This window comes from Marmota marmota, unplaced genomic scaffold (genome assembly GCF_001458135.2).
Source record: "Marmota marmota marmota unplaced genomic scaffold, marMar, whole genome shotgun sequence".
In the NCBI taxonomy this organism is placed as follows: domain Eukaryota; kingdom Metazoa; phylum Chordata; class Mammalia; order Rodentia; family Sciuridae; genus Marmota; species Marmota marmota.
The window spans coordinates 6,228,397-6,288,990 of record NW_025999863.1 but is presented as its reverse complement, the minus strand read 5'-3'; the positions used below and the strand labels follow the sequence as shown (position 1 = coordinate 6,288,990).

Here is a 60,594-nt window from a genome sequence, read left to right as displayed (position 1 = left end):
TCATGTCCATGCCCTGAGATATATATATATATATATATATATATATATATATATATATATATATCCATAAACATTGTGATATTTGAAAAAAATTCACATATTTCTATAAGACAGATATATTCCCTAAATGATTACTAAGTGTGTGACATTTGTCTGAGCTTATGATAGATGTAGAAATTGAACCAAGAGTTGAAATTAGTTTGTCTGTGACATGGAGCAAAACATATTAACTGCTAGTAAGAACTACAGTTCTTAGGATTCCATACAAAGACACTTTCTTGAAAGCTTGTGTTTCACCATTTGTTTGCAAGAAAAACTGAATTAAGGAAGATTCAAGATTTCCTGCCTGTTGTATTGGTCTCCTTTTCATTGCTGTGACTAAAATATGTGAGAAGAAGAACATAGAAGAGAAAAAGTTTATTTTGGCTTCATGGTGTCAGATGTCCAGTCCATGGTTGGCCCACTTCATTAATGGGCCCCAGAGATGAAGAAATAATGGCAGAAGTGTGTGGCATACAAAAGCTCTTTAGCTTATGAAAGGCAGGAAACAGAGAGACTGAGAGAACTAGGAACCAGAGAGAAAATAGAGTCCCCAAGGGCATCTCCTGAGTGTTCTACTTCCTCTAGCTATTAGCACTTGCCTATAGTTACCATCCACTAATACATTGAAATTATTAATTCCAAATAAGGATTAACCCACTGATTTATTATCTAATCATTTCACCCCTGAATATGCCTAAATTGCTACATGAGCTTTTATAGGAACATCTCATATTTAAACCATGATAGAGACCCAATATTTCATTCTCTTTGCCTGAAGAAACCCACACTCAGGAAACTTAACAGGGTCACAACAATAAAAATGTCCCCAAGGTGAGTTTTCTCAAGGCGCCCTTCATGTCCTTGTTCCTCAGGCTGTAAATGAAGGGGTTCAGCATGGGAGTGACCACAGTGTACATCACCGAGGCCATGGCACTCATTCTGGGAGAATCAGTAACAGCAGAACTAAGATAAACTCCAATACAAGTCCCATAGAACAAGGAAACCACTGACAGGTGAGACCCACAGGTAGAAAAAGCTTTATATTTTCTATCAGTTGATGGGATTCTGAAGATGGAAGAGACAATTTGAGCATAAGAGAAAATTATCCCGGAGAGAGGAGCAATACCCAAGAAGATGGTAGCTAAAAATTCAACAATGTTATTGATGAGAGCATCAGAACAGGCCATCCTGATGATCTGAGTTAGTTCACAGAAGAAGTGGGGGATCTGCAGATGTTTGCAGAAAGACAGACGCAGCAACATCAAAGTGTGCACCAGGGCATCCACAGTGCTGATGAGCAGAGAGATTAGAACCAGCAGGGCACAGAAGCGGGGGTTCATGATGACCATGTAATGCAAGGGGTGGCAGATGGCCACATAGCGATCATAGGCCATCACGGTCAGCAGTAAATTGTCCATACATACAAAAACCATGAAAAAATATGCCTGAGTGAGGCAGCCTGCATAAGAGATGGCTTTGCTTTCTGTCTGGATGTTCACCAGCATCTTAGGGACCACAGTGGAGGTGCTACAGATGTCAGTGAGGGCCAGGTTGGAGAGGAAGAAGTACATGGGGGTGTGGAGGTGGGAGTCAGAGCTGATGGCCAGGGTGATGAGCAGGTTCCCCACAACGGTGACCAGATACATCGTCAGGAACAGTCCAAATAGGATGGGCTGCAGCTCTGGGTCCTCTGAGAGTCCCAGGAGGAGGAATTCTGCTGTATGGGTTTGGTTTTCTGGTTTCATAGTTTTGAGAAGTCTGCTGCAAGATAGGGACATAGTGAAAACACAGCACAGAGAGATCAGTGCTGAACACAGTCCTTCGGTCTACAATGTGAATTCTAGTAATATTTAGAAAGTTCTCTTCAGGTTGTCCTACCCATTTCTTTAGCCCTTGCATTTTGAATAAATTCTATGTATTATCATATATAAAATTAAATGTGAGAATTTTTCCAATAATAAAATACAAAACAAACATGTGCTATTTTATGCTTGAGGACCTTAGAGTCTGAATGCAGACTTTAAATCTAGCTGAAACTATAATAGTTTCCTAATAAAGCACCAAATGGGTGAAATCAATCATTTTTCATGGAATTCTAAGTTGTACTTTACACTGATCTAATCTCAGATGTTGCTGAAAATTACGATCTCACGTACTCTACTGACTTACTTTGACAAATGACATTACCTGTATATTTCTTTAAATATTTCATATCATATAATTACATCAAATAATTCCAACAGCATCTATGTAATTTCAATTGCGTGCTCTAGACCTAGAACGGGTGCTCTTCTTTTTTCAGATTTTGATTTGACATTTGTCATATATTTCTCCAGCAAGGGACATTTTCACAAAGCTGAATGAGTCTCTATTTTGTTTCATACAGACATGTCACATCCAAAGTGAAAATTCCCATCTCCTCGACCCCCTTTTGTGGTGTTATAGGGACTGACACAGGGGTGCTGAATCACGACCCACATCCAGTGCTGTTGATTTTATATTTTGAGACAGAGCCTCATTAGGTTGCCCAACTTGGCCTCCAGTGTGTGATCCTCCTGCCTCAGCTTCCTATGTAAGGGAATTACAGGTGTGGCCCACTGTACTCAGCTCCTATCTGGTATTTAAAACAAGCATAACTTACTACTTTTGACGAGCTGATTAATTTTCTTTTATAATTACATCTTTCTCTCATTCCTTTGACTGTTGCCAAACTTGGAGACCATGGAGTAGATCATGTCTGCAGACAAACACAGCTCAGGAATATTAGGAGAATGCTGAATCCTGGAGGAGGCAAGGCTGGGGCAAGCCTTCAGTACTCACCAGCTCTGTTGCTCTACCTCAGCATCCTCGGAGGCTGATCTTTGTATGCAACAGAGGGCAGAGGACTGGGTGGTTCCTTAAGTGGTTATTACAAATATATGCACATGATTCCTCCATAACAAGCCTTAAGGGTCAGAGATATAAGACGGTGAGAATCACAGAGCTCTCAACACCCAGCCTCCCAGCTGCCCTCCCCAGGGAAGGCGCTGAATTGGCTATTCTCCAGAAAGACAAAGACTGTGGCCCTCAGACTTAGTGCACACATCAATTACTGAAAGGCCCTGTTAGAACACACATCCTGGTCCTTCCCTAGACTTTCAGACTTCCTAGGCTTGGCCTGTGGTCCTAGGAGTTCTATTCTACCAAGTCTCTAGGTGATGCTGCTGCTGGCCCAGGAACTCCACTTGGAGAACCCCCCAGTGTATTGCACTGATTGTGAAGAGCCCAATGGATGGCAGTTCTTCTGATATCATTGCCCAGAAGTTCCTAGTGTGAGCAAAGTGAGAAAAAACAACCATCAGGCCAGAGTCAAGGGCATTTGTTGTAGGACCTTTAGGTATTACAATAGCCAGAGACCCAGGGGACAGGAGCAACTGTAATGTGTTGTGACAGAAGGGGAGGAGGACAGAATTTAAAAATGAGAAAATCACAACTGTCCATGTTGTTCTCCACAAATTGGGATTGGTGGAAGCAGAAAGCCAACTGATAGGTCTGAACGTCTATTGGCTGTTGTTGATGATCAGCTGTGGACACAAGAGTAATCGAGGGTAAAAGTGCTGTAGCTGCTATGGCTTGCCCAGTCCCAAATATTCAGTGGAGCAGATGCAAGGGCCCTCCACCCTGGAATCCTTCCCAGCTCCCTTTAAAGGGCTCTGAGACAAGGTGCAGTCACTCTGCAATCTAAGTCCACACAAGTGCAATTCCAAATGTAGAGTTCCCTGCTGTGTGACCACGGTGGTTTGTCATTCAATACTGGTTGGGGTAGGATGGCATGGTGGGGGCAATGGGGACTTTGGACAGTTTGGATCCAACATTTACTAACCCATACAGCTGTGCAACTTTCAGGACATTACTCAACTTCTATATGACTCTGCTCCTTCACCTGTAATAGGAGAACTCAAAATAGATCAACTAACAATTAAAAGCTGTGTTTTATTGTTTTTTTATTTGCTCTTTTTTAGATACATGATAGTAGCATGTATTTTGACATATTATACATACACAGAGTGTAACTTATTCTAATAGGAAATATTTTTTAAAAGGCATTAAGAAAATAAATAGTTGGTCGTTGTGGTACATGCAGGGGGAATCACAAGTTCAAAGTCAGCCTCAGCAACTTAGTGAGGTCCTAAGCAACTTAGATGTTGTCTTGAACAAATGAATAAATCAATAAATAAGTAAATGAATCCGGGCTGAGGATGTAGAAGAGTGGTGGTTAGTAACCCCCCGCCGCCCCCCGTGTCAATCCCTGCTACCAAAATAAGAAGAAAAAAAATAGTGTAGAGACAAGGAGAAGGGAGATAAATAAATAGTAAACTGAGCTCTTATATCTGGATTGCATGATAAATAAATGACTTTTTTCAGATTTTTATGTTTGTATAAATTCCAGCAGAAATGAGGACAAAAGGAAGAAGAAAATCAAGAGAAGTGGAGACTTGATTTAATGAATATTTAGTATGGTGGGCTGAGACAGACCACACACAAATAGTACATTTCTGATTATGTGGAGGCAAGTTAACTGTGCACCCCAAGTTCACTACTGTGGTGCTGTAATTGGAAGAATGACTGTGGAATTTGTGCTGAAGCAGACACATTGCTGTTTATATTTATTACTTTGAATTGTCTCAGACATTTCAGATATTCTTCAAATCACCATTAAGTGGGTGATATTTTTTTGTAAGAATTTTATAAGTATAAAAATGAAAATTAGGGCTGGGGAGATAGCTAATTTGGGAAAGTGCTTGCCTTGCATGCACAAGGGCCTGGGTTCAATACCCAGAGCCATCAAAATAATAATAAAAAAAAGAAAAGAAAAAAGGAGCATTTAAAAATGAAAATCAGATTTGAGTTAGTTGGTAAGTAACAGAGTAATTATAGGAGACTGTGGTTCAATACCAAGCTACTTGTGTTAAAAGCCCCCCCCCCCCCCTTAAATCCTTGGCTCTGAGAACTGAACACGGAGGGAGTCAGGATTCCTGCCGCACCCAGTGCTCAGTGCCCTTGTGAGCAGCTGGGTGGCTTCTTCACCAGAAGATTCAGAACAGGCACAGCCACAGTGGGAACAGGACTCTTTACTGGAGCCTCTTGCTGGGGCAGAAGGAGACAGCACTGCCCAAGAGTGTGCAGCTGCCCCCAACAGGAAGGGCGCTGGCTTCCCAGCTGGGGTGGCTGGTGGGGCTGGAGGTGGGAGTGCAGGGGCCTCAGCTGCCTGTCAGGGGGGGTTCCTCCCCAGGGAGCACTCCCACTTCCAGGGAGGGCAGAGTCTGCATCCTGGTGCCTGAGGTCACCTCCCCCATGCCCCTGCCCCACCCTGCAGGAGCTTCTCTGCCCTGGGGTGAGGAGGAGCAGCAGCAGCTGTCAGAGGACTCCCAGGTGTGGGGTGAAGGGAAGCAGTAGCCATGACAGCCCATCCTCAGGGTCCTGGAGTTTGCTGCTTCTGTGACTCCTCAACTGTTCTACCCTCATGTGGTTTATGCTTTCAGAGTCCCTGGGAAGGGGTCCTGACTCAGGGGTGCCCCTGGCATGGGAGTGAGTTTGAGTGAAAGGACAGGGAAGGGCACCCACCATAACCCTGAACAGTTAATTGGCCAGAGCTGCATTTGCCCTTTGTGGTTGGTGAGAGGGCCTGAGGTTCTCATCCCCCACCAGGGTTTCACTCTCCTTATCTCAAGGGGTGCTACTTTTTCTGGGAGAACTGACTCACTTTGACTAAGTCTAGGAGCTCATACACAAGACAGTTGGCAGATTCATGAAAAGGAAAATGTTCCAAGGGTGAGTTTTCTCAAGGCCCCCTTCATGTCCTTGTTCCTCAGGCTGTAGATGAAGGGGTTCAGCATGGGGGTGACCAGCGCATACATCACAGAGGCCACTGTAGCCTTCCTGGGAGAATCAGTCACTGCAGAACTAAGGTAAACCCCAAGAGCAGTCCCATAGAACAAGGAAACCACCGACAGGTGAGACCCACAGGTAGAAAAAGCTTTATACCTTCCACCAGTGGACGGGATTCTCAGGATGGAGGAAACAATTCGAGTATATGAAAAAATTATGCCAGACACAGGACCAATACCCAACAGCATGGTTGATAAATAAACCACAATGTTATTGATGAGGGTATTAGAACAGGCTACCTTGAGCATCTGAGTCAGATCACAGAAGAAGTGGGGGATCTCCAGGTGTTTGCAGAAAGACAGACGCAGCAACAGCAGAGTGTGCACCAGGGCATCCAAAGTGCTGATGAGCACACAGATCAGGACCAACAGGACACAGAGGCGGGGGTTCATGATGACCATGTAATACAAGGGGTGGCAGATGGCCACGTAGCGATCATAGGCCATCACGGTTAGCAGTAAATTGTCCATGCATACAAAAACCACAAAAAAGCATAGCTGAGTGAGGCAGCCTGCATAAGAGATGGCTTTGCTTTCTGTCTGGATGTTCACCAGCATCTTAGGGACCACAGTGGAGGTGCTACAGATGTCAGCCAAGGACAGGTTGGAGAGGAAGAAGTACATGGGGGTGTGGAGGTGGGAGTCAGAGCTGATGGCCAGGGTGATGAGCAGGTTCCCCACAACGGTGACCAGATACATCGTCAGGAACAGTCCAAATAGGATGGGCTGCAGCTCTGGGTCCTCTGAGAGTCCCAGGAGGAGGAATTCTGCTGCAAGTGTTTGGTTTTCTGACTCCATGTGGTTGAGAGATCTGCTGAGGGTAGAGACATGGATACCAATGGAAAACACCAGTTACTACTTGGTGGAAAGAAGTCTTTGGTAATCACTTAAAGTTATGGGTAGTATAGAAACCATGATTCTCTTCAGGTTCTCTTACTCATTCTTTCCTTCACCTATTAATTCAAGAATAAGTTTATATATTGCAATTAATAAGATTAAATGACTTCTTTTTTATAATTGTAAAAACAGCCCTGAAATGAAAATTTGCTATTTTATTTATTGGAAATTTCAGGCCTAAATGCTCTCACGAAATCTAGTATTAAATTGTCATCAATTATTAAGACAGTTTCTTTTCCCAAATCATCTTAAACCTGTTGTGAATGTCGTACTCTGTCTCTGCTCATCAATGCTGGTCTTGGGTGTTGCTGAAAATCACCATCTCAGGTCTTTTCCTGCCTCCTTATGAGAAATGACATCATCTACCCACTCCTTGAAAGATATCAGAGTGTTCATTCATCTCAAGCCATTCCATTGGGATCTATTTAATTTGAAGGGATTTCTTTAACCACTAAAATCCTTGAACTGATTTTTGTTTGTTTTTCGGGTGTGATGATTTGTGATTTGATCCTAGAATGAAGGATATTTCTAAAAGCACTGAATGAGTCCCCACATTGTATCATTTTTACAAATATCACAGCTCTAGTGAAAATGACTATCTGGTCTTTAAAAGAAAAGTAGGTTGCTGTTTTTTGAAAAGCTGGTTCATTTATTCATTTCTTCAGCCTACCTTGGTATTGGTCAAATCTCAGTGTGATTTTGGTGTGCATTTTCTGGTGGCTAAATACGGTGAACATTTTTTCTTGTACAGTTGGCCATTTGCATTTCCCATTTTGAGAAGTGGGTGTTCAATTCGTTTGACCACTTACCAATTGGGTTATTATTATTCTTTTTTTTTAAAAATTTGAATTGTTTTTGTTTTGAATTCTAGTACATCTGGGATCACAGCCCTCTTTTGGAGTACAAGCTGGGCACAACTTTCTCCCAGTCTGACAGTTGCCTCTTCACTGTGTTTAATCCCTTGCTGTACAGGACCTTTTTGATTTAATGTCATCCTGTTTATTGATTCCTTCTTTATATCCTGAGCCTATGGGGTTATTCGGGAAGTCTTTTCAAACACCTAAAAGTAGAAGTATTTGCCGTATTTGTTTCTCATATTTGTAATGTTGTGGTTTTATAGCAAAAAAAGGCAGGCATAAAGAATAAAAAGAGCAATAAGTGCTGGTTAGGATGTGGGAAATAAAAGAAACTTTTATACACTGCTGGTGGGGATGTAAATTAGTCCAGCCACTATGGCAATCAGGAAGGAGGTTTTCCTAAAAAAGGTAAAAATGCATCCACCATATGATCCAGCTATAAATAGCCTACCTTGGTATTGGTCAAAAAGGACGAAAGTCATTATACTTTTGAGATACACAAGTGCCCGTATTTATTGCTGCACAATTCACAATAGCCAATTTGGAAATCAGCCTAGGTGACCATTCTGGGATAAAAAAAAGGTGGTGTATGATTGATATAATTGGAGAGCATGATATTGAGCAAATTGCATGAGACTCAGAGAACAAAGTATCACATATATATACTCACTGATGTGGAAGCTAGAAGGGAAAAAAGGGGACTCCTAAAATTGGAAGGGAAACAAGAAGAACAGAGGAAGCGGATTTGGGAGAGGTCAAGGGGACTTGGGGGGACAGCATTTGGAAACGAAATTAATCAAATAGTGTCTTTATGCAAGCATGACCACAATCAGTCTACCGTTCTGTGTAATCAATATGCACCAATTGTGTAGATTTTCAGACTAATTTTAAAATTTAAGTATTTATCTGAGAATGTGCATGTGGAGGAATCCCAAGGGAAGTGGCGGAGGGGCCTTCAGGAGTCCTGAGAGAACAAGGGAGACTGTCAAGCATGTTTTTCTCTCTGCCTGTACCCTGGTCAGGGTGGGGAAGAGGACAGCTGGAGTAGGCATTGCTGACGCTCCGGCCACTTTAAAGGATCAGAGACCATGGGATGCATTACGAAGTGAGAGAAGAAGAACATTCCTCCGCACAGGACGGGGAAATGAAATGGAGCCAAGTTCAGCTGAGTGATTTGAAGGACTAAGCATAGTAGATGTTAATCAGGAGAAGTCTACTGTGCTAGGGACGTGATGTAGAGTCTGGAAATATTAGCTCTAATTATTGCTGCTGTTACTTTACTAACAATGGTATAATTGTTGTAAGAAGAGGAAGTTGTCTTGCTACAACACAGGAGAGAAAAGTTTCAGCTGTGTTTAAAACCTTCCCTTTCCCCTGGATGTACTGACACCCGGGCTTCATTGACACTCACTAAGGGCTCTTTAAACATAATGATGCTTATATATTTCCAGAAATAAAAAAATGCAATGAGAAAGTCTTCATACATTTTCTGTTAAAATGTTAAAGATTTTCTCAGAAAATTAAAAACAGAATTAATAAATATGGTCTCAGTGGCATATATGCCAGCTACTCGTGAAGCCAAGGCAGAAATACTTCTAGAGCCCAGGAGTTCAGGCTCATCGGGGTACGATAGGAAGACTCCATTGAAAACTAAATCATGATTAAAAGAGTGTTAATTGTCATCCTGTAATTACAGTTCTGGGTTTGCTTATCCACAAACAATTGGAAGCAGAGTATTAAATGTGTACCTCACATTTACTGTAGTGGACTTCCTTCACCATTAGGGGGAGAACTAGAGCTGTGGAGTGAGGCACAGGCAGGAAAACGGGTTTTATTTACCGGTAGCTTTGAGGAATACAGAGGAGAGCTATTTTCTGTCTCAAACCTCCACCTTCCAGGAATCAGGGGCACACAATGCTTTTATAAGACAGATAAAAGGGGGATAAAAGGCAACTGACATGCATATGTAGACTGTGGCAGGCTGCATTCATCAGAAAGGAGCATAGACTGGATTTGGCCAGCCCTGGTCAGGTCCAGCTCTCTCTGCTCAGCATCCAATCTCAGTGTGAAGAAGTTGAGGAGCTAATTTATCAGCAGCATTATTCACAGGACCAGCAAGCGTCCAGGTACAGAGGAGTGAAGGCAACCAAGAAGGCTGTGGGTAGAGCAGAGTAGCCACTGCCCTCCCCAGAAGGTCGTTTCCCACAACAGGCTGAGCCTGGAGGACCCTGTGCTTGGTGATGTGAGCAGCCACAGAAAGGCAGAGGCTGTCCTGCACTTCCATGGGACACCAGGTACTGACATTCACAGAGACGGGGACAGGAGCGGGGCTGTGAGGGCTGGGGGCAGAGAGTGAGGAGTTAGTGTAGATGGTTTTGCAGGATGAAAGTGTCCTGAGGATGGACGCGAGTGATGTCCAAAACATCAAGAGCATTCATTCAGGCTGTAATAGTGGCAACTTAAAGCGGTTGTAACCATAGAACTTTTATGTCTATTTTACCACAACTTAAAAATTAATTCGTAAAAAGCATTGGAGGAACACTTTCTGAGTAGCTTCATTGATGTCCCTCTCCTAGATGGAGATTTGTGAAACCACCCACCCCTCATGTCTCCCTCTGCATGCACGGAAAAGCCCTTCTCAGGGAAGAGTCCCCCACTCACCCTGGCCCCTCTCTCTCCCTCAGCCAGGAAACTGCAGAGAGGACAACCGTTAGCACCATCGAGGGAGATGCTGATCTTTCCTCTGCCTGTTTTTGGTTAGAATCACAGAAGTGTCCAGCTTAGAATGAGGAGGGCAATGGGTCTCCTGGAGGAGTGCACGCAAGGACAGGGCTTTCTCACTCACCACCTTGGTCCCCTCCTCACTCCAGCACTTGGAGGAAGGATCTTTGATGGTACAGAGATTCATGTAAGAACTGGATGCTCCTTTTAAGGTCTACAAATGTCTTTAGAAATAAAGGACAGGAACGATGTGTAATGAGCCCCTAAGGGTTAGAGATTATAAAAAGAAGAACAACAACAAAACTTATGGATTATCACAAAGTCCTCAGCACCCAGCCTCCCAGATCCACACACAGGGGACACAAAAGAGACAAAGAATGACGAGGTGGGTATTCTCCAGAAAGAAGAAGGTTGTTATACCACTGTGGCCCCACAACTGGCATGCATCTTAATTCCCAAAGGGCTTGTTAAACACACATGTTTGAGGTCTATGGGAGAATCTGACAATGACTAGATCTTCAGAGAGATTCTAGAATTTTCCTTCTGTCACGATTCCAGGTGATGCTGATTCTGTTGGTCCAGGAACTCCACATTGAGAGCCGGGAGTGGAGAACATGGACATTTGCAAGTCTTTCCCACACGGCAATGAACGTAAAATTGCTGCTAAGTAGTTCCTGGTGTTAGGAAACCTAAAAACAAATTCATAATCAGCTTCAGATAAAAGGAGTTCTTTCTATTTCTTTTAAGGAATTGCAATAGCTGGAGACCCAGAGTCTGTCACTGGAAGAGGACTGAGCAGTTCCTGGAGAGGAGGCCTGGACTCAGGGTGAGTGGGGTCCTTGATACACATGATGGGAAAGAATTTCAGCCCATTTCAGTCAGAGACACGGAGATTCATTTAGGAAAGCAGATGCATATACCAGGAATCAGGGAAAGTTCGGTCCTATAGGTAGGGCCTAATAGGAGACAGGGTATTAACAAGAAGCGGATGGAGGACAAGACAGAGACCAGTCTTGTCCTTGTTTACAATAAATCCCATTACCATGAGAACCTCAGGCACTGGGGACATCACCATGACAACTCCTGTCACTGAGGACTTATCACCGTGACAACTCTTGCCATAGGTTCAAATTTTAACACGATTAACGGAAATAAAATGGATAGTATTCTAATTATGTTTTCTAAAATAACCAATGGTGGAGGGGGGATTGGAAAATATTTAAATCAGGTATCTGAAGACAACCAATTGGAGAAAATGGAGTGAGGTCTTCAATCAGGTCTGCATAGGCCAGAGAACACCCCACAGTTCAGGATATATGTAGACCCTAATTCCAGACATTGGGGTCTTGAACCCCTGTCTGGGCCCACTGTGTTCTACCTAATGGAGTGCCATCTTTACCTTCAGTAAACTCTGTTACTTCTTGGTATCTTGCTCAGTTCTTTGTTCCTGACCCCAAGGTCCTGGACTTCAACTGGAAATCCCAATGGCAACAGTTCCTGTCCCTGATGCTGATTCAATAACCAGGACAAGGTTTTTAGAAAAAAAAAAAAAAAGGAAGAAAGAAATTTGACAGCTTTGCTAGCAAAGGAGATCTTCAAGAGCCTCCTCACATCACAGAGGCTGCCATTGCACCTGCTGGGGACAGAGGGCTTTAGAGGGGATGCAGGGTTCCTCTCCAGATATTATTCTGTATAGTGCATAAGGCGATTAACAATGCACGGATTAACCCTGGGTGAATACGGGGTACCTTTCAGGATTACAGATTTCCCTAAAATTTGAGAAAGAATGGTCTGAGAAAGAGACTCACTTGGGTGTGACTAGTCTAGAGAGACCTGTGGATCTTTACAATGACAGCCCTGTCCTTCCTTTGATCTGCTTTCTACCTGATGTTCTTTTCTAATGTTTTATATTCTACTAAAAGTCTAAGAGTAAGTGGTATGTGTTCTGAGGACAAGGGACAGGGAATGACAAAAATTCCACCTGGACAAGTTGTTGGGAACACACTATGACAGGTGGAGGCCAGTGGCAGTTTGTGGAGCCCAAGGTCTGTTGCATTCTGCTGTTCATCTGCTGTGTGTATAGGAAGGGGAAGCAATGGCCCAGGACACACCAGTTCCACAACACTGTGCCTGGCACAGTGACACCTGCTGTAATCCCAGGGACTCTGGACTCTGAGAAAGGAAGATTGACAGTTTGAGTCAACCTGGGTAACTGAGGAGAACCTGTCCCAAATAATTAAAACAAAACAAAACAAACAGGCAGAGCACTATCCTAGCTCGTGCAAGGCCCTGGGTTCAACCCACAAACCTCTCAGCTCACAAAATGAACTCCCCTGAGGATGTCCACGGAGCTCCCAGGCTCTCCTTGAGGGGCTCTAAATGAAAGAACCGCCATTCATGATCTCGGCTCACACAGGGGTAAATTCAGAGAGTTCCTTGCTGTGTAACCAGGACTACTTATAGATTCACTGCTTGTTCAGGCAGCATGGCGTGGTGGGCACAGTATGGACTGTGGGTGGTCAGTGTCCAGACCTCTATTAACCCTCATGAGCTGTGCAATAATGGAGATATAAATCAACCTCTCTGTGCCTCTGCATACCCATCTATAGCACAAGAACTAACATTAATTCATTTAAAAAATTAAAAACAGAATATAAATAAAGGTAGATGCAAGAATCACTGTGTAGAGACAAGGGGAGGACAGAACCCCAGAGAGCTGAACAAGGCACCCCTGGTGGGATCTGGGAGGGGTTCCTGAGGGCCCAATGTGAGCTGAGGGTGTGTGCAGGGCAGGGGTGAAGGCTGAGAGTCCAGCACTTTCCTCTTTGGCCTGGTAGAAACAAGGGTGAATGGGAAGTAAGCCACCTGCAAGTATGGACTGCTCCAGGCTCCCGTCATCTGGAGAACCCAGGGAAGCCTGTGTAACTGCACTGGGTTCCCGTCAGGCAGAGCAGACCCTACTGCAAACGAAGCTCAGAGATGACAAAGGTGATTTCATAAACATGAAAAATCCATGGTAATCACAAGAGAGGCAATTCTGAATTTGCACCCACCTGATGGTTACTTGAATGAATTTTTACTATAGACAAAGAAAAACAATATCCTGGGTGAATTCACCACACATCTTCTCATAATTGTTCAACAAGGAGACTAACAAAATCAGAAAGCATCGCCCAGATTTGAATATGATTTTCAAGTTGGATGATGGGAAATGCAGAGAACTGTAACTATAGGATCCATATGTCTTTTAATCTCAGGTAGCTGGGAGACTGAAGCAGGAGGATTTCAAGTTCAAGGCCAGCCTTGTCAATAGTGGTTGACTTTGTCACAAAATAAAAAATGAAAAATGTTATAGCTCAGTGGTACAGTGCTTCACATTTCTACCTGTGGACCAGATAAACAACAATAGCAAAAAGAAAAAGAAAAAAAGAAGGAAGGAAAAAAAAAGACTATGTATATACTTAATCAGCACAGATGGACTCTTTACTAAAATATGAACAAAAGCAATATGTAGGCAACTTTTTTGTTTTGTTTTGTTTTGTTTTTTTGGTATCAGGGATTAAACCCAGAGGCACAAAACCACTGAGCAACAGCCCCAGCAATGATCAGTTTATATTTTGAGATGGGATCTTACTGAGTTGTTTGTGGCCTTAAGGATGGTCTTGAACTTGAAATATCCTGCATCACTACCTGCAATCATTGGGATTACAGGCAAATACCACCATGCCCAATTATAGGCATATTTTAAAATACAAAGAATTAAAATTATATGGGCAGTATATTCTCTGACCACAATGCAACAATGTCAAGATAAATCACAGAAGCATGAAAAGGGACCCTCCTTGAGTCTGAATACTGAGAAATGCATTTCTATATCATACATAAATTACATAAGAAAACATAATGGATTTTTTGCAAGTTCAGTTATCTTTATAAATTCTGGCAGAAAGGAGGAGAAAATCAAGAGGAAATTGATGATAATTGAAAGGGAAAGGGGTGAGGTGAGAAGTGATTTAGTGAGGATTAAGTGGTTCAGTGGAAGAGGGCATGTCTCACATGTGCAGGACCTGTGTTCAATCCCCAGAACCACACTTCCTGATAAAATTTCATTAATATTTGATGTAGAAGAAAGAAAACATCTACTACAATTTTACTAATACAGGATGTACACCAATAACTACTGCTTTAATTCTACTTGCTTAATGCAATCAATTTTAGTGTATATACCAGACACTAAAATATCTCTCACACACATATAAGACAGATATAGTCCCTAAATAACTACCAGTGTGTGACACTTGTCTGACCCTTTCACAGGTGTGGAAACTGAACTCAGAGAGTCAAGGCAATGGGTCTGTGGTATGGAGTAAAACACAGGAAAACAGGATTTCTTACAAAGCTATTTTCTTAAAGCACCTAGTTGACCATTGGCTAGGAAAACAGGAATAAGTCAGACTCAGGGATTCTGGCATACTGCTTTTTTGTTTTGTTTTGCTTTTTAGTTGTAGATAGACACAATATTTATTTATTTGCTTTTATTTTTATGTGGTTCTGGGGATCGAACCCTCACGCATGCTAGACAAGCGCTCTACCCCTGAGCCACAACCCTGGGCCATGGATACTGTTTTAATTGCAGTGACTGAAATGACCGAAAAGAACAACACAGAGGAGAAAAGGTTTATTTTGGGCTCATGTCTTTTGAGGTGCAGTCCATAGTTGTCCACGTTCATATCTGTGGACTAGAGGTTAAGTCAGAGCAGCATGGCAGAGAAAGCTTCTTGGCTGATGATTGACTGATGGCAGCCAGAATGGAGACGGAGAGAGGGACTCGAGATGAAATTTGTCATTCAAGGACATGCCTCCAGTGATATACTCAACCTAGCCATATCCCACCTGTTCTACAATTACCTCCCAGTAATATATTAAATTATTAATGAATTAATCCACGAATACGGTTACCATCTCATATTGTGTTCATATCACCTCTGACACTCCTGCATTGCCACATGAGCTTTTATGGGGACATCACATATCCAAACCATAATATATGCCCAATGTTTCATGGTCTATGACTCACTCTAGAAGGCCACACCAGGACATGTGACAGATCACAAGAAAGAAAATACTCCTAAGATGAGTTTTCTCAAGGCGCCCTTCATGTCCTTGTTCCTCAGGCTGTAAATGAAGGGGTTCAGCATGGGGGTGACCACAGTGTACATCACCGAGGCCATGGCACTCATTCTGGGAGAATCAGTAAGAGCAGAACTCAGGTAAACCCAAATAGAAGCCCCATAGAACAGGGAAACCACAGACAGGTGAGTCCCACAGGTAGAAAAAGCTTTATACTTTCCACCAGTAGATGGGATTCTCAGGATGGAGGAGACAATTCGAGCATATGAGAAAATTATCCCAGAGACAGGACCAAAACCCAAGAGGATGGTTGCTAACAATAAAATAGTGTTATTGATGAGGGTATTAGAACAGGCTACCTTGAGGATCTGAGTCAGATCACAGAAGAAGTGGGGGATCTCCAGGTGTTTGCAGAAAGACAGACGCAGCAACATCAGAGCATGCACCAGGGCATCCACAGTGCTGATGAGCAGACAGATCAGAACCAGCAGGACACAGAGGCAGGGATTCATGATGACCATGTAATGCAAGGGGTGGCAGATGGCCACATAGCGATCATAGGCCATCATGGTCAGCAGTAAATTGTCCATACATAGAAAAACCATGAAAAAATATGCCTGAGTGAGGCAGCCTGCATAAGAGATGGCTTTGCTTTCTGTCTGGATGTTCAGCAGCATCTTAGGGACTAAGGTGGAGGTGCTACAGATGTCAGTGAGGGCCAGGTTGGAGAGGAAGAAGTACATGGGGGTGTGGAGGTGGGAGTCAGAGCTGACGGCCAGGATGATGAGCAAGTTCCCAACAACGGTGACCAGGTATATGGTCAGCAGCAGGCCAAAGAGGATGGGCTGCAGCTCTGGGTCCTCTGAGAGTCCCAGGAGGAGGAATTCTGCAATCTGTGTTAGATTTTCTGGCTCCATGTTGTTGAAGACCCTGCTGGAGGACAGGGACAAGGTGACAATGGAATACAGAGAGATCAGTGTGGGACAGAGGACTTTGGTCCATGACTTAAAATCTGAAATCTTTAAGAAATTCTTCTCTTGGGATTCTCCTACTCACTTCTTCCTTTACCCACTAATTCTTGACTAAGTTTTTACATTCTAATACAGAAAATTAAGTGTGTGCATTTTTAATACCACAATTCAATAATAAACATGTGGTATTTATATTTGAGAACCTATGAAGTTTGAACGCTATCTTTAAATCTAGTCTTAAACTCTAGTAGTTCCTTAATAAAGCATCCAACTTGGTCAGATGACAACATTTTACTATAGAAGCTCAAACATGTAGCTCATATAATTTCTCTGAATATTTTCATCTTTTCTAATTTTAGGTATATGCTAAAAATTATAATCTCACATTCTCTACTACCTTATTGTAAGAAATGATATCATTCTTGTATTTATTCAAATATTACATATTTCAAAACCACACCAACCAACTCCTTTGGGGCCTATATAATTTCAATTAACAATATTTTGCCACAGAACCTCCAGTGTGTAGTTCACATAATTTCTCTGTATATGCTCATCTTTTCTGATTTCAGGTATCACTAAAAATTATAACCTTACATGCTTTACTATGTTATTGTAATAAATCCCATTATTCATGCATTTATTCAAATATTTTATATTTTAAGTCTGCCTCAATGAACTCTTTTGGGTTCTATAAAATTTTAATTATTGGGTCCCTAAATTTTCTATTTTTCTTTTTGAATGGTGATTCATCATATTTCTTATATTCCTACATGAAGTTCATTATCAAAAAGCTGAGTCTATATTTTGCCTACTAGAGAAACATTACACCCAAAGTAGAAATTCCCACTTCCCAACCTCTCTTTTAGTGGTGCTGGCAACTCACCACAGATGGACACCACCCTCTCTCCCTTTGTATTTTCTACTTGGAGACAGGGTGTCATTTAGTAGCTCAGGCTGGCCTCCAGTTTGTGATCCCCCTGCCTCCGCTCCCAGGAAAGGGAAAGATACGTGTGGCCCACTGTGCCAAGCTATCATCTGATCTTTAAAACAAAAATAAGTTGCTACACCTTCTAGTGCTCACTGTGCCTTCCCAGAGCCTCAGTATCTGGCCCTTCTAATACTTTCACATGTGCTGATGAACTCTTAGCCATCCTTACCTTTCATAGCAGGCAGAAAATCCGCAAGATTGAAAAATTCTAAGAGCAAATATATTACTGAACAAAGTTTTGCCATGTCAAAATGAAACTATTCTAGTCAGGCCATGGTGGCGCACGCCTGTGATCCCAAAGGCTTGGGAGACTGAAGTAGGAGAATCAAGAGTTCAAAGCCAGCCTCAGAAAAAGCAAGGTGCTAAGCAACTCATTTACACTCTGTCTCTAAATAAAATGCAAAATAGGGCTGGAGAGTTGCTCAGTGGTCGAGTGCCCTTGAATTCAATCCCTGGTACACCCCCACCCCCACTGCCAAAAATGAAACTCTTCTAGTTCTATGCATGCTGCTGGAAATGAGAGAAAATGAAATAAGCCAGTCAGGAAGAAAAAAAAAAAAGAATACTACTTGTTCTCACTCATATATAAAGGCTGGAAAATTGAGGTCCTGGAAAGAGAGAGTAGAGTAGTGATCACTGAAGCCCAGCACAGGAGGGAGTCAGGAGAAACAAGAGGTCAGATACAATGTACCAAATACAGGTGGGTGGGATAAATACGTTTTGATGTTTTACAGTATTGTAGGGTGACTATGGTTTGCAAAACCTGCTACAATTTTTCAGATATTATTCTGACACTGGCATTTGAATACAGAAGTACTCAGAAGACATTGATTATATTCCCAGGCATTTTATTTTTATGTTGAAAGATAGACTTGCTAATTTTCCAAGGCTGGCATTGAACTTGAGAGCCTCCTGCTTCAGCTGGTGAGAAGCTGGGATCACAGGTATTTGCCAGTGAGCACAGTGTATTACATATTTTATAATGAACTGGAAGAGATGAGTTCAAAAGTTCCTAGCCCATGGAAATGAGCAATGTTTAAGGAGATGGAAATCCCAATAACCTTGATCTGATTATTGTACTTTGTGCATATATTTCTACTATCTCTGTTATCTACATAGACCTAAAACAAGGTACACTAAATATATGTCCAAATTTTATGTGTTAATTAAAAATTTAAAAATGTAACCGATGTGATTCTGCAATCTGTAATTGGGGTAAAAATGGGAGTTCATAACCCACTTGAATCTAATGTATGAAATATATGTCAAGAGCTTTGTAATGTTTTGAACAACCAATAAAAAAAATTAAAAAAAATATACAACCGAAATTATTCATCTAAAATGTGAGCTTTGGAAGGGTGCATACTCATAATGCAAGTGGAGGGAGGGTGGCAGGCACTGTCTCTGGAGAGAGCAAAGGAGCGGAGCAAGCAGTCTTCCCTGTGCATTCATCTGGCTGGGGAGGGAAAGGGCACTGCAGGATCAGCCAACGCTAACTTCCAGGCCAGTGTTGGGATCACAGACCACAGGATGTTTATGAAGCAAAGGAAGAAGGACATTAATTTATTAAAATGGAGAGAAAAGAGGCTCAGCAATGTTTGTGTGCTTCCAATGACTAAGGCTCTGTAGCTAAGTTATTGCTGCTGTTATTTTTATTAGGAATAGTAAGGTTAAAGATGCAGCAGCAGAAGATTTGGTACCACAGGGAGAGGCCTAGAGCAGGAGAGGAAAGGTGCAGCAAGGTGTGGGATGGTCCCTGGGCCTCGCTTTCCTGACCCACAGGCTGTGAGCTGCCTCACTATTCCTCACTGAACACTCTGGATGCATGAATGGAATGCACACTTGAAAATTTAAAAATGCAAGAGTGGAGTCTTGACCATTTTCTGTGTTACAATATTGAAAATTTCCTTGGAAATTTAGAAAAGGATTTCTAAAGGATTCAGCAATTCTACCTCTGTGTCAGGGTTTCCACCTATACTAATCAAAACCAGGGTGTCAAAGAGATATTTGTACACACTTGTTCCTAGCACCATTGTTCACAAGAGCCAGAGGGTGGGAGAAACCCCAGCACCCATGCACAGACAAAAGGGCACACATAGGGCTCTATGCAGACAGTGAATTAAGTAAGGTTCAGCATTTAAAAGGGATGAAACCTTTCTTTTTCTTTTTCTTTTTTAATTCTTTGTTAACATTCTGCAGATGAAGGAGTATTTAACACCTTTCAGCCAAAGACACCACCTCCTCCTGTTCTTGGGAGCATCACCTCCATGTCCAGTTCAGAAATGTCCTGGACCAGGCAAGGCAGGGCCAAGGCTTCAGTACTCACCAGCTCTGTCCCTCTACTTCAGTATCCTGGGGGCTGATCCTTGCATGCAACAGAGGGCAGAGAGGACTGGGTGGTTCTCTAAGTGGTTCTTCCAAATAAATGGACAGGATTCTTCCATAATGAACCCCAAGGGGTTAGAGATACAAGACAGTGAGAATCACAGAGCTCTCGATACCCAACCTCCCAGTTGCTATCTCCAGAGAACAAAACAGAGGGAGGGTGCTATATTGGCTATTCTCCAGAAAGACAAAGATTGCTCTTCCACTGTGGCCCTCAGACTTAGTGCACACATCAATTACTGAGAGGCCCTGTCAGAGTACACATCCTGGTCCTTCCCTAGAGTCTCAGATTACCATTTCCACACCTATACAACACTCAGAGAAATGTTTTATTTATTTATTTTGGTAGTGGGGATTGAAGGCAGGGCACTTACCAACTAAGCCACATCTCCATTTCCCTTTTTTGTATTTTACTTAGAGACAGGGTTTCTTTGAGTTACTTAGGACCTCACTAAGTAGCTGAGAGTGACTTTGAACTTGTGACCCTCCTGCCCTATCCTCCCAAGCCCCTTGGATCACAGGTATGAGCCACTGTGCCCAGCCAGAAAAGGTCAGACTCAGTGGTATTTGGGGAATACTCTGAAATGTCTGAGACAATTCAATATATTGTATATACACAGAAATGTGTCTGTTTCAGCACAAATTAAACAGTAAGTATTGGGACTACAACACCACATTAGTAAACTTGTGGGGCACAATACTTGCCTCCACATAATCAGAAATGTATTATTTGCGTGTGTGTGCGTGTGCGTGTGTTCCAGCCCGCCATATTAAATATTCATTAAATCAATTCTCACTTCACTTCATTTTTCCCTTTATTTTCCTCTTCATTTTGTCTTCATTTTTTTCTGGAATTTATACAAACACATGATTAGAAAAAAATTCATTTATTTATCATGCAATCTAGATACAGGAGCTCAGTTTACCTATCTGGAGCCCTACCTTCTCTGTTTCTCTGCACTGGAATTTTTTTGGGGGGCAGGGAACCAGGGATTGAAACAAGGGATACTTAACCATAAGCCACATCCTTAGCCCCCTTATTTTTTATTTTGAAACAGGGTTCAAGTTGCTTAGGGCCTTGCTAAGTTGCTGGGACTGACATGGAACTTGCAGTCCTCCTGCCTCAGCTTCCTGAGCTGTTAGGATTATAGGTGACCAAATGGGATTTGTTTTATGAAACTTTTTAAACCATAGTCTTAATTAGAATAAGATACACTCCAATATGTATAATATGTCAAAATATAATCTACTATCATGTATATCTAAAAGTAACAAATGAAAAAAATTAAAAAAACATAGTTTTTAATTGTTAGTTGATCATATTACATATGAAGGAGCAGAAGCATATAGAGGTTGAGTAATGTCAGTTGGTTTGGGTTAGTAATTGTTGGTACAAACTGTCTAAAGTCCCCATTGCCCCAACCTGCCATCCGACCCCAAGTAGTATTGAATGTACAATCCATCATGGTCACACAGCAGGCAACTCTACTTTTGGAATTGCATGTGTGCGGACTGAGACTGCAAAGTGCCTGCACCTTGTTTCAGAGCACTTTAAATGGAGTGGGGAAGTCTTCCAGATGGAGGGCCTCTTGCATCTGTTCTACTGAGTATTTTGAACTTGGCCAAACCACAGCAGCTACCATCCCTGGACATTACCTACTCCTGCTGTGTCCAGAGCTGATCATCCATGACAGCCAAAAGACTTTCAGACCCATAAGCTAGGCATTAGCTTCCACCAGTCCTAATTTGTGGAGAACAACTTGTACAGTTGCGATTTTCTCATTTTTAAACTGTGTCCTTCTCCCCTTCTATCACAACACATTACAGTTGCTCTTGACTCCTGAGTCTCCGGTTATGCCTAAAGGTCCTAGAACAAATGCCCTTGATTTTGGCCTGATTGTTGGTTTTTCTGCAAGTTTGCTGATATTAGGAAGTTTTGAGCAATGATATCAGAACAACTGCCACGTATTGGGTCCTGGCCAATTGTAATGCAGTACACTGGGGGTTCTCAAAGTGGAGTTCTTGGGCAAGCAGGAGCACATCACTTGGAAACTTGGTAGAACAGAGCTCTTAGGACCACAGGCCAACCCTAGTAAGTCTGAGACTCTAGGGAAGGACCAGGATGGGTATTCTTAAAGGGTCTTTTAGTTGTTGGCATGGCATCAAGTCTGAGGGCCACAGTGGAAGAGTAATCTCTGTCAACCTGAGAATAGCCAACATAGCGTCCTCCATTTATTTGTTCCCTGGAGAGGGCAGCTGGGATATTTATTGAGAGCTCAGTGATTCTCACTGTCTTCTATCTCTGATCCCTTGAGGCTTATTATGGAGGACTCCCATCCATTTATTTGTAAGAACCACTTAGAGAATCATCCAGTCCTCTCCGCCCTCCGTAGCATGCAAGGATCAGCCCCCTGGATTCTGCAGTAGAGGGACAGAGCTGGTTAATACTGAAGCCTTGGTCCTGCCTTGCCTGGTCCAGGACATTTCTGAACTGGACATGGAGGTGATGCTCCCAAGAACAGGAGGAAGTGGTGTCTGTGTCTGGATGAAACATGTTAAATACTTGTTGATCTGCAGAATTTCCTGGGTGAGGGAGAGAGATGGGACTGGGTGGGGGTGGGACCATTCGCTAAGGAGGGCCTTCCCATGCATGAAGAGTGGGGAAAAGAGTGGTTAGTCCAAACTCCACCAAAGAAAAATATAAATAAAGTAAATCAGAAAGTGTTCCTTAAACATTTTTAAATCAAATTGTTTTTTAAAATTGTGGTAAAGTGTACATAGCAAAGTTTAATATCTTGGCCATCTCTAAATGCAGTTCAGAGACAACAGGCACATTTACAATTGTTCAGCAATCATCACCAATATCCATCTTCAGGACATTTCTCATCTGGTAGAATTACACTCCATCTCCATTGATCAGGAGCTCTGCCTTCACTTCCCCAGGCCCTGGCTCCCAGTCCTCTGTTCTTGTCCTTATGAATTTCAACACATTGTGTCCCTCATAGAAGTGGAATCTCTGGCCTTTTTTGTGCCTGGCTGATTTCCCTGAGCACAACATCGTCAAGGTCCACGCTGGAGCTTGTGAGACAGTTGCCTTCCTTTTAAAGGCTGAGTCTTTATTCATTATCTGCAAAGAGCACTTTTCATGAGCCCTTCCACCTGTCCATGGGTGCTGGAGTTTCTCCCAGCCTCTGGCTCTTGTGAATAATTATGCTAGGAACGAGTGTGTACAAATATTTCTTTGACTCCCTGACTTTGACTATTTTAGGTAGATACCATTACACAGAGGTGGGATTGCTGAATCCTTTGGGAATTCCTTTTCTGAATTTCTGAGGAAATTTTCAATATTTTAACACAGAAGACGTTCAAGACTTGTTCTTGCATTTTGAAATTTTCAAATGTGCAACTTCCGTTCATGCATCTAGAATATTTAGTAAATAATGAGGCAGCTGGCAGCCTGTAGATCAGGAAACTGAGGCCAGGGACCATCCCACACCTCACTGCACATTTCCTCTCCCGAGTGCTCCAGTCCTCCCGCTGTGGTGCCACACGTCTGCTGCTGCATCTTCAACCATACTATTCCTAATAAAAATAACAGCAGCAATGACCCTAGCTACTGTTTAAAGTACATTCATTTTTCTAAAAGTTGTTTGTTCCTAGCATAGAAAACTTTTAAAATTAATTCATTATTTCTTAGAACCCACAGAGTCTTCTTCGTTGGACGCACACAGGAAGATGTTGTTCAGCTTCTTTTCTCTCCATTTTCATAGATTAATGTCCTTTTCCCCTTGCTTCATGAACATCAAGTGGTCTGTGATCCCGAAACTGGCCTGGAAGTTAGCGTTGGCTGATCTTGCAGTGCCCTTTCCCTCCCCAGCCAGATGGATGCACGGGGAAGACTGCTTGCTCCTCTGTGTGCTCTCCCAGAGCCTATGCCTGCTGCCCTTCCTCCGCTTGTGTTATGAGTAAACATCCTTCCAAAGCTCACATTCTAGGTCAATAATTTCACTTGTATATATATATATTTTTTGTTTTGTTTTGTTTTTCTGGTTGCATATGATGTAGGGTCACACCATTTGTGCAATCATACCCATGCATGGGGTCATAATGTCCATCTCATTCCACCATCTCCCCCAGCCACACACCTTTTCCCTTCCCCTTCCCTCCCATCTGCTCAATCCAAAGTTCCTCCTTTCTTCCCTTGTCCCCCTTCAGTTGTATATTTTAAAATATTTAATTAACACAAAAAGTTGAACATATATTTAAGGTACATCATAATAGATCAATATGACAACCAAGTAGTAGAGAGACATGCACAAAGTACAATAATCAGATCACGGTTATTGGGATTTCCATCTCCTTAAACATTGCTCATTTCCATGAGTTAGGAACTTTTGAACTCATCTCTTCCGGTTCTTTATAAAATATGTAATACACTGTGCTCATTGACAAATGCCTGTGATCCCAGCTTCTCACCAGCTGAAGCAGGAGGCTCCCAAGTTCAATGCCAGCCTTGGAAAATTAGCAAGTCTATCTTTCAACATAAAAATAAAATGCCTGGGAATATAATCAACGGCTGAGTACTTCTGCATTCAAATGCCAGTGTCAGAGTAATAACTGAAAATCTGTTGCAAGTTTTATAAACCATAGTCACCCTTCAGTGCTGTAAATCGTCAAAACTTATTCACCCACCTACCTGTACTTTGGTACCTTCTATCTGACCTCTTGTTTTCTCCTGTCTCTCTCCAGTCCTTGCCTCCAGGCATCTCTACTCTACTCTCACTTTTCATGACCTTGATTTTCTAGCGTCCACATATCAGTGAGAACAAGCAGTATTCTTTTTTCAGATTGGCTTATTTTACTTTCTCTTGTTTCCACCAGCATGCATAGGTCTAGAATAGTTTCATTTTGGCATGGCACACCTTGTCCAGTAATATATTTGCACACCGGCTTTTAGAATATTTCAATCTTGCAGATTTTCTGTCTCAGCTATGATAGGGTGTGGAAATACTATGTGAGGATGGCTGGGAGTTCATCACCACACATCAAAGTATTAGAAGGGCCAGACACTGAGGGGCCGGGCAGGCACAGTAACACTTGAAGGTGTAGCCCGTTATTCTTGTTATAAAGATCAGATGGTAGCTTGGCATAGTGGGGCACACCTATCATTCCCTTTCCTGGAGGCTTAGGAAGGAGAATTGCAAACTGGAGGCCAGCCTGGGCTACTTAATGATACACTGTCTCCAAATGGAAAATACAAAGTGAGGGAGAAAGGTGTAAGTCTGTCATGCAGCAGCTCAGGGTCAGCACCAAGTAACACTTAAACAAAATTGTGGGAGGTGGGAACTTACACTTTGGGGGTAATGTTTGTATAATAGGCAAAATATAGACTCAGACTACCTTTTAATAATGTCATTCACTGTAGGAACATAAGAAAAATGATGAATCACCATTCAAAAGGAAACAATAGCAAATCTAGAAGCCAATGAATTAAAATTATATAAGCCCCAAATGAATTCTTTGAAGCAGACTTAAAATATTTGAATAAATGAATGAATAAGTCATTTCTTACAATAAGGTACTAGAACATGTAAGATTATAATTCTTAGCGATACCTGAAATCAGAAAAGATTATCATATTCAGAAAAAATGATGTGATCGACACACTGGAGATTTTATGAAAAAATATTGTAATTTTACCAAATTGGATGCTTTATTAAGGAAGTACTGTGGTTAAAGCTAGATTTAAAGATTGAATTCAACTTCATAGTTCTCAAACATAAATACCACATGTTTATTTTTGAAATTTGGTATTAGAAAAATGTACACATTGAATTTTATGCGTTAGAATGTAAAAATTCACTCAAGAATTAGTGGGTAAAGGAAGAATTGAGTAGGAGAATTTGAAGAGAACAATTTTCTAAATACTACTAGACTTTAAGTCATGGACCAAAGTCCTCTGTCCCACACTGATCTCTGTGTGTTCCATTGCCACTGTGTCCCTGTCCTACAGCAGGGTCTTCAACAACATGGAGCCAGAAAATCTAACATGGGTTGCAGAATCCCTCCTCCTGGGACCCTTAGAAGTCCCAGAGCTGCAGCCCATCCTCTTTGGCCTGCTACTGACATGTACTTGGTCACTGTTGTTGGGAACCTGCTCATCATCCTGGCCACCAGCTCTGACTCCCACCTCCACACCCCCATGTACTTCTTCCTCTCCAAACTGTCCTTGGCTGACATCTGTAGCACCTCCACCTTAGTCCCTAAGATGCTGGTGAACATCCAGACAGAAAGCAAAGCCATCTCCTATGCAGGCTGCCTCACTCAGGCATATTTTTTCATGGTTTTTCTATGCATGGACAATTTACTGCTGACCATGATGGCCTATGACCACTATGTGGCCATCTGCCACCCCTTATATTACACTGTCATTATGAATCCCTGCTTCTGTGCCCTGCTGGTTCTAATCTCTCTGCTCATCAACACTGTGGATGCCCTGGTGCATGCTCTGATGTTGCTGCGTCTGTCTTTCTGCAAACACCTGGAGATCCCCCACTTCTTCTGTGAACTAACTCAGATCCTTAAGCTGGCCTGTTCTGATCCTCTCATCAATAACATTGTTGTATATTTAGCAACCATCTTCTTGGGTATTGGTCCTATGTGTGGCATAATTTTCTCATATGCTCGAATTGTCTTCTCCATCCTGAGAATCCCATCAACTGGTGGAAAGTATAAAGCTTTTTCTACCTGTGGGACTCACCTGTCTGTGGTTTCCTTGTTCTATGGGGCTGCTAGTTGGGTTTACCTGAGTTCTGCTCTTACTGATTCTCCCAGAATGGGTGCCATGGCCTCGGTGATGTACACTGTGGTCACCCCCATGCTGAGCCCCTTCATTTACAGCCTGAGGACCAAGGACATGAAGGGTGCCTTGAGAAAACTCACCTTGGGGAACTTTTCTTTTTTCTGATATCTCAAGTATCCTGGTGTGGGCTTCTAGAGTTAGGCAAAGAGATTAAATATTGGGCATATGTTATGATTTTGATATGAGATGTCCCTGCAAAAGCTCAACTAGCAATGCAGGAATCTTAGAGGTGATGTGATTAGACTATGAGATGGTAACCTTATTGGTGAATTAATTCATTAATAATTTTAATGTATTAATAGTTAGTAATTATCTGCAGGTGGGATATGGCTAGATGAAGTTCATCACCCTGGACCATGTCCTTGAAGGATATAATTTGTCTCTGGTGTCTCTCTCCTTCTCCATCCTGGCTCCCATCAGTCAACCATCAGCCAAGAAGCTTTCTCTGCCAAGCCCTTCTTTCATATTGTTGTGACTTACCTCATGTCCACAGCTATGAATGTGGACAACCATGGATTGCCCCTCGGAAACCTTGAGGCCAAACTATACTGTTTCTCCCCTATGTGGTTCTTTTCAGTCATTTTGGTCACTGCAATGAGGAGCTGATTAAAAAAATATGCTTGAGTCTGACTTAATCCTGTTTTCCTAGCCAATGGTTAGTCATGGACTTTCAAGAAAATAGCTTTGTAAGAAATCCTGTTTTCCCATGTTTTACTCCATATCACAGACCCACTATCTTTTCTTTCTGAGTTCAGTTTCCACACTTGTGAAAGGGTCAGACAAGCATCACACATTGGTAGTTACTTAGGGACTATCTCTATCTTATACGTATGTGTGAGATACCTTAATGTATGATATTGTTATGGGCCAGGCTATATGGGCAATGACCAAAAAGACTCTGTTTTACCGTGAGACTCCACATCAGGTAAGAAATGCTTCTCCCATGGGAATACCCTGCCTCTGTACCCATAGACAATTGCATATCATCTCATGTTTGGCAGCACAAAATGGCAATTCTGATACCATGTAAAATTATTCTTTTTGGTTCCCATTTTCCTTGGACAATGTACCCTGTCAGGGGTTGATTGTCTAGAAGATAGTAGCAATGCTTTTACTTGTACTCAACTAGGGTCATTTTGACCCACTTCCCCTTCTCCTTATGATTTTAGATCTCATGACATTTGGTTATGGTTTGGAATTATATCAACAGCCACTTATGATTAATATGGTTTTGGACTACAAGATGTGCTCTCAGACCCTGGGAGGGGTACAAAAGGTGTAGACTTGTCACCTGCCCCTTGGTCCACAAGCTGGTGGATCCTGACCGCCAGCTGGTAAATAAAGTCTCTGTCTCCTTCTTTAAGATCAACTTGGTGATTTATTGCAATATCACCATAAAAATATGTACACAAAAACCAAATTGCATTAAGTAAGTAGAATTAAACCAGTACTTACTGGTGCATAATGCTGTGTTAGTAAAACTATAATAGATGTTTTCTTGCTTCAACATCCATTGTTAATATGATTTTATCGGGAAGTGTGGTTCTGGGGATTGAACACAGGCCCTGCACATGTGAGACACACCCTCTTCCCCTGAACCACTTAATCCTCACTAAATCACTCCTCACTTCACCCCTTTCCCTTTCAGTTATCATCAGTTTCCTTTTGATTTTATCCTCCTTTCTACCAGAATTTATAAAAAAAAATTTTTTTTGGAAAAAAAATCCATTTTGTTTTCTTATGTAATTTATGTATGATGTAGAAATGCATTTCTCAATATCCAAACACAAAGAAGGTTCTTGCTTCCTGTTGTTTTATCTTCCCCTTTTTGCATTGTGGTCAAAAATGTACTGACCATAAATTTTAAAACTTTTTGTATTTAAAAGTTTGCCTATAGCTGTGCTCTCCCATTTTGACTCATCATTCATTAGCTATTAAAAGCTCAAAATATCCCTTGTCAGCTTCAGAGAGCAGGTGCATTATTAAGGCCAGGATGCACTTACCATGGCTTTCCAAGGACAAATATCACAAAAGATAAAAATTGTTAAGGAGACAGGGAAATGACAAATTCCCAGGGCCCTCAACATGCTCCTTGCCCTGGGTTCTCTCCTGTTTCCCTCCTGTGTCTTCCTTAACAGCTGCAGCAGATCCTCCTGATCCCAAGGTATCTGCATGCTGGGCTCCAGCGTGACTGGCTGACCAGTCCTGCCTCAATGTTGAAGTCCCCACAGAGGGGAAAACACACCTTTGAAATGCACCTAATGCCAATGGACATGTCTATACCATAGTGCACCTTGCCAACACCCTTTTCACATGAGTAAAACTAGCTTTTTGGGGGGGAAGGCATCCTGACCCTGCTGCTGTGTCTCTCTTCGCAAATAGTAACCCTAATAAAATCCTTGCCTGCATGTCTGCTTGCATGGTTTGCTTTCATTTCTACCATCACAAAATCAAAACCCCCCACCTAGCATCACATAGTGGAGACCACATTAGTCGAAGGATCCTGAGAATGACCAGACGACCATAAACCACCTTGTTATCCCTAGACTGATGGCCACCCTTGGAACTTTCCCACACCCACCCTTGTGAGAAATAGAAAGTGCCATGGTCCATTTTCAAAACACCGTAGTTACCTTTAAATTTGAAATTACTGGCAATATTAAAAAACGATAAAACAAAAACCAAAAAACCAGGCTGAGCAGAAATAGAACAGAGTGGTTACCGGCAGATAATACCAGAGTGTGGCAAATTCAGAGGCCACACAAACAGGAGGGAGAAAGGGACCAGCCTGACCAACAGAAATCAATTGCGTGGTACCAAGATGTACTCACCCCAGAAAAGGTCTTCCTTCCACAAGAGAATGAAGAGAGGTGGGGACAACAAAAGTTTCATTTCTTAAAATAGCCCAATAGGAGCAGCAAAACCTAGGGTTTGACTCTGAGATTTGGATACAAACCTTGCTGTTCCACCAGGGGCAACTTATTTTTTAAAATGGCATGTCATTTTTCTTTCTTTCCTTTTTATTTTATTTTATTTTTTATTCTAATTTGTTATATATGACAGCAGAATGGATTACGATTCATAATACACATATAGGGCACAATTTTTCATGTCTCTGGTTATATACAAAGTAGAGTCACACTATTCGTGCCTTCAAACATGAACTTAGGGTAATGATGTCCATCTCACTCCACCATCTTTCCTATCCCCATGCCCTCTCGCTTCCCCTCCTACACCTTTGCCCTATCTAAAGTTCATCTAATGCTTCCTTGCTCCCTCTCCCTACCCCACTATGAATCAGCCTCCTTATATCAGAGAAAACATTTGGCATTTGGTTATTTGGGATTGGCTAACTTCACTTAGCATTATATTCTCCAACTCCATCCATTTACCTGCAAATGCCATGATTTTATTCTCTTTTATTGCTGAGTAATATTCCATTGTGTATATATGCCACATTTTTTTATCCATTCATCTACTGAAGGACATCTGGGTTGGCGCCACAATTTAGCTATTGTGAATTGTGCTGCTATAAACATTGATATGCCTATGTTCCTGAAATATGCTGTTTTTAAGTCCTTTGGGTATAAACCAAGGAGTGGGATAGCTGGGTCAAATTCCAAGTTTTTCTGAGGAATCTCCATACTGCTTTTCAGATAGTTGCACCAATTGGCAGTCCCACCAGCAATGTATGAGTGTGCCTTTTTCCCCACATCCTCACCAACACTTATTGTTGTATTTGTTCTTGCTAGCTGCCATTCTGACTGGAGACATGTCATTTTTCTTCTTTTGTCTTTTCCCTCTTCCTTTCACTAGCTGTGAGGAAAACAAGATTCACATTATTCCTGTCCAAAACACAATTATCTGATCTTCCAATTACAGACCACCCCCACAAAGAAATCATGGACCTGGAAGTGGGAGAAGAGCTCTCTCCAGGTTAAAGTTGGACATAATGATACCCACTGATCATATCTGGAGAGGGGGACCCCTGAATCCCTTCTAAAGCCCTCTGTCACCAGCTCAAGGCCCCAGTATCTGGAAATTAGGGTCACATATCCTGAACTGCAAGGTGTTCTCTTGCCTATACAGACCTGATTGAAGACCTTACCCCATTTTCTCCAATTGGTTGTCTTAAGATACCTGATTAGAATATTTTCCAACAGCCCCACCCCCATTGGTTACTTTAGAAAACCTAATTAGAATACTATCCACTTTATTTCCATTGGCCATTTAACAATTTGAACAGGTGGCAAGAGTTGTCATGGTGATAAGTCTTCAGTGCCTGGAGTTGTCATGGTAATGGAGCTTACTGTAAATAGGGATGGGACGGACTGATCTCTTTGTCTTGTCCTGCAGCAGTTTCTTGTTAATACCCTGTCTCCATCACTTTAGTGTCCCTGAACTCCTACCTAATAGGATCGAGCTTTCCATGTTACCTGGAGTGTACATCTGCTTTCCTAAATGAACCTCCATGTCTCTGACTGACATGGGCTAAAATTCTTTTCCATCATGTGTGTCAAGGACCCCACTCATCTCGAGTCCAGGCCTCCTCTCCAGTGACCCAGATTCTGGGTCTCCAGTTATTGCAATTCCTTAAAAGAAGCAGAATAAATTCCTTTTATTTGAAACTGATTATGGATTTCTTTAGGCTTGCAGACACCAAGAACTACTTAGAAGCAATTTTACGTTCATTACCATGCGGGAAGGACTTGCAAATGTCCGTGTTCTCCACTACTGGCTCTCAATGTGGAGTTCCTGGACCATTAGAATCAGCATCACCTGGAAACTTGACAGAAGGAAAATTCTAGGATCCTTCTGAAGATCTAGACATTGCCAAATTCTCCAATAGACCTTAAATATGTGTGTTTAATAAGCCCTTTTGGGATTAAGATGCACAGCAGTTTTGGGGCCAGAGAGGAATAATAATTTTCTTCTTTCTAGAGAATACTCACCTCAACATTCTTGGTCTCTTTTTGTCCCCTGTGGGTCGTTCAGGAAGGCTGGGTGTTGAGGACTTGGTGCTGCTTTTTTTTTTTTTAATCTCTGACCCTTGGGGGCTCATTAGAATGGTTCCTGTCTCTTTATTTGTAAAATCATTCATCAGACATTAAAAGGATCAGCCAGTACTTTCATGCTTCTGTGTGTCATCAAAGATCAGTCTTCCAAGTTCCAGAGTGGAGAGGGGACCCAGGCGGTGAGTGTGTAAGCCCTGCCCCTGTGTGCACTCCTCCTGGAGACACCTCAGCCCCTGATTCTGAGCAGGACATGGAGGTGATTCTAACCAAGAACAGGCAGAGGAAAGGTGTACATCTCCCTAAATGTGCTAAATGTTCCCTGATCAGCAGCTTCCTGACTGAGGGAGAGAGAGGGGACAGGGGTGAGCGTGGGACTGTACCTGAGAAGGGCTTTCTCCTGCATGCGGAGGGAGACATGAGGGGTGGGTGGTTTCTCAAAGCTCCATCTAGCAGAGGAGCATCAATGACGCTACTCAGAAATGTGTTCCTTCAATGCTTTTTATTAATTAATTTTTAATTTGTGGCAAACAGACATAACAAACTTTACAATTACAACCAGTTTTAAGTTGACAATTATAAGGCCTGAGTCATGTTCATGATGTTTTGCAAACATCACCAACGTCCATCCTCAAGACACTTTTCATCCTGCAAAACCCAATCTCTGGACCATCTACACTAACTCCTCACTCTCTGCCCCCAGCCCTCACAGCCCCGCTCCTCTCCCCCTCGATGTGAATGTCAGTGCATGGTGCCCCATGGAAGTGCAGGCCAGCCTCTACCTTTCTGTGGCTGCTCACATCACCGAGCACAGGGTCCTCCAGGTTCAGCCTGTTGTGGGAAACGTCCTTCTGGTGAGGGCAGTGGCTACTCTGCTCTACCCACATGCCATGTTGGTTGCCTTCACTCCTCTGTACCTGGATGCTAGCGTTTCTCCCACCTGCTGGTCCTGTGAATAATGCTGATGATATGGATCACCTTGGAAATCAAAGGCTCCCAATTGATTTAGCTCCTCAACTTCTTCACATTGAGAATGGAGGCTGAGCAGCTGTGTCTGGCCCTGACCAGCACAGGAAGCCCAGTCTGTGCTGGTTTCTGATGAATGCAGCCTGCCACAGTCTATATATGCATAGACTGCCTTTTATCCCATTGTCAGCTCTGTCTTATAAAAGCTTTTTGAGCGCCTGATTCCTGAAAGATGGAGATTTAAGACAGAAAATAGCTCTCCTCTGAATTCCTCAAAGCTACCAGTAAACCAAACCCGTTTCCCTCCTCTGCCTCCTTCCCCAGCTCTAGTGAGCTCCCTAGTAGGGAAGTCATTTTTCCTGGTTCACTACAGTAAATGTGGGGTACACATCTCTCTAATACCCTGCTTCCAGTGTTTTTGGATAAGCAAACCCATAACTGTAATTACAGGATTGTGTGGTAACACTCTTTTTATCATGATTTATTTTTCAGTGAGGTCTTTCTAAGGTGCCCAGCTGACCATGAACTCCTGGACTCTAGAAATATTTCTCTGCCTTGGCTTCATGAGTAGCTGAGATAAATGCCACCGAGCCCCTATTCATTAATTTTATTTTTAACTTTCTGAGAAAACCTTTAACATTTTAAAAGAAAGTGTAGAAATCCTTTCTCATTGAACTTTTTATTTTTACAAATATGTAAGCACCATTTTCGTTTCAAGAGCCCTAAGTGAGTGTCAATGAAGCTCCTGTATCAGTATATCCAGGGGAAAGGGAAGGTTCTAAACAGAGCTGAAACTTTTCTCTCCTGTGTTATACCAAGACAGCTTCTTCTTCTTCTTACAACAACTGTGCCATTGTTAACAAAGTAACAACAGCAATAAATAATGGTAATATTTCCAGACTCATCACAATATCCCTAGAACTGTGGACCTTTCTTCATTAATGTCTGCAAAGCTCAGTCCCTTGAATGACACAGCTGGACTTGGCTCCATTTCATTTCTCTGTCCTGTGTAGACTAATGTCCTTCTTCCTTCAGTTCATAATGCATCCTGTGGTCTGTGATCCTTTCAAGTGGCGCGGATACAGGCAGAGAGAAAAACATGCTTGACAGTCTCCCTGGTTCTCTCAGGACTCCTGCAGGCCCCTCCGCCACTTCCCTTGGGAATGCACATCCTTCCACGTGCACATCCTCAGATAAATACTTAAATTTAAAAATTCATCTAAAAATCTAAACAATTGGTGCATATTGTTTACACAGAATGGTGGACTCTTTGTGGTGTACTCATGCTTGCGTGAAGACACAATTTGATCAATTTCATTCCCCAATGCTATCCCCCACCTCCCATGGGTTTCTCCCAAATCCCCTTCCTCTACTCTTCTTGTTTCCCTTCCAATTTGTTTTCCCCTTTTAGCTTCCACATAGGAGATAATATATGTAATAATTTGTTCTCTGAGTCTCACTCAATTTACTCAATATCAGGCTGTCCAAGTCTATCATGTGGTACCACAACGTACCACCTTTTCTTTATCTCTGAATCTGTGGATGAACACTTGGGCGGTTGCCCTAATTGACTATTGTGAATCATGCAGCAATAAACATGGCTAATCATGTGTCTCTAAACCATGCTGACTTTAGCCCTTTTTGACCAGTACCAAGGAGTGCTGGATCATATGGTAGATGCATTTTTAGCTTTTTCAGGAAAACCTCTTTTATTGCCATAGGGGCTGGACTAATTTAGCTTCCCACCACCAGTGGTCATTCCCACCACCATAGGTCATTCATGCCCCATACCTTAGCTAGCACTTTTTGTTATTTTTTATTCTTTATGCTTGCATTTTGGCTATAAAACCAGATATACAGCAAATATTAAGAGAAAAAAAGGAGAAACACTTTCACACCTAGGTGTATGCAAAGTCTTCCTAAATGACCCCATAGCTCAGGAAATAAGGAAGGAATTAATAAACATTGAATCAAAAAGTTTCTGTACAGCAAGGGATAAAACACAATAATGAGGAAACTGTCAGACTGGGAGAAAGTTGTGGCCAGCTCCTATTCTGAAAGAGGGCTGTGATCCCAGATGTACTAAAAGCTCAAAACACAAACCACTCAAATTAAAAAAAAACCACAATAATCCAATCAATAAATGGTTGAATAGCCTGAACACAAACTTCTCAAAATGAGAAGTGCAAACGGCCAACTGCTACAAGAGAAAATGTTCAGCATATTTAACCACCAGGAAAACGCACATCAAAACTACACTGAGATTTGAACCTACTCCACTTAGAAGGAGAAGCAAGAAACTTTTGATACATTATAATTACACATAAAGAGCAGTATGAAAATTCAGTATATGTGTCAATGTACAGAGATCAGATGAAGGTGATTAGTATTTCCATAAGAACGTTTATCATTGCTTAGGTTTGGGAACCTTTGCAATATATTTTTTAGGTTCTTTATGAAATATATAACACATGGCTGTAAACCGTAGCCAGGCTACCGTGCTGTAGCACCCTAGAACACATTCCTGCTCTCGACTCTACAGTGGTCCATGTTCCCCAGCCTCCCTTTGTCACCCTTCTTCCTCCCATCCCTAGATCCAGTGACCACCGCTCTGCTGTCTACTTCTATGAAATCAAGTTTTTTTAGCCTCTAAATATGAAAGGAAACATAGAGTATTATTGTCTTTTTGTGCCTGGCTCATTTCACTTTCTGTCATATCCATCAATGTGGATGGAACCAGAAGCATGTCATTTGGCCATGACACACTTTAGTCAGTCACATATCTGCACATCAGCTCTTAGCACTGTTCACACTGGCAGATTTCCTGACTCAGCTAGGATAGGGAGTGTCCGTTTCACAAGGTGAAGATGGCTAAGAGGACATCAGCACACATAGGATTCGTACAAGGGCCAGGTACAGAGGGAGCCTGCGTGTCTTAAAGGTGTGCTGGGTGGAATGCCGTGGACACGTGACACAAGGCAGTGTTGGTCTTCACCTGCATCTTGGAGTTCTCTGCAAAACTCACACAGGTGAGGGCCCTCTGGAGAGCTCTAAGTGTGAGGGATAATAACAAAATCATTGCCCTACGGGCACAGTCTGGAAACTTCTGCTCAGAAAAAAAAAATCAGTGAAAATATGCGTGTCTGAAATGTTCTTTCCAGACATGATCCACTCATCAGACTCCAAGCTTCCTAGAAGGCAAAGCAATGAAAGAAACTGCAATTACAAATAAATAATTTTTAAAATGAATAAATGAACCAGACTTTCAAAAACACCAATCTACTTTTCTTTTCAGGACCAGATAGTCATTTTCTTTATGGTTGCAATAGTTGTAAAAAAAAAGACACAATGTTGAGATTCATTCAGAACTATTAGAAATGTTTCTCACTTCAGGACCGAATCACAAATCATCATCACACACAGACGCACAGACACACACCCGTACGCACACACACATACACACACAGACACACACACACACAAAGTCAATGTAGAAAAAAGGAATTCTTGGGGCTGGGATTGTGGCTCAGAGGTAGAGCGCTTGCCTAATATGCGTGAAGCACTGGGTTCAATCCTCAGCACCACATAAATATAAAATAAAGCTATTGGGTCCACCTATAACTAAAACATAAATATTAAAAGAAAAGAAAAAGGAATTCCTTTAAATTAAATAAGTCACAATGGAATGCTTGAGATGATTGAACAATATAATATCTTTAAAGGAGTGATTGGATTGCCTCATTTCTCACAAGGAGGAAGGAAAAAAAACATGAGATGGCAATTTTGAGCAATACTCAACTTGGCAAGGATGGGCAGAGACAGAGAGAATGACATTAATGACAGACTTAAAATTCTTTAGGAAAAGATGTCATCAAACCAGGATTGAAACTGTATTAATAATTGAAGACCATTTAATACTAGGTTAAGTCAGAGCATTTAGGAGTGATAATTCCTAATAAATGAAATAGCATATGTTTTTATTTTTGTATTGTAACATTAAAAACACAGTCATTTTATTTTTTAAATCATAAAATATAAATTCTAGAATGAGTGAGTGAAGAAAGGAATAAAGAGTAGAAGCTGAAGAGAGGAAATGTTTAAATAGGACCCACAATTTTAAGTCATTACCAAAGATTTTTTTCCACCAAGTGATAACTGGGTGTGTTCCATTGCTGACCATGTCTCTATCATCCAGCAGATCTCTTTACCACATGGAGTCCGAAAACCAAACACTTGCAGCAGAATTCCTCCTCCTGGGACTCTCAGAGGACCCAGGCCTGCAGCCCGTCCTCTTTGGACTGTTCCTGACAATGTACCTGGTCACAGTGCTTGGAAACCTGCTCATCATCCTGGCCATCATCTCTGACTCCCACCTCCACACCCCCATGTACTTCTTCCTCTCCAACCTGTCCTTGGCTGACATCTGTAGCACCTCCACCTTAGTCCCTAAGATGCTGGTGAACATCCAGACAGAAAGCAAAGCCATCTCCTATGCAGGCTGCCTCACTCAGCTATGCTTTTTCGTGGTTTTTATAGGCATGGACAATTTACTGCTGGCTGTGATGGCCTATGATCGCTACGTGGCCATCTGCCACCCCTTGCATTACATGGTCATCATGAACCCCCGCCTCTGTGTCTTGTTGGTCCTGATCTGTCTGCTCATCAGCACTGTGGGTGCCCTGGTGCATGCTCTGATGTTGCTGCGTCTGTCTTTCTGCAAACACCTGGAGATCCCCCACTTCTTCTGTGATCTGACTGAGATCCTCAAGGTAGCCTGTTCTAATACCCTCATCAATAACATTGTGGTTTATTTATCAACCATGCTGTTGGGTATTGGTCCTGTGTCTGGCATAATATTCTCCTATGTTCAAATTGTTTCCTCCATCCTGAGAATCCCGTCCACTGGTGGAAGGTATAAAGCTTTTTCTACCTGTGGGTCTCACCTGTCGGTGGTTTCCTTGTTCTATGGGACTGCTCTTGGGGTTTACCTTAGTTCTGCAGTGACTGATTCTCCCAGGAAGGCTACAGTGGCCTCTGTGATGTATGCGCTGGTCACCCCCATGCTGAACCCCTTCATCTACAGCCTGAGGAACAAGGACATGAAGGGGGCCTTGAGAAAACTCACCTTGGGGACATTTTCCATTTCATGATTCTGTCACCTGCCTTGCCTGTGATTTCTTAGACTGAGTCAAAGTGAGTCAGTTCTTCCAGAAAAATAGTACCTCTTGAGATTAGGAGAATAAAACAGTTGTGGGGGAATGAGACCCTCAGGCCTCTCAGTAACCAAAAAGGGCAAATGCCCTCCAAGGACTCCCTGTTAGCCGGTGGCTGGTTAGCTGTTCAGGGCTCATGGTGGGTGCCCTTCCCAGTCCTGTCACTCAAACTCACTCCCATGCCAGGGGCACCCCTGAGTCAGGACCCCTTCCCAGGGACTCTGAAAACATAAACCACATGAGGGTGGAACAGTTGAGGAGTCACAGAAGCAGCAAAGTCCAGGACCCTGAGGATGGGCTGTCCTGGCTGCTGCTTCCCCCCACCCCACACCTGGGAGTCCTCTGACAGCTGCTGCTGCTCATCCTCACCCCAGGGCAGAGAAGCTCCTGCAGGGTGTGGCAGGGGCATGGGGGAGGTGACCTCAGGCACCAGGATGCAGACTCTGCCCTCCCTGGAAGTGGGAGTGCTCCCTGGGGAGGAACCCCCTGTTAGAGTCTGTAAACAAGTCAAAATAACACCTGGCATTTTGCCAGGGGAATGTTAGAGTTCGTAAACAAGTCTGGATGGTGCCTGGCAAAATGTCAGAGGGAGTGGTTTGAGAAGTAACAAAACCGAGCCATTAAGTGTAGAGATTCCTGATTGGTTGACTGATGTATCTAGTTTATGCTAATTAGATAAGCTGTGTGGAATGTATAAATACTGCTCCTGTCCTGCAATAAAGGGCTCCTACTCCTGCTGTATCAACGTACACAAGTTATTCGTCACCCCCCGGTTATTTTGCTGCAGCCGGACTCCGGCAACCCCCCCACACACACACACTGGGTGTGGCAGGAATCCTGACTCCCTCTGTGTTCAGTTCCCAGAGCCAAGGATTTAAGGGCGGGCTTTTAACACAAGTAGCTTGGTATTGAATCCCACTTTTCTATATTTTACTGTGTCATTTACTAACTAACTCTACTCTGATCTCCATTTCCCCACCTTTATAACTTTCAGACGCATGTCACACACTTAATAATGACTTGGAGGAATGAGTCTCTTACACTGGAATGTCTGAAATAATTCACTGTGTTGGATGTACATAGAAATTGGTCTGCATTCAACATAGACAAATTAAACAGTAATTTCTGGACCTACAATCTCCTATTAATAAAATCATAAACTTCCTTACTTCCCCATAATTCCAAGTACATTATTTTGTGTTGTGTGTGTGTGTGTGTGTGTGCACACTTCCAGCCTATCACATTCACTACTTATAAAATCAATTTCTCCCTTCACCTTTTTCCTTTCTTTATTTTCATCTTAATTTAGACCACTGGAAATGGTACAAATACATAAATTTGAATCAATACATTAAGATTTCTCATGTAATCCCTGTGATATGTAGAAATGCCTTTCTTAAAGTCTGAATAGTTGGAAAATCTCTTGTCACACTTTAGTGGCTTATTTTCAGCCTAGTTGTGCTGTGGTCAGAGAACATGCTCTCTGTATATTTTTACTCCTGTTGCAATTAAAAACGAGGCATATAGCACCTATCGTAAAACATATGAAGTGTTTCTCTGGTGTTGAATAAGTAATGTCATTAATTTTAATGAGTACTGAAAGCATTATTCTATGTATGTCCAAATTGTTAATCATGTTCCAATATTGTTTGTGTCGAATTTTGTTGATGTCTCGTTGTATTGTCATGGAGCTATACATATTAAAATCACATAGCATCATAATTTGTCAATTTCTGCTGGTGATTCACTCAAAGGATCATAAGGGAGTTCTAATTCATAATTTTATAATGTCCTGGTGCATTGGATGTTTAATCTTTATGCAATTACTTTTGTTATCTATGGGTGTGTCTTTGCATTGAAATCTCCTTCCATGGGGCACAGTGCAGTTACACAAGCTTTCCTTGGGAGCTACAGGTGATGAGAATCCTGGATACTTCATATTTGCAAATGGTTGGCCTCCCATTCACCTGTGGTTCTGAGACCCATCTCTGTGTGGTCCCAGGCCAAGCAGGCGAATCCAGACTCTAATCCTTCACTCCTGAGTCTGCAGACACCTAAACCTCAGCATAAGACCAGTCCTGGTACTCAGCTTGCCACGGTGGAGCCCCATACTCTTATATCTCCACACTGAAATTTGTCATGGTCCTTTAAAATAAAAGAGCTTTAAATTTTTAAATAAATCCTGGATGTGGTAACACACAACTGTAATTCCTGTGATTAGAAATCCTTAGACAGGAGGATTACGTTTGAGGACAGCCTCCTCAACTCAACGAGACCCTGCCTCCAAATAAAAAAATAAAAAATAAAAAGAACTTTTGATTGGACTCAGTGGTAAAGTTGTTCCTGGATTCAATTCCCATTAAAGAAATAAAAATAAAAATTAAAAAATTTAGTTGATTTACTTCTCATATTACAGATAAAGGAGCAGAGGAATACAGAGGTTGAATAATGTCCTCAAAGTTGCAAAGCTGCTAAGGGTTAGTAAATATTGGATCCAAATTGTCCAAAGTCCCCATTGCCCCACCCTCCTCCTATACCCAGCAGTATTGGATGTACAATCCATCGTGGGCACACAAAAGGGAACTCTGTTTATGGAATTGCACGTGTGAGGACTGAGATTACAAAGTGCCTGCGCCTTGTCTCAGAGCCCTTTGAATGGAGCTGGGAAGCCTTCTAGGGTGGAGGGCCCATGCATCTCCTCCCCTGAATATTTGGGACTGGGCCAAACTACAGGATCTGTAGCACCTGGACCCTCAGTTACTCTTGCTGTGCTCATGGCTGATTATCAACAACAGCCAATAGGCTTTCAAACCTATCAGTGACCATTAGCTCCCACCAATTCCAAATTGTGGATAACAACTTGTACAGTCGTGATTTTTACATTTTTAAACTCTATCCTTTTCCACTTTGGTCACCACACACTACAGTTGCTCCTGGCCCTTGGGTCTCCTTATATTGCAATTCCTAAAGGTCCTAAAACAAACATCCTTGACTGTGGCCCGATTGTTGGTTTTTCTGTGAGTTTGCTGACACCGGGATCTTCTGGACAAAGATAGCAGAACCACTGTCATGTATTGTGTCCTTGCCGATTTTAATGAGCTACACTGTGGGTTCTCAAAGTGGAGTTTCCTGGGTCAGCTGTAGCAGCGTCACCTGGAAACTTGGTAGAACAGAATTCCTAGGACATAGGCCAACCCTAGTAAGTCTGAGACTCTAGGGAAGTACTAGCGATGTGTACGCTAACAGGGCCTCTCACTAAGTCTGAGGACCACTGTAGAAAAGCAATCCTTGTCTTTCTGGAGAATAGCAACTCCTCACCCTCCCTCTGCTCCCTAGAGAAGGGAGATGGAGGCTGGGTATTGAGAGCTCTGTGACTCTCACTGTCTTATATCTCTGACCTCTTGGGACTCATTATGGAGGGTTCCTGACCATTTCTGTGTAAGAACCACTCAGAATCACCCAATCCTCTCTGTCCTCTGTCACATGCAAGGATCAGCCCCCAGGATGTTAAAATAGAGGCTCAGAGCTGGTGAGTACTGAATCTTGGCCCTGCCTTGCCTCCTCCAGGATTCAGCATTCCCTGTCTTTTCTGAGCTGAACTTGGAGGTGATCCTACCAAGGACAGGAGGAGGTAAGAGCTGCATCTCCATGAATGATTTTAAATATTTCCCAATCTTCATGGGTAAGGGAGAGAGATGGGACTGGGGTGAGAGTGGGCCATTCACTAAGGAAGGAATTCCTTTCTTGACCCGTGAGAAATGAGGGGTGGGTTCTTTGTCAAAGCTCCACCAAGGAGAGGAGCATAAATAAAGAAAATCAGACAGTGTCCCTTTAACATTTTTATTAACATTTTTTAAAATTGTGGTTAAAATATTCGTAACAGAGGTTACATTTTGGCCATTTCAGTGGCATTGGGTACACTCAACAATGGTTTTGTGACCATTATCACCGTCCACTTCAGGACATTTTTCATCTTGCAACACTAAGACTGTTCCTATACCCACGAGCTCTTCATCCTCTTCTCCCCCATTCTCCTTTCTGTCTTCATGGATTTCAACACTCTTTGTCCCTCATAGAAGTGGAATCACATATATACCTTTTGGTGATTGGCTGATTTCCCTAGAGAACAAAGTCCTCCTGGTCCATGCTGGAGCCTGTGTGAGGTTTTCCTTCCTTTTACAGGCTGAGCCTTATCTCATTGTGTGTGTGTTTACCACATTGTGGGTCTTTATCCATCTGTGCCTGGGCACTGGGGTCTCCTACCTTCTGGCTCTTGTGAATAATACTGCTGTGAATGAATGTGCACAAATATCTCTTTGACACCCTGCTTCAGTTATTTCAGAGGTACACTCAGAGGCTGAAGCAGAATTGTTGGATCATGTGGTAATTATCTTTTCAATTTTTTCAGGAAAATTTTGATATTTTAACACAGTTATATAAAGACTGTTTTCTTATACTTTGGAATTTTCCAAATGTATAAGCTCTATTCAAGTTTCCAGGGTACCTTTTGAGGGTTAATGACCCAGATAACAGCCATTTGCTTCACTTGTTTTCTATGTTTTGGGTAGAATAATGTCCTTCCTCCCCTGCTACACAACATCCTATGTTTTTTTTTTTTTTTTTTTTTTTGATGCTGGGGATTGAATCCAGGGCCTTATGCATGTGAGGCAAGCACTCTACCAACTGGGCTATATCCCCAGCACAACCTATGGTCTTGATGCTGAGGTCCAGTGGCCTGAGTGTCAGCAATGGCTCATCCAGCAACTGTCTGCCCAACCCTGGCAGGCGTGGAGGCACAGGAAAAAGTGCTTGACCATCTCCCGTGCTCTACTCCATGCACACCTTCCTCTCTCCACATCAGGTATGAATATGTGTCCTTCCCAAACTCACATACTGGGTTGAATTGACTCACTTTTTAAATTTTATGAAATTTTAATTAATAGACAATACTTGTGCCTATTCATGAAGTGCTTTGTGATCATATGTATCCAATGGGTAATAGTCAGATCAAGGTAATCATCATTCCCTTCTCCTTATTCACACATCATTTCTATGGGTTCAGAATGTCTGAACTCCTCTCTTATAGGACATTATATAATATATGATAAATGGTGTTGCAATCTCTATTCACCCTACTATGCCATAGACCCCTAGAACTTATACATCCCATGTAACTCTGTTCTGGTACCTGTTATCTGACCTCCCCATGTCACACCTGTACCTCACCTCCCTAGCCCCTTGTGACCACTCTTCTACTTTCTACTTCTGCTGCAATAAAATTATTTTTCAGTTTTCACATATGAGTGACAGCATGCAGTGTTTGTGTTTTTCTGCCTGGGCTATTCCACCCTGTCATTTACAGGAATATGTATGCAGCTAGAGTTGTTTCATTTTGATGACAGTAGGACAGGGCACACTGTCATCAATAATGTGCTTACTCACCTGCTCTTAGACTTGTTCACTCCTGCTGACTTCTTGACTTACCCACAACATGGAGTGTTAATTTTACAAAGTGAGTATGGCCAAGAGTCCATCACCCCATTTTTAATTATTCCAGAATCCAGATGTTGGAGGGACATTGAGCGAGGACTCAGTTTACTGGATGAAATGGCGTTAACAAAGTCCTCAGGAAGTGTTGGACTTTCAATAACCTCTCTGGTTGCTCTGCAAAATGCACAATTTTGAATGCACTCAGGAGTGCTCGGGGTGGAGGGGGCATGGATAATTTCAAAACTATTGCCATAGGAACATTTTCCAGAAAGTAGCAATCAAGGAAAAATATAGACAAAAGGTTAGTTTCATAAAATACACAATGTGTTTGTGTGTTTCCAGACATGGTCCACTCATCTGGCTCCAAACTTCCCAGTAACAAAATAAATGAAAGCAACATGTCATTACAAAAGAAATAAAACAGCTCTTCAAAAACAACATCACTTATCTTGTTTTAGAGACTAGACAGGAATTTGTATTATGAGTGTGACAATTTTTAACAATGGACAGAATATAGAGTCATTCAAAGTTTTTAATGATGTCCCTAGCTGTAGGAACAAATGACAAATTGTAGTCTACAACAATTCTCATATCCAAAGCAATTTCTTCAAATCACACAGATTCCAATGCAGTGACAGTGACTCTATACAATTGTAAAATACTATAAAGTAGGTAAAGGAAAAATGAACTGTGTCACTTCTCACTGTAAGGCAGTAGAGAAAGAGAAATTACAATTTTCAGGAATAACTAAATTTGGATGGAGAAAGAAATGAGCAGGAGAATTTGAAGGGAACAGTTGTCTAAGTATCTGTAGAATTTAAGTCCTGGACGAAAGGCCTCTGTCCAACATTGATCTCTGTATATTCCATTGTCCCTAGGTCCCTATCTTTCATCAGGTTCCTCAACAACATGAAATCCAAAAATCAAACACTTGCAGCAGAATTCCTCCTCCTGGGACTCTCAGAGGACCCAGGCCTGCAGCCCGTCCTCTTTGGACTGTTCCTGACGATGTACCTGGTCACAGTGCTTGGGAACCTGCTCATCATCCTGGCCGTCAGCTCTGACCCCCACCTCCACACCCCCATGTACTTCTTCCTCTCCAACCTGTCCTTGGCTGACATCTGTAGCACCTCCACCTTAGTCCCTAAGATGCTGGTGAACATCCAGACAGAAAGCAAAGCCATTTCCTATGCAGGCTGCCTTGCTCAGGTATGTTTTTTCGTGAATTTTCTATGTATGGACAACTTACTGCTGACTGTGATGGCCTATGATCGCTATGTGGCCATCTGCCACCCCTTGCATTACATGGTCATCATGAACCCCCGCCTCTGTGTCTTGTTGGTCCTGATCTGTCTGCTCATCAGCACTGTGGTTGCTCTACTGCACACTCTGCTGTTGCTGCGTCTGTCTTTCTGCAAACACCTGGAGATCCCCCACTTCTTCTGTGATGTGACTCAGGTCCTCAAGATGGCCTGTTCTAATACCCTCGTCAATAACATCATGGTTTATTTATCAACCACTCTGTTGGGTATTGGTCCTATGAGTGGCATAATATTCTCCTATGTTCAAATTGTTTCCTCCATCCTGAGAATCCCGTCCACTGGTGGAAGGTATAAAGCTTTTTCTACCTGTGGGTCTCACCTGTCGGTGGTTTCCTTGTTCTATGGGACTGCTCTTGGGGTTTACCTTAGTTCTGCAGTGACTGATTCTCCCAGGAAGGCTACAGTGGCCTCTGTGATGTATGCGCTGGTCACCCCCATGCTGAACCCCTTCATCTACAGCCTGAGGAACAAGGACATGAAGGGGGCCTTGAGAAAACTCACCTTGGGGACATTTTCCATTTCATGAATCTGTCACCTGCCTTGCCTGTGATTTCTTAGACTGAGTCAAAGTGAGTTCGTTCTTCCAGAAAAATAGTACCTCTTGAGATTAGAGAGTAAAACAGCTGTGGGGGATGAGACCCTCAGGCCTCTCAGTAACCAAAAAGGGCAAATGCCCTCCAAGGACTCCCTGTTAGCTGTGGCTGGTTAGGTGTTCAGGGCTCATGGTGGGTGCCCTTCCCTGACCTGTCACTCAAACTCAGTCCCACTCACCTCCCATGTCTGGGGCATCTCTAAGTCAGGACCCCTTCCCAGGGACTCTGAAAACATAAACCACATGAGGGTGGAACAGTTGAAGAGTCACAAAAGCAGCAAACTCCAGGACCCTGAGGATGGGCTGTCATGGCTGCTGCTTCCCCCCACCCCACACCTGGGAGTCCTCTGACAGCTGCTGCTGCTCATCCTCACCCCAGGGCAGAGAAGCTCCTGCAGGGTGTGGCAGGGGCATGGGGGAGGTGACCTCAGGCACCAGGATGCAGACTCTGCCCTCCCTGGAAGTGGGAGTGCTCCCTGGGAGGAACCCCCCCACCACAGGCAGCTGAGGCCCCTGCACTCCCACCTCCAGCCCCACCAGCCACCCCAGCTGGGAAGCCATTTTTCTAGTAATATTCAAACAATAATTCCTGTCCGTCCTCCTACTCATTGTTTTCTTCACCCATTAATTCTTTTAAATTTTTTTTCTTAGTGCATTATAATTGCACATAGCAGTGGAGTTCCTAGTGTTCATTGTGACATAATTATACAAGCATGGAATTTAATTTTGTCCATTTCCACCCTCATGTCTTCCTCTTCTCCCACTTTTTTTTAAAATTATTTATACTACTGGCCTTTCTTCTGCGTAGTTGTAGTTTTTTTATTCAGTGCATTACGGATGCACATCAAGGTGAAATTCACTCTCATGTATTCACGTGTGTACCCAGGACGGTGTCCTCAGTTCCCTTCCAACATTCCTTTCTTTCCTCCTCCCTCCTCCCTCCCTCTCAGTCCCTTTCCTCTATCCTACTGATCTCTCTTCTGTTTTCATGCCACCCACTAGTTCTTGAGGGAATTTATGCATCATGATTCATAAAATAAAACGTATGCATTTTTCTAAAGCTAGAACACAAAACAATGAAAATGTGTGATGTTGTATTGGTTAGGAACTATCAACCGCCTTAATGCTTTTGCTAAATCTAGCATTAAACTGTAGTCAGTTCTTCACACAGCATCAAACCTGGTTTGATGACATCAATTCCCAGAAAATCTTAACTCTGTCATTAACAAGATATTCTCTGTAGAAGGTTACCATTACAAACCTCAGATATTGCTGAAAATTACTTTCTCACATCTTATATATCCTCTTTGTAAGACATGACATGTCATTTAACCCTTTAAAGATATTATACTTTACAAGTCCATCAAGCTAGTCCATTGTGAACTGTTTAATTTGAAGAAATATCTGTAGCCAATAGAATTGGTCTTTTTTTGGACTGTAGTTTGCTATTTGTTTCTGAAATGAAGAACTTTATCAAAAAGACAGAATGAGTCTCTATTTTATCTGTCATGTAAATGCCACACCCATATGATAATTTCTATGTGATCTTTAAAAAAAAGGTTATACTGTTAGTTGAGATTTTTTAAACCTATACAACTGATATTATTCATGTAGAATGTGAGCTTTGGAAGGAGACATGCTCATGACAGAAGTGGAGGGAGGGGCTCTGGAGAGAGCAAAGGAGAGGAGCGAGCAGTGTTCCCTGTGCATCCACACTGGCTGGGCAGGGGAAGGGCACTGCAGCAGGGTCAGTGCTGACTTTCAGGCCACTTTCAGGATCACAGACCACATGATGTTTTATGAAGCAAGGGAAGAAGGATATTAATCTACTCAAACAGAGAGAAAGTGAAGCTGAGCCAAGTTTGCTTGTGCGTTTTCTATGAATAATGCATGATGGATTTAAGAAAAGACCTAAGGGCCTAGAGATATGGTGACTACTCTAGAGATACGAGCTATAATTATTGTTGCTGTTGATACAACAATAGGAAGCCATGTGGCAAAAGGGAAATTTGTCCTGGCCTACACACACACAAATGTCACAGTAATAATTAGTGTGGGACAGTCCCAGTGGGGCACACCTCTAATCCAGCTATTTGGAAGGCAGAGGCAGGAGGATCATAAGTTAGAGACCACTTGAGTTGGTGAAAACTTATTTAAAAATAAAAAGGGCTATTTATATTACTATTATTACTGGAGTCCTAGGCCAGAGGCCTGACTCAGGAAGGAGGTGTCAGACAAGTCATCAGGTCCTGCCACTCATCCTGAATGACAAATAGAAAAAGTAATGGGGAAAAGCAGAAAAGGAGCTCTAATCAGAACACCCAGGGAGACAAGAGCCAATAGCCTTGTTATTAAGGATCTGGCAAACTTTGAGGTTTAATTATGTAGAAGAGAATGAGGGTAAACGTTCAGGGGTTGCATTGTTAGAGGCTTTGCACAGCTGTCAAAGCAGACCATCTTGACCAGGCATGGTCTCAGACAGCTTCATCTCAGGGTTTGGCAGGCCGGGCATTTTTGGTGATAAGAAAGTTTCTGTTGCCTCACAAAATGCTTATTGATCAGACCTGTTGCCCTAGGAATCTCAGGTGACTCAGAGCAAAGGAGACAGTTGCAAAAAGGTGCCGCAGTCTGGCTGGGCACAAATCACGAGCCACTGAAGCAGGAACAAACTTTATTTTTAAACTGCAGGAAAACACTTCACACAGCTCCCGGGGAATCCTCCCGAACGCCACGAGGCTTGTCCAGGAAACCCCCAGCCGGAAATATCTCCCCCCGAAATCCCTCCTCCTGCACTTCCCCAACCAATGGGAACTCTCGGGGAATCCCCGGAAATCCCCACGAGAACTCCAAAATAGTGCGACAACTCAAAAGTTGCGGCAGAGGCGGATAGTAATGCCTCGCCTGTCAATCAATACTGTTGGCAAAATGCCAGGGGCCATACAGACTCGGCGGTGGCTCTCAGCAAAAAGGAGGCAGAGATTCAGGTGAAGGAGCCCACATCCTTGTTTCCCTGTTAGTAGGACTTGAGCAGAGATCCTCAATCCCGACATGATCCTTCCAGAGAAGGGCATGAGCTTGGGGCTGGGGGTGTAGCTCAGTGCTTGCTTAGCATGTGTGAGGCCCTGGGTTCCTTCCTCAGCACAAATGAAATAATGTGTGTTGAAGAGGTTGGCGAGGCAGGGAAGAAAGAGGAGATAGGAGGGAGAGAGAACATCCACAGAACAACACCTGAGTGGTAAGAAAGAGGACTCATTTGGAATCCACCAGGACCCTCCATCAAACCAAAGGGCAAGCTGACTGGGGATATACTCACCTCCTTTCCTTGAATCTCAGTGTCTCCCCTACAGCGATGGATCTATAACCAACCATGTGAGTCCATAGCCAGGGGAGTCTCCTGCTGCCCTTTCTGGTATAAAAACAATAAGAAAGTTCCTGTGTAAGACCCTGCATTCCATCCCTAGCAACACACACACACACACACACACACACACACCATAATAAAAAAGAAACATTGAAAGAGACTTCTGTTTTGTACTTGAGTCTGTGTGTGTGTGTGTGTATGTGTGTGGGTGTGCATGTTTTCACATGCTGTTGATTGAACTCAGGGCATTACACGGGCTGGGAGAGCACTTTACCACTAGGCTACATCCCCACTCTGAGAAAGCTCTTCAATCAGATCCAGCTATCCCAGCTCTGGGTATCTCTCCAAAGGAAAGGAAATCAGTATACCAAAGGGACACCAGCATGCCATTGTTTATTGTGGCACTATTCACAATAGATAAGGTTCCCTGTCCATCAACATATAAGTGAATGAGAAAAATTTGGTATGCATACACAACGGAGTATTATTCATTTTCTATGAATAGAAAAATGATTTTTTTTTTACTGGCAGGCAAATCAGGAAAGCTCAGCTGACTGCATTTGATTGCCCTCTCACATAAGAAATAAGCAGAAATGTAAAAAAGAAAAAGTGAATTGAATAGTGGCTAAACCTAGAAAGGCAGGTAGCTCACCTCCACCAGTCCTACAGAGGTGGTCACAACTCCCAGAAGCAAAAGTCAGGAAACATGTATACATAGATTTAGTACACAGCACAGGCTGTGCTGGCCAGAGGACATGTCAGAATTCCTGTTTCCCTGGTGCCCACCTAGGCAGTGGGATAGTTTTTCAGTTTCCACTTGAGAAAGTTCATTGAGGGGAAAACAAAAACAAAAACATAAAAACTTTTACTAGGAAATGGAAGGGCAAAAGTCAATCTGGAGCTTTTAATTTTAAAGGGTCCCTGTTACAGTCCTGTCATTTACAGCAAAACAGATAGAAATGGAGGACATTATGTTAAACAAAATGAGCTAGACACAGGACTACAGGTACCACATGCTCTCCTTCATATGTAAGAACTAAGAAATAAAAGTTGACTTTAAAGTAGACTAGTGATTCCTAGAGAATAGGAAGGGTTTGCAGTTGGGAGAGGGTGGAAAAGGGTGGTTGGATTTGATTGGTTCATGCTGCATGTGTGTATGGAATTTCATATATCAAGAAGTGAGGTGAGGTGGCTCATGCCTGTAATCCCAGCTACTTCAGAGGCTGAGGCAGGAGGATTGCAAGTTAGAGGCCAGTTGGTGAATTACTGAGACCCTGTCTCAAAATAAAATAAACTGAGCAGTGACACAGCTCAGTGGTAGAACACTTGCCTAGCATGGGTAAGTATACACACACACACACACACACACACAGTGTCCAAGTAAAACATAAAAAGTGCTGTGGATGTTGCTCAGTGATAGAGCACCCAGCATGGCAAAAATAAAATGTTTAAAAAAGAAAAGAAAGATATGTGTGAAAGTCTCTACCACTAGGCACTCCAGTTATAGTGGAAATATTTTTTTCCCAGTAGATGTTTGTTTGTTTATTCATTAATTCCACAAAAGCTGATAGCTCAGTATAGCCATGTTCTGTTCTAGATTCTGCATATGCAACGGTACAAGAACTGATGGGAATTCTTTTCCTCTGGGGGCATTCACCCATGAGGGTAGCAATATGCAATAAATAAGAAATGTAAGTGTAGCTGGCACTGTGATGTGCTACTAGATGTATTACCCCACCTTCTGGGAGTACTGCTGGCAGGCAGCTCGTCATTGTTAGCCCTTTTCTGGGACTTCCCCAGAAGAAAATTATTACTGTACTGAAATTCATGCTTCCTTCCCAAGGATGCAACCAAAGGCTGATCAATACACAACTTAAAACCTGGTCCATTTGCCACAATATGGGACAATTCTCCAGCTACATCTCATCTCCATATTGCTTTGCCAGATGAATGGACACCATGATAGTCATCTTTTTATCACTGTGACCAAAATATCTGACAAGAAAAACTTAGAGGAAGAAAAGTTGATTTGGGCACACAATTTTAGAGATTCAGTTCGTGGTCAGTCAACACCATTGCTCTAGGCCTGAGGGGAGGAAGAACATCATGGCAGAAGGGTATGGTGGAGGGAGGAGTGCTGCTCCATTCCCAGTAGCTAGGAATTGTGGGGAGAGGGACCACAGGGAATCAACCCTTCCAGGGCACACCCCAGCAACCCACCTCCTCCACTTGTGCCTCAATTGCCTACCTTTGCCACACAGTCCATTAAAAGTAGGATGTACTGGGCTGGGGATGTGGCTCAAGTGGTAGCGCGCTCACCTGGCATGCATGCGGCCCCGGGTTCGATCATCAGCACCACATACAAACAAAGATGTTGTGTCCGCTGAAAACTTAAAAAAAAAAAAATTTAAATTCTCTCTCTTTCTCTCTCTCTCAAAAATAAAAAATAAAAAAGTAGGATGGACTGATTATGTTACAGCTCTCATAAGCAATCATTTAATCTGAATATTTCTGCATCAATGCAGAAGGTATAAGGGGCACCTCATATCCAAACATGGACATGGACATTGGAAGAGTGTCATATTTCAGCTTAGGACTTTCCTAATCTTGTCTTTATCTCATTTTTTTCATAAGCATTGATACCATGTGCACGCCCTAATAAATCTGTACATGCCAATTTTTGCTCTGCGTCTCCCCTGGCTGCCCAACCTGATGCTATGAGAAAGGTATCAACAACTAGATGTTATGGAGAGTACACATTGGGGAATCAGGTAAGAAAGTGTTAAAATTATTATAATCGTACAGAGAAAGATGAAGCAAAGTTTCACTGAAAAGTTGACATTTAAGTAGACACCTGACACAGTTTCAGGAGTGAATGTTATGGTTCTATAGAGAATGAACCAACCTTGCATTCCTAGAGTAAAACCCAATCTGGCAGAATGCCAGATTTTCTTTGTATTCCTTACTGGATTTTACTTTAGTAATTTTTCGGCAGTCAGGATACCTTGGATTATATTTTCTTGAGTACTAGGAAAATTGGATATCTATATGTAGACATTAGATCTCTCTCTCTCTCCCCCTGCACAAAAATCAACTCAAAGTGGATTGAAGACCAAAAAATTAGACAAGAAACTCTGCAGCTGCTGGAAGATATTACAGAGTCAACAATCCAACATGTAAATGCAGGCATCGACTTTCTTAATATGATTCTTAAAGCTCAAGAAATAAAACCAAGAATCAATAAGTGGGCTGGTCTCAAAGAGCTCTGTACAGCAAAGAAACTAATCTAAAGCATGAAAAGAGAGTCTACAGAATGGGAGAAAATCTTTGCTAACTACTTTTTTTTTTCCTATACTAGGGATTGAACCTGGGTGCACTTTATCACTGAGCTATTTTCCAAATCCTTATCCCAAGTCCTTTTAATTTTATTTTAAAAATTTGAGACACAGTCTTGTTAAGTTGTTGATGGTCTAGCTAAATTGCTGAGAGTTCCTTGGATTTATGATCCTGCTGTCTCAGCCTCCTGAATTGCTTGGATTATAGATGTGCAGCACTGTACCCAGTTTCTGCTTCTGCTAGCTCCTCTTCTGACAGAGGATGAATATGCATATATATATATATATGTGTGTGTGTGTGTGTGTGTGTGTGTGTGTATTTGGACACCAAAAATTTTATCCAATTAACAAATGAGAAAATGAACTAAATATTTCTCAAAAAGGATATGCAAATGGCTAGGAAATATATGAAAAATGTTCAACATTTTTAGCAATCAGGTAAATGCAAATCAAAACTACACTGAAATTTCATGTCACTCCATTTAGAATAGACATTGCCAAAAATAGAAATAATGATAATAAATACTAGTGGGGATACTGGGAAAAGTAACACTTACACATTGTTGGTGGTTCTCCAAATTAGCACAACCACAATGGAAATCAGAACGTGGATTTATCAAAAGATTAGGAGTGGCAACTCCATATGAACCAGCTATTCTACTCCTTGATATTTACCCCAAATCACAATACTATAGGAATATATGCATGCCAATGTTTATAACAGTGCAATTGACATTAGACAAGTTGTGCAGCCAGCCTAGTTGTCTGTCAACAAATGAATGGATAAAAAAGTGGCATATAGACACAATGGGGTTTCACTCAGCCATAAAGAAGAATGAAATTTCCTGGCAAATGAATGAAACTGAAGAACATCATGTTAACTAACAAAGGTCAGGCTGAGAAAATCAAGGGTCAAATGTTTTCTCTCATATATGTAAACTAGGGAAAACAAAAAAGGAATGATAAAGAGGATCTCATTAAAATACAAGGAAAACCAATAAAGTAGAGAAAATTGTCACCAGTCAAGGGAGAAAGGAAGGGAAAGGAAGATAATTGGAATGAAATCTACCAAATGATGCTATGTGCATATAGGAATATATCACAATTGAGTCTGAATTGTAACATACAATTAAACATAATAGAAGGTGTACTGGTAGAGTACAGGAAGGGAATCAGGGGTAGATGGAGGGAGGGAAAGGAAGGTACTAGGGAATTAAATTGTTATATGCATGAACAAATATGTTTAATGAATTTCCATTATCATCTATAATTATAATGCACCAAGAAAAACATAAACAAAAGCAAACTATTGTGATAGAATTAGAAAAGATATTTAGAAAATTCTAAATAGGGAGTAACTGCCCCATTTATAATTTTGGCCTTCAGTGGTCATCAAAGAAAACAGATTACAATCTTCAGTGTAAAATACAGAGAATTAATGATAAAGTTCAGCAAATGCTCCATGACTTTTAAGAAAAGACACTGTAGTTAGGTATAGTGGCACACACCTATAATTCCAGACACTTGGGAGGACAAGGTAAAGGAATCACAAGTTTGAGGCCAGCCTGGGAAACGCAGTGAGATTGCCTCATAATTGAAAATCAGTCTGGAGTTGTGGGTCAGTGGTGGAGTTTGCATGCAGGGATCTGGATTCAAAACCTAATACCACAAAAATAAATAGAAAGTAAGAAAGAAAGAAGAAGCACCTTGAATCTTTGCTAATATTTTCATAATTTTTTTGCATATCTAGGGATGGAACCCTGGGACACTCTGCCACTGAACTACATGCCCAGCCCTTTTAATTTTTATTTATTTTTTATTCATTTTATGACAGGGTCTTGCTGAGTTCCCCGGGCTTGTCTTGAACATGCAATCCTCCTGAGTTGCTGTGATTACAGTTGTGATCCACTATGCCTGGCTTATATTTTTATTTTTATACTTACATATAAAGGACATATTTTCACACCTAAAATAGGGATCAGTCTTCCTGACATCATTCATCCGATAGAGATGCCTTTGTAACTTGAGGTGAAAACTGGAGTTTATTAGAAATGCTCTGTGTGGTGTTCTGCGTGCCACAAAGGGGAGAATGGAGCGCTGGACTCCTGGCCTCAGGGGACAGGACATGAGCGATTCTGAACTTCTCACCTCCATCGACTTGGTCTTTAAGGATACTCACTCCTGGGATCAGGATGATGGTGAAATAGCTGCTCTAATGAGGAGCTTTGCATACTGAGCCCCAGGGATACGGAGGCTGCAGGAGTCAGCCTGTGACCACCTCACTCAGACGCCCTACCCAGGCCAGGAAGCAGCACCTGGGCCTCCTCCAGAGATGAGCCTTCCGCACCAGGACTCAGTCCTTGTGTCTACTTAGGGGGCAAGTAGACCTCCTGCTTTGGACCTTCAGGTGAGGCGCTGAGCACCACTGTTGGTGGAGTGGAGTCAGAGGGGGTCTGACGGCCACTTAGTGTGTGCATTGGAGATGGGGCGGATGCCTTAGGAGAATTTCATCCTGTGGAAGCGGTTGGGGGAGGACACCAGAGTTGCTCATCCAGGTCCCATAGATCTCATGCTGGATTCTGGATTCCATTCAGTGTGTGGGAGTCTAATGTTATACCAACCATCTTTTCCTGTCATAGCTGCTTTTTCTCCCTCAGGAAAGGACAACATTTCTCCCAGGGATATTCCTGTTATGAACCCTGATGAACTAAGCCTGTAACTTTGTAAACCCCTGTTTTATGAACACCAAAAATTTTGTTTATTTCTCTTTTCATAGTAACTTTTGCTTTTCACACTTTCTCTCATTTAGCTACTTGCTTGTTATTTATCCATCTGATTATTGGAAGAAGTTTGCTTAGGACAAAGCAGATAATCTCTTCAGCATGGTTACCCAGCCTCCCTTAGACTTAATTGCTAAAGCAGTTTGCCTGCATTTCCAAGGCAGTCTTATGTGCTTCACGTGGAAAGGTGACATTTTCTAGTATTTGAACTCATCCAGTTGGGTGGATGCTCTCTACCTGCTACAGTGAACTGAAAATCAAGAGAATTTGGGGGGCTATGTTCAGGAAGAAACTTTTTAAGATTAAAAAGAGATTATAAGATTTTATTATGATACATTCATGAAGGTTTGGCAATGCTAGTTCTGTACTGTCCAGAGATTGATCAAGAGAGTCACCTCAGCAGTCAGAGGATCTTAGCTGCGATCCTGTTTGTGGCAAACACTGACGGTGTACCTTGTGTCTGTGACCTTTCCTCATGGGTCCGTGGGATGAAAGCATGAACTAATATATCTGTAATGCGACTAGTCCTTCAGATGATTCCAAGTCATGGTAAAGTTGGATACCATTGCTCAAGAAAACAGATTGCATAAGTTCATTCTGACCTTTCTTTTCCTTTGAAGGCTTGGGATAATTCTGAAGGAATTATCTGATTCTTAGTGACAGTCTAACCACTTGGCACAATATTTGAAAAAAAAAGTTTAATAAAGACATTGGAGATTAGGGGAGGTCTGAACAAGAGGAATGGAGGGAGAATATAAATAAAGATCTGAATATTCCTGTGCTTCACAATATACGTGAGAAAAAATTCAGAACATTAGTCATTAAACTTTAGAAATGGTGAGTTTACTGGAAATGTTTGTACAAAGATACGTGGTGGGTCCTCATTCCCAGAGTATAACGAAATAAAGTCCAAAATGTTATCAAGAATTTTGTATTGCCATGATCCTGGTTGATTCTGCTGTTGTTTGTATAGAACACATCAATTCTGTCTTTTTCTCCTCGTTTTTTTTTTTTTTTTCCATTGGATTCACTAGGAACATGGAACCCAGAAACCACACAGCTGTTTCAGAATTCCTTCTCCTGGGACTGACAGAGGACCCAGCCCTGCAGCCCCTCATCTTCAGCCTGTTCCTGTCCATGTACCTGTTCACCATCCTGGGAAACCTGCTCATCATCCTGGCCGTCAGCTCTGACCCCCACCTCCACACCCCCATGTACTTCTTCCTCTCCAACCTGTCCCTCACTGACATCTGTATAAGCACCACCACCATCCCCAAGACGCTGGTGAACATCCAAACACACACTCAGAGCATCAGTTACTCAGGCTGCCTCTCCCAGGTCTGCTTTGTTTTGATTTTTGGTGGTTTAGAAAGTTGCCTCCTTGCGGTGATGGCCTATGACCGCTATGTCGCCATTTGTCACCCACTGAGATACCCAACCATCATGAACCCCTGCCTCTGTGTCCTGCTGGTTCTATTGTGCCTACTGGTCACCACTATGAATGCCCTTCTGCACACTCTGACGGTGCTTCGACTGTCCTTCTGCACAGACCTGGGGATCCCCCACTTCTTCTGTGAACTCGTTCAGCTCATCAAGCTGGCCTGTTCTGACACCCTCATCAACAACCTCTTGATTTATTCAGTGACTAGCCTATTTGCTGGCATCCCTCTCTCCGGGATTATTTTCTCTTATACTCAAATTGTGTCCTCTGTTTTGAAAATGCCATCCATGGATGGAAGGTATAAAGCCTTTTCCACCTGTGGGTCTCACCTGTTAGTTGTGTCCTTATTCTATGGCACAGCTTTTGGAGTGTACATGAGTTCTGCAGTGACTGACTCTTCCATTAAGAACGTAGTGGCTTCAATGATGTACATGGTGGTCCCTCAAATGCTGAACCCCTTCATCTACAGCTTGAGGAACAGGGAAATGAAGGGAGCCCTGAGACATCTCATCGCTGGGAGGCCTTCTCTGTGATCATGTCATCTTCTTTGGGTTTGAGTTTCCAGATTCAATTGGAGTAACAGATATAGTGGTGACCTAGCGTACCTTACTTATCCATTATCAAGTTCTTCCAAATATGACTAGATACATGTTGTCCAATTATCAACTTGGATTTCGAATCTGCATGTGCTTTTTGTCCGCCAGACATGATTTCAATTTCTGAGCTCCATATTGTTGCTCTAACTCCATCAGGCAGGGCTGAGTTGGGGGTTGTATTGTAGTGGTACTGTATAGATCAGTCTCAGAATAAGGACTGTTGTATGAGGTGAATAGGGAAGGGACAGTTTTAGGTAAGACTATGGCAACATCTAGAGACCAGATTCAGCCTAGGTCCATGGTTATGGCCACAAGGGTTACAGCCACAGGTAGATGGATGTCACATGAGGTCAAAGAACTCGACTTTCATACTTGGGAAGTAATTACTGAAAACACTCCCCGGAAAGCTGTATCCTTATAATGTCATGTTAGCTTCTACCCTACTCAGTTTCATTATTTATAAAATTCACATAATTAGACTATGTCAGGGATTTGAGATGGTTTTGTGGTATCAGGACTTCATTAGTAAAGAAGATCTGAAGAAAAATAAAAAAAAATAATGACTATATATACAATATACTGGGGCAAGAAATAGAACTATTTTTTATTATAAGAACTTTAGAAGTTGATAACATATAGTTTCAGATATTAGGGCTTCACTGAGTCCTGCATGGGGTGGCCTCTTCCAAGGACATGTGCTCCTCAGAGTCCCCAGGTGGTTTCAGCAGATGCAGGTGTTGTGCCTGGACATGGGGCCAGAGACAGAAAACAGAGTGTCCTGCCCTTGGTCCACTTGTGATCCTGACCTTTCATAACCATAGAATGAATGGTATGTATGTCCAAAGGGGATCTTTGCAGAGAATTTTACCCCAGATCATGTAATCATCTATTTTTATATAAAGAGAAATTGGATTAATATGACTAGTTTTTTTCATTATCAGTATTGTACAAAAAAAAAAAAACAAAAAAAAACTAACTCCATGGCAATCTAATTCATTGTTATCACCCCTCTGCATTTGGCCCCGGTATACATTACAGCAATTTGCTTCTTTCTGACTCTGTTAGGGACGGTTTAAAGATCTTGATTGAGTTCTGTATCTCGGCACTCATGTCACCTCTGCTCTTCTAGATTCCATCAACTTTTAAGTCTGGGACCCATTTATTTATTTTCAGTTCACTCCATTTTACATGATGAGTAGTGACAACAAAAAAAATTGAAATTGCTGTCAATGAAATTTGGATATCTGTTTTTCCTGTAATTGTGAAAAAGGCTGACAGTATTTGCTTTCACGTTTCCTGGTTACAATCAAAGATAATTCTTTATTGGGATGTAATTATTGGTTACAAGTGTGTAGCTTCTTTTCTCAGCACTGGGGATTGAACCCAGGGGTACTCTCTCACTGAGCTACTTCCCATCCTCCCAGTCTTTTTAATTTCACTTTGAAACACAGTCATGCCAAGATGCCCAGGCTGACCTCAAACCTGTGATTTTTCTGCCTCCGTCTCGTGTAGTTGGCATCACAGGTATGCACCCCAGTGCCTGGTAAGAGTTGAATTTTCTTCAACCGATTTACAGAGATTAAGAATTTGAAAAAAATCATGCCCATTTTCTCAACCGTGTATGTATCTTGATAACCCGACATAACAAGCACAGCCTGCCCACCAAACCTGAGTTCCCTGCTGAGCTGTTCATAAGGATCACACGTTACAATGCTATTAGATCTCACAGCTGTCAGCATGTACATGTGTATACACAACATGGGATACTATTTAGCCATGAAAACCATGAAATCCTGTCATTTGCAGAAATGTAGATGGACCTGGAGTACGTTATGCCAAGCAAGATTAAGATCTAGTTAAGCACAGAATAACATACACAGAACAATTTCACCGACTACAGGAATTTAACCAAGTGGATATAGACACGGAGAGCAGAATAATGATCATCAGATACAGGCAGCACAGTAGGGAGGGAGGAGAAAGGGAGGTCAGTCACTAGGTACAGTGCTAACGTTTGACGGGAGAAAGGAGTTACGCTTCACGACACATCAGAGCGAACACAATTCACAAAAATGCATTGCATATCTCCAGATAGTGAGAAGAGAGAAACATGAACATGCTCACCAAAGAAAAATGATAGCATTTCAGGAGACAGGTATGTAATTGCCCTGAATTATCTGTACTAAATCTACAAAACAATCAAAACATCATGTTGTACCTCAAAAATACAAATAGTATGAGTGAATGAAAACCAAATTAATTATTTGAATTAAGAAACTAAGTTTTACATTTTTTCTTGGCAACTAATCTCCTCTTTGGATAATTAGTCTTCATGATCTTGACACATGAACTATTTTCTTGCTTATGGAGACAAATCCAAGAGCCCTTGGGCTTCATCCCACTCAGCATATTGTGTTTGAATTTTTAATATTTTTTGAAACTGGGATAATTTTTTTTTTTATTTACTGTGACTGTTCTTTCTGTGGTTTGTGGAAAACTGAGCTTGACTTATAGTTGACAACTTTTAATATTTTATCTAGTATTACTCTTTTGGGAAAAGACTGGTGCTAAGGTGGGGAAGGAAGATATGACAGTGTCATCTTACTCTGAATTTTAATTAATGCATCTTAAAAATTATCAATTCATATAGAATGAGTTAACATGGGGTTGGGGGTATAGCTCAATGGTAGAGTGTTGACTAGCAGGCACAAGGCCCTGGGTTCAATCCCTGGCACCACACACACAAAAAAAGAAATGAGGTAGCATGGTGTCAGATGTGTTGACAAACAGATGAATATCCTAAAGTTCTTAAACGTGCAAGGTTTACAAGTGAACACAAACATGGAGCAGAACTGCTTTTTGAATTAACGTCAAAATCTGCCCAAATGTGCTAACTATAAGGACACATTTGTATACTACTGCCTTTTGGTGATTTTGTAATTGAGTCAACACCTCAATTAAAAATAAAGAACCATAATTTCTACTCATTGTCCCCACCTGTGAATTCAATTATTGAAACTCTTTTGATAATATTGAAAAAATTTTCATAAAATTCTAACCACTGAGTCATGGTCCTGCCGGTATATTTGGCATTCAGCATTCGCCAAATAAATAGGTGAGAATCTTCTGTGCAAAATATAAAGAACAAAAATTAACGTTCAGTAAACATCAATGATACATAAGAAAAGACATCCCTGAAAGCTTGTGTTTTTATAATATCTTAGTTAATATTTATAATTCCATAATTTATACCTACATATAAAAATATACATTCATACCTAAAATAGGAACCAGTGTCCTGACATCAGTAATTTCATAGAGATTCCTTTATGTATAACTTAATAAAAATACTGGAGGTTATTAGAGAAGTGGTGTGGGTTTTGCATGCAAGGTCCATTAAATGGAGAGGAGCCATGGAGATGGAGAGAACTGGATGCTGTACACCCTGCTTCAGGGACTAGGAAATCAGCAGTCCTGAACTCCTCACTCCTGTACGTTGGTCTTTAAGGACATGCACTCCTGGGATCAGAGTGATACTGAAATAGCTCTTCTAATTAGGAGCTTTAGATATTGAGCCTCAGAGAGAAAGAGATATAGGAGTCAGTCTGTGAGTACCTCACTCAACAGCCCTGCCCCCCGTCAGGCAATAACTCCTGAGCCTCTTCTCACAGGCCACCCTTCTTGACCAGGAGCTGCTGACTCA

At 42.1% G+C, this 60,594-nt stretch overlaps 6 protein-coding genes and 1 pseudogene across 6 annotated transcripts; 4 read left to right on the top strand and 3 right to left on the bottom strand.

Annotated features, from left to right (window-relative positions):
- Nucleotides 1-848: 848 nt before the first annotated feature.
- LOC107157583 (olfactory receptor-like protein OLF4) lies at nt 849-1,787 on the bottom strand. Its single transcript, XM_015503930.2, has one exon. It carries the CDS (start codon nt 1,785-1,787, stop codon nt 849-851), a length of 939 nt encoding a protein of 312 aa, XP_015359416.2.
- Nucleotides 1,788-5,828: 4,041 nt separating this feature from the next.
- LOC107157512 (olfactory receptor 7G3-like) lies at nt 5,829-6,767 on the bottom strand. Its single transcript, XM_015503881.1, has one exon. The coding sequence runs from the start codon at nt 6,765-6,767 to the stop codon at nt 5,829-5,831; it is 939 nt and encodes a 312-aa protein (XP_015359367.1).
- An 8,218-nt stretch (nt 6,768-14,985) lies between these two features.
- LOC107157511 (olfactory receptor 7D4-like) lies at nt 14,986-16,491 on the bottom strand. Its single transcript, XM_015503880.2, has 2 exons — nt 15,571-16,491; nt 14,986-15,030 (listed from the first exon to the last, which is right to left on the bottom strand). The coding sequence occupies exons 1-2, from the start codon at nt 16,489-16,491 to the stop codon at nt 14,986-14,988; spliced, it is 966 nt and encodes a 321-aa protein (XP_015359366.2).
- A 9,459-nt stretch (nt 16,492-25,950) lies between these two features.
- Nucleotides 25,951-26,888, top strand: LOC107157510 (annotated as a pseudogene).
- A 10,084-nt stretch (nt 26,889-36,972) lies between these two features.
- Nucleotides 36,973-37,911, top strand: LOC107157509 (olfactory receptor 7D4-like). The gene has a single exon (XM_015503879.1). It carries the CDS (start codon nt 36,973-36,975, stop codon nt 37,909-37,911), a length of 939 nt encoding a protein of 312 aa, XP_015359365.1.
- Nucleotides 37,912-44,373: 6,462 nt separating this feature from the next.
- On the top strand, nt 44,374-45,312 carry LOC107157508 (olfactory receptor 7C2-like). Its single transcript, XM_015503878.1, has one exon. It carries the CDS (start codon nt 44,374-44,376, stop codon nt 45,310-45,312), a length of 939 nt encoding a protein of 312 aa, XP_015359364.1.
- A 10,562-nt stretch (nt 45,313-55,874) lies between these two features.
- On the top strand, nt 55,875-56,828 carry LOC107157507 (olfactory receptor 7G2-like). Its single transcript, XM_015503877.1, has one exon. The coding sequence runs from the start codon at nt 55,893-55,895 to the stop codon at nt 56,826-56,828; it is 936 nt and encodes a 311-aa protein (XP_015359363.1). The 5' UTR covers nt 55,875-55,892.
- Nucleotides 56,829-60,594: the final 3,766 nt, after the last annotated feature.

Bases quoted from the DNA above. Each gene is read 5' to 3' on its own strand.
- LOC107157512 (XM_015503881.1), bottom strand. From the start codon at position 6,767: ATGGAGTCAGAAAACCAAACACTTGCAGCAGAATTCCTCCTCCTGGGA.
- LOC107157508 (XM_015503878.1), top strand. From the start codon at position 44,374: ATGAAATCCAAAAATCAAACACTTGCAGCAGAATTCCTCCTCCTGGGA.
- LOC107157509 (XM_015503879.1), top strand. From the start codon at position 36,973: ATGGAGTCCGAAAACCAAACACTTGCAGCAGAATTCCTCCTCCTGGGA.
- LOC107157511 (XM_015503880.2), bottom strand. From the start codon at position 16,491: ATGGAGCCAGAAAATCTAACACAGATTGCAGAATTCCTCCTCCTGGGA. The intron at 15,031-15,570 runs GTATTTTCTTTC...TCAGGGGTAGAG, and splicing joins TGAGAAAACTCATCTTAGGA to CGCTTGTCTAGCATGCGTGA.
- LOC107157507 (XM_015503877.1), top strand. From the start codon at position 55,893: ATGGAACCCAGAAACCACACAGCTGTTTCAGAATTCCTTCTCCTGGGA.
- LOC107157583 (XM_015503930.2), bottom strand. From the start codon at position 1,787: ATGAAACCAGAAAACCAAACCCATACAGCAGAATTCCTCCTCCTGGGA.